The following is a 56,227-nucleotide window of genomic DNA, read 5'->3' as shown; positions in this document are numbered from 1 at the left end:
CCGCGGGGCTGCCCCCGCTGGGGCGCGGCGGGGCGAGCTCGGCAGCGCTGCCCTGCCCGGGCACCGCCGGGGCCTGGGCCCGCCTCTGCCGGCGCTGGGGCGGCGTGCGCGGCTCGGCTGGGCTCGGTCCCTGGGCCGGGGTCCGGTCCCTGCGCGCTGCGGGTCGGCTCCTCTCCCGCCCCTGCCCCCGGCACCGGTGCCCGTCGCGCAGGAGCTGCCGCCGAGAGCCGAGTGATGCCCGCGGGAGCCCGAGAGCCCGGGCCAGGCTGTGCTGGGAAAACCGCCCCTCCAGCCTGTTGCTGCCCCGCGGGCAGCGCCAAGGACCTCGGCTTGAATGCTTGAATGCCTTTTTTTTGTTGTCGTTGCTGTTTCTCCCCCTCGCCCCCCCTTCGGGTTTTTAATGTGGGTTTAAGGGGATTAAATCTGATGCAATCGGTTGGCTAAGAATAGCCTGGTCCGCGATCCTTCCCATGTGCAAAGTGCTCGGGTCCCTGCGTGCTCGCACACGGGAGGTGCGGAGGTGCCGCTTCCAGCGGTGTTCCCCGGTGTTCTGGGATGCGGGCAGGCTCGGTTTTCCGGGAGCCCCTCCGTCTGGCTGGGCAGCCGGAGCTCGGGTTTAAATTAGTATGCGGTGTCCTAACTGGGAGGAATTGCCCTTCTTTATTTGCGGGGAAGTAGGAACCTGAGTAATTTGCAAGTGTGGCAGGCAGCAAGTCTGAGCTTATCCTTCATTAGCTGGCGAACTGCACGGGTTGTGTGTCTAGGATAAAGTACCTAGGGAATGTTGCATGTAAAATAAGGTGCTTCTTCACACAGACAAATAAAGCTATAACCATTTTGTAGTTTAATTTAAATTGTGTCAAAAATACTTCGTTTATTGCTGGATGCAGGGCTCCAATCTGACAATCCCTGTCTTCCAAATATGCCCTTTTTCTTCCTAAATTTAAGCTTTTCTCTTTTAACTGCTACATCTGTTTGTTTTAAGAGTTAATTCATTCCCATGCTGTCATTGCTTTTCCCACAGTTTGAATGGTTTCCCATCTCTCACTCTCTTTTTGGATGGGAAGAGGTTTGTGATTATCAGCGTGGAAGGAGAACACCTTTCTGTTCTGTTAATAGATTTTTTTTTTGACAAAAATTTAGGCTTATTGCTTTAAATAATAACTAAATTAGATTTATTCCTAAGTGAATAGTCATCGAAAATGAAATTGGGACAAGTGATGCCCTTGTAAAAAGGGTTAATTTACATTAGAATTAGAAGTTAGTGGTTGAATATGAAAGGCCTGTGCAGTTTGCAACTGTTATTGGTCTCAGAAAATGAATATTTGGAGTGGAAGTGTAGCAAGCATCAGGCAGCGTCATTAATCTTTGCAGATGTAGTACCATTATTAGCATCCCTCTTACCTCTGGGGCACAGTTATCTTCAGTTTCCAGACACAAGTTTTATCTTCTATCAAATTCTGGCTCTGCAGCATAGCTGGTGAGCAGGGCTGTGCTGTTTATTAGGTGCCAGCCTGCCTTAAATCTCTGCTAAATGTGCGAGGGAGAGATACCTCCTGGCTCTGAGCAAGGAGTGAGAGTGAGCATCCTGTTACTTCAGATATTTTTTTTCCTTTGGTGGAACAGTTTTAAGGATTCAGGGAGGCAGGCAGTTTGCTGACTTTATGATGTGTGTGTTCCATTTGCCTAAGGAATCTTTATGCAGCTGTGGTGAAAATATTTTTGATGCTGTTGATGTTTTCTTCTGCTTTATTCTCTGCAATCCAGGCATCGTTAATCTGGGCTATGAATTTATAGCTGGATGAGAGCTTGAAGGCACACTAGTACATGGTTGTGGTCAGTTCTGTTGTCTTAGAGGCAGACTGAAAAGGGGGGAAAAGGGTTCTCTTGCTTCAGGAATCACCTTTTTTTTCTCTTTTTCTTTTGCATCAGGTCTTGAAGTGTAGGGTGAAGGTTTCTCTTCACGGTGCATGGACGGAAAGCCAATGCGTAGGTAAGATACAAAAAACAATTGTTCTTCTCTTTTCCAGATAGGATAAACGATTTGAGTTGGTTTTGTATGTGCTTAGACTGTAAAATGTTGTTTGGTTTTAGGTTTTGTTTTTTTTTTAAAAAGCTTGGCTAGGAGAACTAGAATATAAATCATTCCTCCTTAATCCTTACTTCAATGGATTTAGTTTTCAATATTTACAAGACCAGATGTCTTTAAGGAAGAGTATGGAACACAAGTTATAGTAATTCTCTACCCCCCCTTTACTTCCCCCATTTACTGTCATATTTAAAATTCAGTGTTTGACTACTTAGGTATTCAAATGGTATAAAATAATCTGCCTGGGAATAAATTTAAACTTGATTTCCAAGGGGCATTATTTTTCCCTTAACTGAGGGAGTTTGATGGGTGAGGTCTTGGGTGAAAAGGAGATTTCCTTTTCTAATTATGGATGCCAGCTGCCTCAGCTCTAATGAGCTGGAGATGCAGCTGAAGTTTAATTCAGGGGAGTTCTTGCTGTGGTTATGTCAGAAACATTATCTATCATATAGAGAAAAAGTTGTCACAGTAATTCAGCACGATGACAGGTTTGCAAACAGGGTTTCCTGCTAGTTCTAGTTGCTTTTCACTATTTGATGGCAATCCCACAACAGAACTTAACAGCAAATATATTTCTGTACCTGATACAGGCTGTGTGGAAGCTGAAGTTCTTCTCCTCTAAATGAACTCAACTTATGCATTTTGCTTAGTCTGTGCTCTTTGGGATGTCAAAAGAAGGAAAACTTTATAATGAGTAATTCTGTAAACAGTCGTGTAAGAGAGGGCAAGAATTTTAACCATAGATGAATATACAGAGCATTTTTAGCTGCAGAAACCATTAGCCTCCATTCTGTGTAAAGAGGAAATAAATAAATACTCATTTAAGCCCTTGAAGAATGGCATGGTGTTGTTTAATTAAATGAACTTCTCAAGCACAACAGAAAAGGACTGTGCTGCTGCTGCAGTTAAGCTAATGAGTAAACCCTGGGACATAATATGGGCATCGCTGGGGCTGTGTATTGTTCAATACTTTTGCCAAGATAAGAGATGTGGTTTGGGCAATGAGGAGCTGTATATGACTTTTACAGTGAATTCCTTTGTGTCCAGGATAGGTTAAATAGCAGATGAGTTCTCATCCCTCTTAGTCTTCTACAATGGAGATTGTTTAAATCTTAACCAACATAAACCCACAGCTTTTTGGGTTTTTATGTTGTGCTCCATTTATCAAAATGTTTTTGCAAAGTGACATGAAACTGGTGACTAGCTTAGCTTGTGTTCGTGTTTTCTTGTACTCTATTTTTCATGTTCCTTGTGGAGAAATTGTGGTTCTGGATTTATTTTCATGCTTGCTGTTTTCTGCGTGTCGCACTGAGGCAGAGATTTAAAGTGCTGAAGTTTGTGTATCTTTTTTTTGGGGTTGTGGTCTTGGACTTGCTGTAGTGGAAGTTCTCTTTGTCACTCAGACTGGGTAGTTTTAGTGGTGGACAACAGCACAGGGCTGAAGAAGTAGAGGGTTGGTTTTTTATTATTGCTGCAGTCTGACCTGACAGGCACGTCTATGTATCGTGCTCTATATTCATTTCTTGAATACGTTTGCATGTTTTAAAGGGCCTCTGTGTGGATTGTTAAAATTTCTGTTTGTTCTTTTGCTGCGTGTCTTAGCAGAAAATGATGAAAGGTTTCCAATTGGATTTTGGGCTCAGATCTTCCTAGGAAGACCAGCTAAACAGATGGCAGAGCTCTTCCTTTTATGCTTTTACTCCGGGCTCTGCAGCCATTTAACATGCCATGGGAGGGTCCTGGGAAGTACTGCAAAGAGAGGGGAGGGAGGCTTGGTCAGTACTGGGTTAGTAAACACAGTGAGATGGTATCAAATGCATTCAGAGGGTGGGAAGTACAGTTTGAACAGACAAGGAATTCCAGCTATTCCTGTCAAGATTATAGTAGAGAAAATGCTTTGATGCTCAAACAGGATGCGTCTTGCATGAGGAATGAAGGGAAAGTTGGGACAGGCTATTCTTGCTCACTGTCAGGGAAGCAGGAGAATGTGGTTTTGCTGAAGGTATAAACAAGGCAGTGGGGACCTCTCCAGTGAAGGGCATGGTCCTGCAGCACCGAAACAGGGGCAAAGCAGATCTGATGGTCAGGGTCAGCCGAGAGTCCCATACTCCTCAGGCAAGTCTGTAGGGATGAGGAAGGACGGAGATCAAGCCAGGAGGCCAGTTCAGCAGGTCATTATCAGTGGGGTGCACAGTCAGGTGCAGACATGTCTTTAACATAGGCATGAGGGCTTGAGGAGCCCCCAAGCAAAGTGGGGAGGCTCTCCCAGCTCTTTCTCACCGGCTTTTTCCCGGCAGCCTTTTCCCAGGTTTCAGCTGTGTTGTATCAGAGCTGGCTTGAGCACAGACAGCCAGACTCTGCTATAGGAAGGAGGCTTCTGGTCCTGATCTTGCACTTGGGGCTCTCGTGTGCACTCAGGAAGTTATCCACCTGCTTGGACATAGGTCTTGCTCAAAACAAAGTAGAAAAGGCTCAGGAAGGTTTTGGAAGACTCCAGCAGTGATCTCATCTTTCAGAGTATGGGCATCCTCATTAGTGGAACAGTTTTCTGGGCTTGCTCAGTGAATATCAAACTAAACAATGTAAATAGGAACAAGTACACCAGATGTTCTCCTTTTCTGTAAAATAAAATAATATTGCAGGCAGGTTTATCTGCTTGTTTGCTTAACTTTGTTGAGAAAGTATACTGAAATTTTGCTGGTTAGGCAAGAAAATGAATCATTGGTATTTTTACTAATAATCAAACTTTTAGCTAACTAATTCCTAGAGTGATGATTGCCACAATAAAGCATTTCCATTTACTTAGTTGGCGGTGTTGTGGTGATGACTTTTGTTGCCAAAGGCTGGGCCAAATCAAAGGACTTTGTTCTAGAAGTTCTGTAATGAGTATAGGAAATATTTCCTTTGTGTATGTGTTAACTTCAAAGCAAGGCACTGACAGAAATGGATACTGATCTGGTTTGTTATTTTTATTTGCTACTAAAATCTCTTGCTACTGAAACCCACTACAGCAATGTATGATTTTTGGATTTCAGTTGATGTTTTTAACCTGAGACTTGTTCTGTTTCATAGGCCCTTAAGTCACCCTGTTGTTTTCTGTTGAACTGTGTTAAAGCCAGCTCGTAGTCTCATGCTAAAACATACATTACCATAAGCAAAAAAAGCAGATTCGAAAGTGCTCTATGACAGTAGGTGTGTTATTAGGTATTTTTTTGAATTTTGGAAGAAGCTGCTGCAAGGATGGATGTCTCATAGACGCCTGTGCAAACAAATGAAGTTTTGAGAACTGGCATAGCGGAATAAAATGGAGGCAGAGCAGGCTGTTTATTTAGCTGACTTAGTGTTGCAGACTGCCTGTGCTCCCATTTGTACTTCTCAGCAGTGTGCTACAAAAACTGATCCTTTGTCAGCCCTTTCTTAATCCCATTGTATTTGCTGATTTCCCCGGCCCTGCATTTTGATGGAAGCTAATCCCAGAATATCTGCATAGCTGGGTGTGAATCTTTTATCCTTGCATACACATTTCCTCTCCAATCCTGATCCTCAGCCCTCCTTAATCACCTCGAGTATTCAGGAGCAGCTCTGAGCTCTGCGTGTGGGGGGAGGCAGCTCCCCTACCATGTGAGAATCAAGTGCTGCCTTCTGTCTTTCACACCTCTAAGCTACTGACTCATCATTTCATTCTCTATGCATATATATGCATAATGCACACATAATGCAGTGGAATTATTGTCCTCGTGGAGGCACATGCCATCAGACATTGTCCTTTCCATTCACACTTCTGTGGCTGTGTATAACAGCAACCCACCGTGCTTAACATCAAACATCTGGGTTGATCCAGCGTGGAAATTCCTAAGTCCATTGCTCACTAGCTTCTGCATTACCCAGAGATAAGTTATGGATGAATCAGGAGTTCTGATTTGATTATTACTCTCTTTTCTGTCCATTCAATTTTCTTTAGTCATTAACCAGCAGTTTCTCTCCTGGAGGAAGGAGGCTGGATACAGTGCAGGCTCTTAGATAAATGCTGATGGGAACAATGCAGGAATGGCTCCAGTTCTTATTAACCAGACTCCTTTTCAGTTACTTAGAGTGTTCAGCAGGGCCTCATTTAGGCAGAAAAATCCTGTTCTGTCCTGGCTAGGAAGGACTAGGACTAATTCCCAAATCTGGCCAAGTAATCATGTGGCATAACATGGTGCATCCCATCTCTCTGCAAGAAGTCTTGTGTGGTGGGATTGGCAGGCTTCTCTGTATTCCCTGTGGCAGCATAGCCTTAATCTCATCCTTCTCTACTTGGATCCTGTGCCAGTCTAAAAAGCTCTTTGAGATCTGTTTTGGGGCTCTTTTTGTCATTGAGGAAAACCTACAGGGTTTAGGTTAGGTGGCAGGAAAAGGTTTTTCACTCAGAGGGTGGTTGGGCACTGGAACAGGCTCTACAGGGAAGTGGTCACAGCCCCAGTGCTGCCGGAGCTCAAGAAGCATTTGGATAACGCTCTCGGGCACACAGTGGGATTGTTGTGGTGTCCTGTGCAGGGTCAGGAGTTGGACTTTGATGATCCTGATGGGTCCCTTCCAGCTTAGCATATTCTATGATTCTGTGAAAGAATGTCCTGCCCTGGATGTGTGCCATGTCCTGTGATCTGTAATTATGTGAAATGGGTTTTTATTTGAAGAATGCCTGTTCTGTGTTTAGATGCTTTGACTGACAGCCTGGTCAAGACAAACTGTCCAAAATTCTAGTAACATGTGTCTTAATAGAGCTCTTATTTTTTTCCTTTTTTTTCTCCTGGGGGTTGGTTTGACATAGTTTCAAACCCCTATTGCACAATGAAATCCACTTGGCTTTCTTAGCAAGAGCTAAACTCTACAGGGGAGTGATTGTCACCACCTTTCTCCCTTTCTTGGTTGAGGGATTAAATTATTTACCCTCTGGCCTTGGCTGCTGAGGACTATGAAATTAAGCCAATTAGGTAAATTAACGTTCAGCCAAGATTTTTGTAGAGGTACCATTAAATTTGGTTTGTGTGTGCTGCTGCTAAGGGGTCTTAGCTGCATTGTTTGTGAGGAACTTGGCAGAGCTTTGAAAAGGGTTGTCAAACCCCACAAGGTGAATTTAGGTTGTGAGGGACAAGAGTGGGTGGAGGAGAGCGAGAGCAGTATAACAGCAGAAGGATTTGTCAGAGGTGTCAGGAAAGGAGAACGGTGATGGATGTAAAAAGGATGGAGTAGGGATGAAAAAAACAAGGCATTTAAGGTGCAGAGGCTGAGCAGGAGCAAGCAGCAAAACCCAGAGGGGAGGCCCAGCTGGATCTGTGTAACTAAGATATGAGGGAGAGGTAATGGTCTGAAACATCTGAGTATGATGATCAAGGAGAGGGTGTGGAGGGAATGGGAAAACAGGCTAAGATTCAAGTGAATAATTTGGGCTGCTGCAAAGAGACTGGTTTCCCTGTGGTTAGAAAGTGCATTTGACATAATAATGAGAGGAAAAGATGCAAGTTTGGGTTTTTTTAATTCTTTCCTTCAAGCCTGCTGCAAAATACATTGAGCAATGGCAAAGCCAAGCTAGATTTCCTTTTAACTCTTAGTATGAACAAAGTGAGGCAGTGACAGCTCACATATACCACTGCACCAGACAAACTGGTAGTAGAGACAGCACGTATTGGGTCTTTCAGTAGATCTCCAACAGCCATAAACCATCAGTATTCTGATATATTGCTCAATATACTTTTATTGCTCTAAGTCATGGTTTTCCTTTGGCATGGGAAGAGGCAACGGTTTCCTGATTTTCTTTTATTTTCCTAGTAGCTGATATTTCACTGGTGCTGGCACATCTTTTTAAATGATTGTGTATGATATGTGGCAGAAATTCACACATGCTTGGGACATGCAAAACGGCATCTCAGTTATGTGAGTGCTGATCTGCTTATTTAGTCTGATTGCTAAACGTAAAGTTCAGTTTAATTCTTCTTGTTCAGCACAGTCATGACTTGACAGTGAAGCTCGGGGTGCAGGCAGATGTTTGTGCAAAGTGAGGTCAGAGATGTGCCGTCTTGGTTCACCCCTGCAGAACTGCAGAAGGGCTCCTGTTTTCTGGAGTGATGGCATACATGTTGTGAAGCATGATCTGTCAGCATTGTTGTGCTGCTGGGCAGGAGGATATTGCACTTAAGCTGTGGCAGAGCTGACATCTCTTCAGAGATGTGAGTGATAAAGGAAAGGTACCTAAACTGCCATAAAGAATGACATCAGTTATCTAGAATATTTTTCCTACTCTGTGCCAGTGACTTAGTGTATATATTCTTAAGTCATTCTTCATCTCTAAAGTTACCATCCTGACTTTATTATCTTCCTTTTTTGGTAGGCTGATAGTTGTGGACACTTGGATTGTTTCAACTATTTGGTCTGATAATCCCATTTTCCTTCTGTAGTCCTTACTCTGCCATTCTTGAGAAAGATTAACCTTCTTCTGAAACGTGTCAGGGAAGGTGGATTGAGGCAGGAGCCTCCATAATTCAAAAATAACTGAAAAGGTGATGATTAAATGGGTATTCTGTGAACCCGAAAGATACTCATGGTAGGCTGCAGACCATCTTAAGTTACTGAAGTCTGTGAGGCAGTTTAGTGTGTTCAGATATTACAGTGATGAGCGGCCCTATTAAAAACGTAGGTAGAAGAACAGAGAAATTTGGTTAAATCATGGAGCTGGAATTCTTTGCAGTGGAAATCCATCTCCAGCTCTGTCAGAGAAAACTCAAGTGATGGCGGGCAAGTCAGCTGATCTCTGCTTTGAGTCACTCTCTGAAATGGGGATAATGCCTCTCCACCACACAAGGCTGCAGCAAGGTTCAGTTCATAAATATGTGAGTGTAGCTGGATATTACAGCGGTGTGTCATAGAAAGCGTATAAAAATAGCTATAAACAGAAGCCTGCTGCAAGTTGGCATTTGTTTACTTCCAAGCAAGCTTGGGTTTGAGTCGGATTCCTCTTTCATGTGATCACGTGCCTGTTTTCCAGCATGGACTCACGGGCACTGCTGGTTTCTGTGCTCGTAACCGGTGCGAGCTGCAGGGCTTTGGTGCTCGGTCGGCAGTGGGCTTGCTGACGATGGTGCTGTATTATTATTTCCTGCGCTGCAGGTGTACCAGTACTCGGCCAGGAGAGACCGGAATGGACGTGACCAGCCGCTGCACACTCGGAGATCCCAACAAGCTGCCCGAGGGGGTGCCGCAGCCCGCTCGCATGCCCTACATCTCCGACAAGCACCCCCGGCAGACGTTGGAAGTCATCAACCTCCTCCGGAAGCACCGGGAGCTGTGCGATGTGGTGCTGGTAGTGGGCGCCAAGAAGATCTACGCCCACAGGGTGATCCTGTCAGCCTGCAGCCCCTACTTCCGAGCCATGTTCACCGGGGAGCTGGCAGAGTCCCGGCAGACGGAGGTCGTGATCAGGGACATCGACGAGAGGGCCATGGAACTGCTGATCGACTTTGCCTACACCTCTCAGATCACTGTAGAAGAGGGGAATGTCCAGACCTTGTTGCCTGCTGCTTGCCTTCTCCAGCTGGCCGAGATCCAGGAGGCCTGCTGCGAGTTCCTTAAGAGACAGTTGGACCCTTCCAATTGCCTGGGCATCCGAGCTTTTGCTGACACTCACTCGTGCCGTGAACTGCTGAGGATTGCTGACAAGTTCACACAGCACAACTTCCAGGAGGTAAGAAACTGGTGTGCTGGAGTCATGGGGTAAAATGTCTCAGTGTGTCCTGTGAGAGCTTTGAGCAACTCATTTTGTTCTTCTTTCCAAATCCTACCTTTACATCTATTCTGTGCCCTAACAGTGATGGGTGCCAGATGTTAGGTGGGGAAGAAAGAGGGTAGGACTGTGTTGTACTTATGGTTTGTATATGATCCACAGCATTTCTTCTCTGAGAATTGTGTGGTGAGTGCTACGTGAGAGACAGGGTCATGGGTGCAATTGGATTTGGCATTGGATCTGACATGGCAGCACAGCGGTATGACATTCCATTCCTCTTTCAGAGGTGTTCTGCATTCTATGTGATTGGAGGGCAGACAGGTGTTAAAGTAAGGACAACACATCAGTAGAACCAAAAAAATTGATGTTGAGCTCTGGGATTGGAAAAGTGGGTGTATAGGGGAGCATACAGCTGCCTCAGTGGAGACCTCGACTCCCTTGCTGGAGCAGAACTAGGGTTTGGCATCTATTATTCAGCAGAAGTTGTGTGAAAGTAATTCAGATGTGTAATATTGTAGCTGACCTTTATATACTCAAATCTCATCCTTTGTTAATTCTGCTTAGATGATATTTTGGGGAAAAAAAGATACCAGCAGCTGGTTCAGGGAAGGATCAGCATAACAATTAGGATTCTGTGAGCAATAGTCAAGAGATGGATCTTTACTGAACTGTTACACCCAAATACATAAAGGAGCCTAACCCTTAAGTAGTGTCTTTCCTGAGCCCTGGTAGGAAGGGCAGGAATTTGTGTATGTTTTGGAAGCAGCTACTCTGTAGGAGTGTGCTCAGCATGAAGATTGGGTCCTCTGCTAGAGAGATTCATCTCTTGCCTCTTGCAGAAACTGCCCTTTGCTATCCCTTGGAACAGGTAGCCTGATGTGGAGAAATCTCTTCCCACCAGCTTTGCAGGTAGATCCTTTCCAAAGGGAGTAACTCCAGTGCTGACTCCTGATGCTGATTTAGTTTCCCTAGAGAAGCAGCAGTGTGTAAGTGCTGTGAGTGATTGCAGCTTGCTGTCTTTTTTTCCTTAAACATGCAGGAAGCCAATTGGCACTGTATTAATTTCAGTCAAGTTGAACTTAAGAAAAATCCGAGCAGAATCAAACACAAAACGTGACTGTTGGACACAGTGAACACAATACTTGTTATTTAATTGCGGACACAACATCAGTTTACTGTATAAGTTGCAATTAAATGCATCTTTTCTAACCAAATAGTTTGAGATGAGTTCATTTTTGATGATTTCACTAAACCCTACATTTTAGATGGCCATTTCCTGTGCTCTGTGCTTGCTCTGCAGTTCTATTCTTCTGCATTTTTTTGGGGAACAAGATGGTAACCAGATGGTTGTTTATTTTCAGTGCTTGGTCATTTTAATGGTTAGAATTTGTTATTACATGAGTAGGGCATACTTACAAGCCTCTAAATAACTTTTTAACAGCTTAACAATTTTGTTTTAAAATGTTTTAGCATTAATACACACAGCTGGCTTTTAAGAGCTGCTTGCTATGAGCTTCTTTTCTTTTGCAGTCACTTGAAGACAACTTACTGTCTTCCTTATCCCTTCTAAAGCACACAAAGACAAAAGTTTTGGATTGAAGAAAACACTTTTCCTCATAGATAATGCAAATTATAATTGGCTTAACTGAATCACAGCCTCTGGAAAACAATGGCTTGGAATCGAGCACTGTTTCTTTGGCCTGGGCAGGTTTTGGTGTCCCCTTCAGTGCTTCAGGAGTTTTGCAGCTCTTCATCCCTAATGACCACTTCTGCTTCCACTGTTTCTCTGCAGAAAATGTTAGTGGTGCTGCTTGTTGGGATTGTATTCCTTCTACCTGTGCTTTCCATCGGAACGGTGGATTGGTAATCCTTGATGGAAGCCAAGGATTTGGCTACTTAACCATCCTCCACTGTGGAGGCTGAGAACTGACAAAAAATGTGCCTTCTTCTGCAGAGGCTGTATGGTCCTGGTTCCTCCAAGCTGGCAAATAGAAACAAGAGATGGGAAATTCCTGGATGGCGATGTGAAATACTAAGCACTAGGCATCAGGCCAACCCATGCAGTTACTTTGAATGCAGTTTGAATTGCTTCATGTCCTCTGCTGTGCTAACCTCTGGTTCTATTAATTTTTATGTGTATTGCTGCATTACATCATTAACTTCTGGGTAAAATGTTTTTCCAATTTTTTCCATTCCCCCCAATTTAATTTCTTGCCTAAAACCCCTAGTGAATCTTGTGCATGTAATGTGAAATGGTTCTATTAGCAACTCCTCTGTACAAAAACAGCCTTTGTGGTTTTCTTTTTTTCTTGCTTGGTCTCTTGACATCTGTGTGAAGGAAAGAAATACGCTTAAGGATGAACAACTTGTGCTTTTATCAAGAGACAAAAATTGCACTCCATATTGTATAGTCTGACATTTATTCTATCTGTAAAAACAGTGATGCACATGAATATTGCAGAGGAAATGAAACACATCCAATTCTTGTTCAGTAAGCAAGTCAGTCAAATAGATCATTAATATTAGTCAGGTAATTATGAGTGTCCTTATAATTAAGCCAAAATAAGCCTTAGCATTTAAAATAATGATTTGTTTTACTATGTAAACTAACGAGTTGCATGGTAGTAATAACTTGGTTTAAAGTGCTTCCAGTGCTTTGAGTTTTGTGAGGCCATTGATGCAGCTGGGTTTTGTGAGGGTGGAAGAGCCTGGATGACCATCCTTAGCTCATAAACTTCCAGAGCTGCTGTTTTCAGAGTCTGAGGCTGCATTACAGGCTGTCAGAGTGAAGTTTACCGTAAACTTGTCTTTGTAGAAGGGAAGAAGACTGGAAAAATGCTGATAAAGATCTTTAATGACCAACCCAGTTCTTAGTCTAAGGCCTGAGCAGTGTGTGGGCCAGCCTTGTTGTGGCCCTTACTGCCCCTGGAAGCCTGTGGGACCCAAGAACCAAGTCTGGACCTCGTTGTCTGCTGTGTTCTTTTTTAACAGTATTTTCTGTTGTCAGTTTTTTGGCAATTCCTGCATGTTTGTTCAGTGCCCTTAAATAACTTCTTTAGGTAATTAAAAGGACTGCACAGCTGACTGCTGTTGAGATGATCGTGTCAAAGAATGTTTTTCTTTAATTTATGCAACAAATCATGAAATAAGTCAGAGAATTCTAATGTGGTAGCAAACGATAAGGACAAGCCACTGAACCTCTCAGAGATTACATGCTACAGGCTGGAGATGCTTGTAGGGAAGCCAAACTGGTGGTTATCAGTCAAGCAGTTTTTATTTTGATCCTTGCATCTTTCTCATCTACCTGGTGTCTGTGCAGGAGCTGTGGTTGTGTGCGAGCTCTCAAGGCAGTGTTTGTGACTCACGTGTGCTCTGTGCTGTGCTGTGTGAGCAGTCCTCCAGCAGCAGCCAAAGCCTCCTGAGAAACTTGGTTGCTATCTTGGATGCTGAAGGAATTAATGTGTTTGCAGATTGTCAGTGGCTTGAATTTCACAAGAGATCAGTCCTTAGGGGCTCAGGAGGCTCTGATTCCCTCTTTAGTGCATCTCGACTTGTGCATACTCCATGTATATATTTAGACCAAATCAAAGAGGCAGGATCAAATGAGTTCCTCTCCTGAAGTATTTTCTGGTCTGCCACAAATCAGCATTCAGGCTTTCCATGTTCTCTGCAGTGCCTCTGGTAACTTATTTGAGACTCTTATTTTTGTGTGCTGTTTTGGTTTTCTTGTGAATCAGTACAGCTTTTGAGTCACGTATTTATCACAGTATTATTCTGCCTTATATATTAGACACTGCAGACAAGGAGACTGATTTTAAAGAAGGGCTTTGTTTTTCCTAAATTTTGAAACCTGATCAGTGTGTTTTGTGGTTTAACCCTTTAGGAGAATCCTATAAAAAAAACTTAGTGTAAAATTCCCTGTCACTTGCATCCCCATCTAAAAAGTGCCCTTGTTGTGTTGGTGGGGACTGGCTGCAGTCTGCTCTGTGCAGCAAACCCTTCATATGTTGGTATTGAAACTCATGGGTATTTGACATATTACTGGGTTAGTCTGTGAAGTGCTGGGGTGGTGGCTCTGGTGCTTTGGCCTCTGTCCTTACTTTCTTACTTCTTTTGCTTTCCCAGGTAATGGAGAGTGAGGAGTTCATGCTGCTTCCTGCCAATCAGCTCATAGACATTATATCCAGCGACGAGTTAAATGTGCGCAGCGAAGAGCAAGTGTTCAATGCCGTGATGGCCTGGGTGAAGTACAGCATTCAGGAAAGAAGACCCCAGCTGCCACAGGTAATCCTGAGCACGGTAACATTCCCGGCTGCTTTATCCAGGAGGAGACTGAGGAGGGGTCATAGGGTGGTGCCACAGCAGTTCTGAATGCACACAGAGCCACTGAACTTCTCCCTGCCTCCCACCCGTGTTAGGTGGCTTGCACTTCATCTAGGCTGGAAGCTGCACTGGCTAGAACCTTAAATAGGGAATTTGGCAGATTGTTTCCAGGTAGGACTTGCCAAACTAGCTGACTCCAGCAGTCTGTCCAGACAAACCTGCCTGCACTGCTTTGAGTGTTGTATCAAAAACACAGTTGAGAAGAAAAAGCTTGTCTCGGTTTGCGATGCATCTTTAAGCTCTGCTGCTTGATTTGTGCCTCAGCCCTCATGGAGCTTGTCAGAATGGTTTTGTTGGAATGCAGTACTTCATCTAAGCCAAGGCATTTCAGGGAGCAGAACCCATTCTGACAAAGCTGTCAGCCCAAAGCCTCTGAAGTCTCGGGCTGGCTGATCAAAAGAGGTGAGCGTCTGCCTGCCTCAGTGTTTCTGCTTTGGAAGTAGACATTAAATGCAACTTTATTTACTGGAAAGCTTTTGAAAATGGCTTTAAATAAACAAACCAAACTGGAAAAACCTGCTGTTCTCAAGGCAGGTCTTCATGCTTTTATAACTGTCTATACCTGCTTACACCTTTGAATTCTAAACCATTGTGAAAGGAGTGTTATTACTTATTGTTCATTTACTCTGCAATGCCACTCAGGTTTGAGAGAGCTAAACTACTAACTAAATTAGTGTTCAGGCAGATGTATTGACATTGTGTCATTTTTTTTAAAGATTTCCAACTGTGACCTTGTTTTCAGCTGTTAATAGATCCAGTGGATTGTCCCCTTTCAAAGACTGATTTTCTTCTGGGTATCTAAATTGGTATATTAAAAAGGCAAAGGTGCTGTAAGATGAGCTGTATTTAACTGAAGTGCCAGGTTTTGGGTAAGGTAAATGCCCATGCATGTGTGCCACAGGAATTATTAACTGTCTGTCAAAATTTGTTAGCCACTGTGGAGCAAGTCCAGAGGAGGACACCAAGATGATTAGAAAGATAGTGCACCTCTCCTATGAGGAAAGGTTGAGAGAATTCGAATTGTTCAGCCTGGAAAAGAGAAGACTTTGGGGTGACCTAATTGTGGCCCTCCAGTACCTGAAGTGATCCTACAAGCTGATGGGGCCAGGAGAGACAGGGCAAGGAGGAATGGCTTCAAACTGACAGAGGGCAGGGTTAGATTGGATAGTTGGAAGAAATTCTTACCTGTGAGCATGGTGAGGCACTGGAAGAGGTTGCCCAGAGAAGCTGTGGCTGCCCCATCCCTGGAAGTGTTCAAAGCTGGGCTGGATAAAGCTCTGAGCAACCTGGTCTGGTGGAAGGAGTCCCTGCCCGTGGCAGGGGAATTGGAACCAGATGACGTTTGGGTTGGGAGGGATTTAAAGCATTCTATGATTGTACTGTTTTCTGTTTCGCTTCTTGCATCTCTGTGGGTATATGTGGTTCACCACTGACGTTCTGTTTTGTGTTTCAGGTCCTGCAGCATGTCCGCCTGCCGCTGCTGAGTCCCAAGTTCCTTGTGGGTACAGTGGGTTCTGATCCGCTAATTAAGAGTGATGAGGAATGCCGGTAAATCTCCTCAGTGATTCACAGAACTGGATTGTGTTGTTCTCTGAAATTGTGCTGATTTGTCAGTGCTAAGTGGGTGATGCCTCACAATTTCATCTTTTCAACTGGAAGGAGAAGAGAAGCAAGAAAAAGTGTTTTCTATTTCCATAATAGTCAGTGTGTGCCCTAGAAGTGTTTTGATTCTTTCTGGTTTTCAGTGAAATAGCAAACTTTGAGTGTGCAGTTTGGCTGTTGGTTTGACCTTTCCATGTATTGATTTTCATTTTGCCTTTTTTTCCCCGCTCTAGTCATGGCCTTTTATTACAGCTTAGCTTTTACATGGCTTTCATGATGATCTCAGTAAGAGTTCAAGTATCTTTTCTATGTAAAATGTCTGCACTTTGATAATTGAATTGAACTCTGGGATTAGAGTCTGCTCTTTCCCACAGTGCTAATGCAGGGAAGTTGTCATTTCCCCCTCTTATGGTACGAGTCTCACCTTTCTGGCTCTGCAGAGTTCTGTGTCATCCATAAAGCCCACGATTTTTCTTGTGCTTGTTGTAAAAATGTTCAGGGGATAGGCTGAACTCTTCTCTTCCTGAATAAGCATTCATACTGGGGGAGTTCCACCTTTGTAGGGGGAAGGAGGACTTTTTTGTTCTTTTTTTGTTTTATTCAAGGGTTTGGAATATTAGGATTAGTCCAGGTGGCAAGTCATGAATGGATGGACAGTGTGAGCTGGCCAGAGCTGATGGAGAAAATAATTATCAAAGGGTACTATCTCCATCTAATGGTTGTGTGTGTATTATGTATTTGTGTGCTTTCCAACTCCTGTTCTGTTCTGAGGCAAAACAACTGATTGTTAAGTTTTAGCTTGAGGCAGACTGGGTTTTTGTTTTTTGGGCAGCAAGCCTGACAAATATCTTATCATAGTTTTTTATCAGTCTTTTTATAGCAAGTGGTATCTGTTATTAACTCTGGCCAAATATTAGTGCTGGTTTACTGCTGTCACTGGGGTTAATGGCTTGTAAGCAACTGTATTTAGGTGACAGTGTGAGTTTTAACTAGAGCTGTTTATGCACTTGTGTGATCTGTGAATACCTGAAGAGCATGACTAGTGCTGGCTGCTCTTGCCATCAGTTCTGATTCATACCTTCTCCTGAGACTGCGGGTGAGCTTTAGGTATTAATATTTTCCTGTCTGGCACAGGGATCTCGTGGATGAAGCTAAAAATTATCTGCTGTTGCCCCAAGAGCGGCCGCTGATGCAGGGACCAAGAACTAGGCCACGCAAACCCATCCGCTGTGGAGAGGTGCTCTTTGCAGGTGTGTATCTTTGCAGGTGTGTGTGTAGTGCCCAAAGGAGAGCTACAAATATGGTGAAGGGTCCAGAGGGGCCATACAGGAGCGGCTGAGGTCACTGTGTTTGTTCAGTGTGGAAAGGAGAATGAGGACAGACCTCATCGCATCCTGCAGCTTCGTCTCAGGGGGAATCAGAGGGGCAGGCTATGATCTCTGCTCTCTGGTGACCAGCGATAGAACATGAGGGAGTGGCATGAAGCTGTGTCAGAGGAGGTCTAGGTTAGGTTTTAGGAAAAGGTTTTTCACCCAGAGCATGGTCTGGCACTGGAACAGTGGGAAGTGGTCACAGCCCCAGGCCTGACAGAGCTCAAGGAGCACTTGAACAACACTCTCAGGCACGTGGTGTGATCTTTGGGGCTGTCCTGTGCAAGGCCAGGAGTTGGACTTTGTTCCTAGTGGGTCCCTTCCAGCTCAGACTGTCCTATGATTCTGTGTATCATCCCTGCTGGCTTAGGCCAGGAGACTCCAGGCAGGATTTTCTGGTGGTGGTGTTCCTATAATGCCAGTCTTCACAACATATTTCTGAAATGACCTGTGCATTAATATTTGGAGGTTTGACTTTCCTTACACTTTCTTACTTGTGTGATTTCTTTGGTGCTGTGAATGCCACAGTATTTCTGAACTTAAGTAAAGTTCTTTACTTAAGCATTAAAAAATGCTCCTGAAAACCATATTCTGCTTTCTAATTATAAACCTCAGAATGACTCAGAGATGGGGCTACTGGCACACGGCTGGCAGAGTCTAAAGGGGTTATTTGTGCCAGGAGCACGTGCAGTGGGTGAGCTCAGGGTGTTTGAATGGCACTGTCTCCTGTGTTTGGTTGCAGTGGGGGGCTGGTGTAGCGGGGACGCGATTTCCAGCGTGGAGCGCTACGACCCTCAGACCAACGAGTGGAGGATGGTGGCTTCCATGAGCAAAAGGCGCTGTGGCGTTGGAGTCAGTGTTCTGGATGATCTCCTCTATGCTGTGGGAGGCCACGACGGTTCCTCCTATCTTAACAGCGTAGAAAGGTAGGTCTCCACAAGGCCACTGTGCAGAATGTTAACTCAGAATGTTTAAACCTGGGTGCAGCCTCTTGGAAGTGAGTTCGTTTTGCCAAGTGTGTTCTTGTTCTGCTGAAAACCTGAAATTTATGTTACACATGATCTATATTTCCTCCCCCCTTGCACACTCCTTCAATATTGTGTTGCTTTGCTGCCGAAGTAGGACTTTGTGCGTAGCAGCTTGTGTCATGTTATCCCCAGCTTAATGAGACAAGCCATAGCCTTTGGAATAGGGCAGGAATCTCTAAGAGATGGGTCTGGGTATAATTGTTGGGAGGAGTGATGGTCTTGGTTAACCTCCTTTGCAATTGCTGGTTTGTTTTTAGCTTTGTTGAGGAAGGTGAGGTTACAGTAAGCACTTCTTAGTTGTTGAGGGAAAGATCCTGAAATTTTATTGTGGAGTGGCAACTAGAGAATTAAGGAACCTTGGCACTTAGACAGAAGAAGGAAAATAGGTCAGTTTTAGACCTATGAAAGACTTAAGTCAAACAAGTTTTACCAAGCTTCCTGTTTCTGGGAGCTGCATGTGGCAATTCCCATGCCTAAAAGCCACGACTCAAATCTTGTACTCAAATCATGACTCAAATCTTCTAGTATTCTAAATCTTGGCTGTGTAACAAATCCAATGAGCTATGCAAATATCTCCTCCCTCCTCGGGCCTCCCCATCTTCCCACCTATCTCTTGGATATTCCCAGATTCCCAAGTCATGACTCTAGCCTTACATCTCCCACGTCCTGCACTTTCTTGCTATGCACCATGTCTCCTTGTCTCTGGATTCCCAAGTCCATCTGGTTCCTTCATCTTTTATCTGGAAGCGCAGGTCCCAGTGCTGGCTGAGTTCTCATGTGAACTACAGAGAACACAGAGCAGAGTAACTCTGGCTGCTGCTCTTTGCATAGCTGCAAGTTACCACATGCCAGCCAGTCCCTGCTAACCTGCTGTCTCAGGAACCTGAACCTTTGATCCTCAGCTTGAATCATCTCAAGCTGCAGTTTGAACATCCCCAGAATAACATGTACTTGGATGCATTATATCACTTCAGGGGTTTTATCCAACTTACAAAGAGCTGTGTTGCAGTTTAAGCTCAAGATAGGCAGGTTTCACAGCCTCAGTAGCTCCTGAGCATGGGAGAGTCTAAAGCAGACCTAGACAGGTAATTTGTGCTGTTTTTTCCAGGTATGATCCCAAGACCAATCAGTGGAGCAGTGATGTGGCCCCCACCAGCACCTGCAGGACCAGTGTTGGAGTAGCAGTTCTGGGGGGCTACCTCTATGCTGTGGGTGGCCAGGATGGTGTCTCTTGTCTCAACATTGTGGAAAGGTACTTTTTTTATTACAAATATAAAAGGAGGAAGATGTGGGGTACACGGAGAAAGAGGGTCTGTTGAAAGGCACAGTTGATGTAAGACAAGCTGGAGAGGAGGTAGAAAATATACAGGTGTTATAGTGATTTTTGTTTGGAGAGAATCACAGAATCACAGAACATTCTGAGTTGGAAGGGACCCACAGGGATCATCAAGTCCAGGCCAGCGTTGCTGCCCCTTTGTGGAGGTGTCAACACTTCACTAAGCTCCGGTGTTTATTCTTTTGCCAGGTATGATCCCAAAGAAAACAAATGGACCCGAGTGGCTTCCATGAGCACCAGGCGCCTGGGAGTTGCAGTGGCTGTGCTAGGAGGCTTCCTCTATGCTGTGGGAGGCTCTGATGGAACATCTCCTCTCAATACTGGTATGCCTTTTACCGTCCCTTAGTTCCAGTCAGCACTTCTCAAGGTCCTGTTTGTCCTTAATGTCCCCAGATGGCTGTTGAATATTTTAATGATCAGTTTGAGGTGCTTTTTCTTTATTAAATAGCATTTTGCCGTACAGTAATTCACTCTCCAGGCTTGTGAGCCCCTATTACCTGGTTGTGTATGTCATATTTTTCTTTCTCAGTGCTGCATTTGGCAGTGTGTCCTGAATGCAATGCTTCGATTATTTGCATAGCAGTTGCAAGCACATCTTTTTTCCTGCAGTGGCCTTTTTCTGCTGCAGGAAGGAAGGTGCCGAAGGTAAAACTGTTGCAAGATGGTAATGCAGGTCAGTTTGTAGCATTGCCAGCTCCCTCTTGAGTGAAGGTCTGAGTGCCATCGAGGCAGGAGAGAAAATAACAAGTGTTCTGTGGAGGAAAAGAGAGAACACACTGGTTCATCATACCTTTATTGTGTGGAAACTGTAGTGTCTTTACAGTGAGACTTTGGATGAGGGTTCAAAAGTGCAGATCCCTACTGCCTGCCAGCCTTGTTGTCCAAAGACGTGTCGTTTCCTCCGCAGTGGAACGCTACAACCCCCAGGAGAACCGCTGGCACACCATCGCACCCATGGGGACGAGGAGGAAACACCTGGGCTGTGCAGTGTACCAGGACATGATCTATGCTGTGGGAGGCAGGGATGATACAACAGAGCTCAGCAGTGCTGAGAGATACAACCCTCGGACCAACCAGTGGTCTCCTGTTGTGGCCATGACGTCCCGCCGGAGCGGAGTGAGTTTGGCTTGGTTTGCTTGTCCATACCTCACACAGTCATGTGGTGAGAGCACAGGGTAGAGTGTCAGCTCGTGGGTTTTTTTCCCTCTGATTTCTCAGTGAGGGCAAAGGTTTGCAAAAAGCTCTCTAGCAAGACTAGAGGATGAAGTGGTAGCCGTGTCTTGCCCTAGACAGATGTTTAAACTGCCTGAGGATGGGAAAATGGAGTAATTTGAGGGTCTTTTTAAGTATCTTTGGTCCCTGGTACGGAGTCAACTACTTAGGCTTGAAGCAGAGGAGTTTTTAGGTTTTTACTTGGTGACATAGCTGCATTTGGTATGAGGTACTATTAAAGAACACTATCAAAATTAGTACCCGAGTCTCTCTGGATGAATTAGGAGGCGAAAATACTCACTTTCCCAGGAAAAAGCTGGGGAATTGGGTAAGCATGTATTTAGATACAAATTTACCAGCCTTCCAAGTTTTTTCATTGCCATGAGGTGTGTGTGGGAACAGGGTTTCCGGGCTTTCACTTACTTTGTTGCCTCTCTTCACTGAATCCTATGAGTATGGAGAGTGACAGCATGTTCTCATCAACTGCTAATCTTGGTGCTTTCTGTAGACTTGTGAAAGAAAGATTACCACAGTGTTTTAAGTAGTCATGGTGTTTGGGCTCATGCAAATGTTATGAATATTTATCACTGGATATTGGATTATATAGTAAAGAATGGATTAGTTCTATCTGTATGTTAGTATTTCAGTGCCTGGTGAGGCAAGTATGAAATAATTTGAGGAACTTCTGGTTTTGGAGGCAGAGAACACGTTTTTATTTGTCGTCAAAGCACATGGTACACTGTCCAACACTGTTCATTTTAGTTACTGATTAGACACTGACTTTTTATCAGCTGCTTCTATATTTGCTTTCTGTAGAAACTGCTTAACAGAGGCATCTGTATCTGCAGCCCTCCTGAGTCTCCTGACTTCCTCAAAGCCAAAACGAGGACCATTTTACATTGTGTTCCTGCTCATTCTCTGTTATACTACATGTTTGCTGCTGGAAGTGATCATCTATTTGACATTTCAGTGATTTTGTGCTTCTGCAAAATGGCTAAGCAGAAAGGCTGGGGGCCAAGGTGATTTACAGGTGGTCCAACCCCCAGCCTGAGAGGTTTGGGACCAGGGGCTTACCTGTGTTTCTTCTCCTTTAAGTAAGTGTTCCAGGCTGTGGGCTGGAAGTCGCAGCAAGTCACACTTGAGGAAGAATTTCAATCCAGAACATAAGTTTTGGATGAAAAAGGTTTAGATTCTCATGTATCTATTATCATTCACATGGTTCTACTTCTTGTAGCTGTCAATAGGGGGAACCTTCTGCTTTAAGAGATTGTCTAGTTTGAGATATATATTTAACTTTCCATGTCTCATTTTTTAGGTTATTTTATTTCTGCCACACCCTAAAGAAAAATACCCCAACCCTCTCCTGCAGACTGCCTTTCACCAAACATGGTTATTAAATCCTTTTATTGATGTTTTCATTTTAGCCCTTCTTTTCAGGACATCCCAGCTAAGTAGCTGCTGTCTGTGATGGCTGTTTTGCAGGTTGGCCTGGCCGTGGTGAATGGGCAGCTGATGGCAGTGGGGGGGTTTGATGGCACGACGTACTTGAAGACCATCGAGGTGTTTGATCCAGATGCTAACACGTGGAGGTAACTGTTGGGTTTGGGAAACAAGCCAGTAGTGAAATCCAACTGGAGCTGCTGCCACCCAGCTGGAGCTGTCCCAGCCAAACTAGAAAGGTGATGCACACCACAGTGAAGAACTCAGGTGTGGTAGAGCCAGCACAACACTCACATTGTGGCTGTTGCCTTGCATGGAAGTGTAAGAAAGAATCACATTTTGAAAAGTATCCCGATATTCCCCTTGTCCTTGTTTTGGGCTGAGTCTCCTGCTTCCCAATAAAACCAAGCTTGCCCCTAGCAGAAGGAACTCACAGCTGTGATGTAGAATTTGGCCTACTAAGATTTTGCTTTCAAGCTGAGGCTGTGATTTCCAAATCCTTTTGGAGGAGCTCAAACAGAACATGGGAAGTTCTGATGTTTATCCCCTTAAGTCTGCAAGACAGCAATTGGAAGAATTTCATCTGGTGTATGAGCTGAGAGAAATAATATTAAATTGCTGATCCAAAATATGTACTGAGCAGAAAACAGGAAAAGCAGCCTTTGTAGTCATAACTATACTTGAAAGCAATTGATTGTGTATTTATTCCCAAGTCTAATTAGTTTCAAACTTATATGGGTGTTCTTGCTGCTGTAGTAATCTGGTAGGAGTGGGGAATAGAGAGAAATTAATGTTCTTATTCCTACTAGTAGTAGTAGTAGTAGTAGTCGTTTAACCCTTTCCTGCTGAGAAGGGCTGTTGCAAACAGCACTGGAGGAATGTCTCCTTGTTTGTTGAGCCATGGGAATATGCAGCTGAAGTGATTAGGATGCTGGAGTTTATAGGGATCAGATAGCCATAGGAAGTGCAGGAACCATTTCAATTAAAAGGTGGTGCTTGGGATGCACTACATCTTGGTTGAATCAGCTGAATTTAGGGTATTAGAATATAGAATTACTAAAATAATTAGAAATACAAGTAGTTGAATTGTGAGGAGCAAACCTACTCTTGCTCCTGTGTTACCCAAAACATAGCCCAAGATCAGCTACAGCCCACAAAGTTGTTTTCTTGTGTATTCAGACAGGGAGAAAGAAGTCATTACTTGAGTAACACAAATCTGGTGTCAAAAAAAGAGAAGCAGTTTCTGTTTTGAGAGAGAAAGGCCTGAGAAAATACAGCTGTTTACCTTAGTAATGTGTGAGATGTGCTACCCAACTTCTTCATGGTCTACTTTAAATTGGTGATGGTCTAAGTGTGCTCACCGGGGCTGGTTGGGTTTTTTTTCTGTGATAGCTCCAAACTGTGCTCCCAAGGGCTGGTCCATGGTGTCTCCATGAGGGATGTGAACCAGTGTGACCCCAAACCCTTGTCCTTGCAGGTTGTACGGCGGGATGAACTACCGGCGGCTGGGAGGAGGCGTAGGAGTTATCAAAATGACACACTGTGAATCCCATATATGGTAAGCATCCAGCGGGAGGGAGTCCCCTTGGTTCTCATTCCTAGAAAAACTGAAGAGACTTGTTGACACTGGACCTCTTTGCAGCTCTAGTATGCACGGTCTAGATCCAATGTAACTCTTTGAGCCGGTGACTCTTTCTATGGAATTACAAAAATGACTTCTGTGAGAATGTGCCCAACGGGAGACCACGTTGTCAGACTCCAGGGAACCACTGGACAAAAGTAGAAGTGTTGCTTATGTCCGTATTTTTTCTAAATAGTCTACATTTTTTGAATAAACCAAACTGTAACAGTTATTGTAGCGTAAACGATGCTGACGTAGAGACTACATGCTGTACTGGGAGTCTGGCAAGGAGGAGGGTTCCCTGCTTTCCCTCCTGCTGTGTGAGCAGTGGATGTGGCAGCTGCTTGGTGGGCGAAAGAGAAATGTGATACAGAAAACATTGCTTTTGCCTTATTTACAGAGAGCTTCAAAAAAAGTACTTGACCTGCAAGGTGCCACCTTTTGCACAGAAGCTTTTCTGTGCACAGAGTATATTTATTTTTTCATTTAATTTGTATCATGTATTTTCTTTGAGTCGCTCACAGCGATAGTTCCAGCTTTTTATATACATATATATGTGTGCATATATATATATATATGTATTTTATATATATATGTATATATGTGTGATTTGTGTTTCGACCAGCTGGTGGTTTGGGCAGGGCCAGGTCCTGCCAGCTGTTGTGGTTCCAGCCCTTGTGGTATGATTTAGGGTCTCATAGAGTACAGGAGAGCTGTGAGGATGGGTGCCCTGAGTATTTTTCAACTCTTGCTGGAGGCAAGAAGTAGAACTGGAACTCTCATCTATTGACTGAATCAGTGAAGTGCCCAAAAATGGGTGAGAGGGGAAAAGGATTTCAAATGATGCCTTTTTGCTGTACAGTGTATGGTACAAAAGTTCAGCTTTTGTCTCTCCACTCCCCTGTATGTGAACCTTGAAACATCTGCTCACTTACAAAAGCCTTTTTCCTCCTGTTGCCTGCTAGGTATCAGTTCTTGTCTGAAGCTGGGGTGCAGGTGTATCTTATGTTAATTCTGACATTCCCTTCTTGTGCTCTTCCTGGAAGGGCAGACCTGCAGCCAGCTCCTGCCTGCTGAAAAAGGCTTAGACCAGCACCACCTCAGCTGCCCTCTTGTCTGTGTCTTTACAATTCCAGACCACGATGAGATGGTGCCCTCCCTTTTAGTGATTTTTGTGCACTTTGCCTGTGTATAGTTAGAGCAGGGAAAGGTATGAGGCTCATTAGATTTTGGAGGGGAGGGACTGTTTGCTGGCACTGTGAGTAACTGGAGGCACCCAGGGGTGGGGGTAGAGGAAGGAGGAACTCTAGACTCAACAGTTCTGTTTGTACTGTAATTTCTATTGAGTATGAAAAGAATGACCTTTTGCACCTGATCTAACTGTGGACTTTACTAAATCTGGGTTTAAAAGAATAGGAGGACTGTAAATTCTTGAGATGGAAAAAGGCAGTGCTGACATTTTAAGTTCTTTAACTTCATAGTTTGATTCATGTAACTCAGACTTTAATGTGCTTGAATATAGTAAAAATTACACTACAGTCATAAATGGGTCATTAAACCTATTTTTAAAAGCCCCTTTCCCCCTAAAGGTCGGTATTCTTGTGTTTACATTGAAGATCATTTGCACCTTTACAAGGAAAACAAGTATTCTGTAAACAAATGTTTACATGTATCATTTATGCTTTTTTCTAGCATGAGTAACTTGTATAAATAGTGCTATCTTAATAAATTTCTTTTATGCTGTTCTTGGTTTGTTCCTTGGGGTGAAAGCAGTTTGGGGTATGGTTTATGTGGACACAGATGCTGGTGTCTTTTTTCCAAATACCAGTCCAAGTAGAATGGACTTAAACCTCTGCTGTTTAGTGTTACCCTTCAATTAGAAGCACATCACTCAGAACCAGCTTTTTTTCTGGAAGGAAGCATCTGTGCTAAATATCTGGCTAAATCTCTCTCTGCTCTTTGAACTGCAGTTATCAATGAGGACAAGACAAGGAAGAGGTTAAAAGAGGCTATAGACAATTTAGGTTTTTTAGAGCTTTTTTTATGCAAATTTGTTGGAAAGAGCTGAGCATTAGATTTAAAACTAAACCCTGGGTGTAACAGTTCCGTTTTCAAATCAGATACAGGTGCCAGTTATTGTGACACCTTGTACTCCTTTGTCCAGTGCTCTTCTGACTCCAGATAGCAAACTTTGTCTAAGATATTTCATAAGAATGAAACTAAAGCACCAGAAGTGATAGTTTAAGCAGCTGCTGAGCTGTCAAGATCTTCAGAAGATCATTTAGCTGCTTTGACCAGGGTAAGAGTTACCACAGGTTGCAGCCTTGACACGCAAAAATAATCCATCTTCCATTAGTAAAGAATCTAAAAACAAGTGCATGTTTCTTTGTCTAATTCTGGAAATAGGTTAGGAACTAGGCATGCAGTTATGTCATGTTAGGCAGTTTTACATTGGGAAAAGAAAGGAAACTTGCATCCCTGTTTAGGGAGAAGGTCACAGCACAAATCATCAGTGCCTAGAGATGCTGCACAAGTGTGAAGCAAGAAACTAGACTTGAAATTTTGCTGATCACAAAATTATTTAACAAGTGGTGGTTTAGTCAGGTAAGCTATAGTTGGAAATAAGCACCATGCAAGAATATATTTAATCAGGCATAGGTGGTCTTTCCTTAAGACCAGTCTATGTGCAAAAGATGGAAAATATCTTCTTTCTTTAGTACTGTATTACAAAAATCCTAAGATTTAGCAGGTACTGCTTCCTTTCTGCCCCTTTAATCTCTAGCTAGGCACTGTGCTCTAGTCCTGTGAGCTCATACCTGCTGTAGAAGAGAGAGATCCAATATAAAATTTTAGCACACAACTCTAACCCTGAGAGCTCTCTGGCCTACAGGATCACATCCAAGATAAAAACATCATGCAAAGCCTATCTACAGACCTCACTTTCCTATGTATTAATTCATCTGAGAGGACCAACAGGCTGGACACAAGGCAGCTGTCAGTCTTAGGACAACTGGAATGTATATGAATGCTATTACTATAGCCAAGTGGCCTACAAAGGGAGCTAGAAACCTGGATTTTTCTGCCCTGGATTGTAGAGCATTCACCCTTTTCCAGGTGTGCTGAACTTTGCATTTAGCCCAAGAGTAATCACAGTTTAGCTAAGGCTAAGGTCTGTGTAGCTTAGGCTGCCTAGGTAAGAGAAAACCAACTTGCCCTTTGAAACAACAGAAACACCTGTCAGTAAGTTGCATCAAGAATTTGCAGAGTTTGTCTCCTAAACATAAATGAACAGAGTGACTCTGATAAAACAAAGGTGCTCAGGAACTATCCCAAGTTTGTACTGCAGCCCTTCTTTAGGGCAAAACGTTTGCTTGTCTTCGCTGTGCATGGCGTGGAGTTACAGTTTGTCATGGAGCCAAGTGCAGGAGGTACAGTCCAGCTTTGGACAAGCAACATGAGGGGAAAGAAGATGCTGCAGGAGGGAGTTTCCTGTTGGTTTCCCAGCATACATCGTTCGACAGGAAGCCTTTGTAGCATGAAGGGTTGCTGAAATGGCTCTCACTGTATCTGAGAGATTGCGAGTTCTGTCAGTAGCATCAGCACTCCGGAGAGATATTGGCTGTGTAGCATCTGCAAGAAAAAAGCATGATAAAAAAAACTTGCCATTGCCAGATTTCCACACCCTCAAAGGCTTGGAAGCCAACTACCAAGTGCTCCCTGTGCTGAGTCAGCTGCTCTGTTGCTGTTTGCAAGGTATCCCAGGATCACCCTATTTTCCCTGAATATATATATATATATATGATGTGAACTCTATCCCCACTATGAAAAGCCACGACTGAATTTACACAACACCCATTCCACAAGAGCACCCTTCTACAGAAAGCCTGAGATATCTTGTGTTTACCTACCTGCAACATAAAAAGTTGTTTCAGCCACTGTTAAGCTACTACAGTTACAGGCAATGTAACACTAACATTCAGTGGTTTCCAGTTGCCCTACCAAAGTCCCACCATAGACAGGCTAAATTCGAGCAACTGCATTTACACAAACTGTTCTTTAACTCAGAAGAAATTATTGCCAAGGATTTATTCTCAATGGTTTGAAGGATATTATGTGGATATCTATAGGAAGACCAGCATCTTTATGAAAAGGGTTACATGTGAAGGAGTCTTCTGCCTGTGTCTTAATAACTAAAATATTAGAAAGCTAGTGAACTTTTTTTTTAAAGGTTTTGGATTAAATTTGGTATCTTTTTAAGTCCAAAAAAAGTTCTTTATAGCCAAAGAACCTTTCCTGTTCATACCACAGCTAACACAGCTATTTCTGGTCCAAGACTAGTAGCTTCTGCTGCAACACAGTAGTAAAATACTGTCCTGACAGCTGTCCCAACTTCAGAACTATGTATGACTAGTAAAAGCTTAAGAGCTTAACAGCTTCTTGTAGGAAACCATGCAAAAGAAACGTGAAGCCTTCAGGTACAGCTGTTTTATTTGGCCAGCATTAGGACAACCTGCTACTTAAAGCCTCACCTTAACAACCCCATCACAGTGTGCCGAGGCAATCGCTGTAGAAACCTTCACCAGTTTTGTGGCTGACAGGTGGATCTTAAAGTGCCTGTGGAAGTGGGAGTAAAGGCAGTCCATGAAGACATCCACTTCTTCCTGAGTGATCTCTCCTGGAGTTTTTTGGATGGTGTCCCACAGGGCTTTAGCATCCTCTGGGTGGATGGCATATGAAATATCCAGAGGCTGGGGCAGGCGGGGGACAGAGAAGACGAGTTCCACGGCAGAGGTAGCTTTGTCCACTTTGCACCCAGTCCACATGGCCACCATCCAGGTGAGGCTGAAGGGGCTGATGGCCAGACGGCGGAAGACGCAGTCAAAAGTCTTCTGGAACCAGTTTCCAACAAGAGACATGTAACTCTCCGCCCCGTTTGCCAGGAACAGAGGTAAACAAGTGAAGTCCTCTGGTATGTTCTCAGAAAGATCATCTCCATACACGCAGCAGAAACAGCCCGACCACAGGATCTTGTCTTCTGAGTTTTTGGGGGAAGCTTGTGACCTCGAGGAAAGCTGGGATGGGGAGAAGAAGCATTTCAATGCTACAGAGCAAGTATGACTTTTTTTTTTTAGCCAAAAACAGTTTTACAGTTTCAAGTGTTTGGTAGAAGTTTTTTTCTCAGGACCTCGCATGCAACACTGTTTTCTGTAAAACACATACAGTTATTCAGTCTGTCCATCACATCCCTGAAAGTTAAGTGCAGTTATGTTGAAAACAGTGGAAAAAGCACTTTTAACTTCCTTAGGAACAGTGCTGCGATCTGAGTTTATGATGCTTAATTCCAAAGAGGCAATCCATGGTGCATCCTACAACCACTGCCACAATGAACTTGACATTTCAGTAACACATTTGACTTGGGGCAAAGCATTTCAGAAATATTAATTAGACTCGAGCTGTGGCCAGGAGGGATTATATCAGCTTTATCCAGGAAACTAAATAACCCGAGTTCTGGCAGTAAATTGACTGCTGAACTAAAACATAAGACAAAGATTGCTCTGTATAGTCTTGCTCTGATCCTGTTGAGGAGTTGAACTTAAAGTTGCAATGAACTGTATGCATTGCTTAGGAGATCAAAGAACCACAGGATCAATTGGGCTGGAAAAGACCTCTGAGATCACTGAGTCCAACCTGTGTCTGAACACTACCTTGTCAACTAGACCATGTCCAGTCTCTCCTTAAACACCTCCAAGGACAGCAACTCCACCACTGTCCTGGGCAGCCCGTTCCAATGTCTAATCCCCCTTTATGTGAAGAAATTCCTCCTAGTGTCCAACCCTGGTTGGACTGTGATGCTCTGTTCCATTTAAAAAATAGACGGGACTCAGTTTCATTCAGTCTCAGTGGATGCTACAGTAGTTACTCCATACACCTAGGAGTTAAGTTTTCCGGTGGTTTCGTGTTTTTTTTTTTAGAGGGCGTTTCACGACGGTAAAAACAACTCGTGACACGAAAACCTCCATCACCAAAGCCGCCGGGCGGGCTCCTTACCTGCACGAGGACGGCAGGCTGGTCCTGCTCGCTGCCCTGGAGCTCGGGAAGGTTGGACAGAGCCACTTTGATGTCCAGCTCGACGCCCACCTCCACCGCCAGCCCCTTCTGCCTCTCGGCGGCGATGAAGGCGCCGAGCAGCCGCGCGTAGTCCCTGAGGCGGCCGCGGCAGAAGCGGTACAGGGGGGTCACGCTGTACAGCGTCCAGGCTTTGCGCAGGAGGAGCGCTGTTCTCTGCGGATCCCCGCTTTCCTAGGGCAGGAGAAAAAAGGGAATACCGTTAAAATGTGTTTCGCGAGCGGGGCAGCGCGGCTGAGGGCACAAGGGAGGGGAAGCGGGGGAGACGGGGAGGTGCCGCCGCCGCCGCTTCTCCCGCCTGGCGGCCCGGCCGTACCTGTGAGAGCGGCGCCGGCAGGATGAGGCGGCCGCTGGGGCTGTTGCCGAGGCGGCCGTAGGCCCGTCCGAAGGGCAGGCCCCGGGAGAGGTGCCCGAGGCTGGGCAGGGTCCGTGCCGCCCCGTCCTCCGCAGACTCCGCCGCCATGGCCGCCGCCGCCGTTCGAACCCGCCTCCCGTCAGCCCCCGCGCGCGCGGGGCGCGCCCCCGCCGCCATCTTTGGGACGGGCAGGAGGGAGGGAAGGAGGAGGAGGCGGGGGCTCTGGGGTGGTTTCCGCTCCCGTGTCCTTATTTTAAACTTCCCGCAGGCCTGTGGTGGTGTTCCCGTGTTTGTGGCTCAGGTACAGCCGCGGGATGGCCCTTCCCCGGCTGCTGGCGCGGGCGCTGCACCGGGCGGCCGCTGTCTCTGCCCCCGCGGCACCAGGTGAGGAAGGAGCGCTTGTCTCATCCCGGAGGTTTGGGGTGTCCTTTTCTCCCCTCGGGGAGTTTGAGTGTGCTTTTTCTCCCCGGAACACAGGTCAGGGTAGTCCACGCACTCCTTTAATATCACACTTGCGATAAGTTACTTTGCCTGTATCGCTTTAGTAAGTGTCTTCTCTAAATCGTGTTTCTGTTTGAGTTTTGGCGTCGCAACGTGAATCGCGATTCCAAGTACATCAAGACCAATTAAGTCTAGGTTTTTTTCTGAGCTTTTACTTTGGTTTTTGACCCCCTATCCTCTGCAGCACACAGTTTGTAAACAGCGGGGGTGGCCGAATGCCTGAGGTAATAGCTGCAAAACAAACCCTCCTTTACTTTTAATTGTAAAGGCTGTGATGAAGGCAGCGAGGTTGGCTCATGTAATTATTTATATATGTCTAGGTAATGGCATCCTTCGACTTCTTGCAAGCAGGAACTCTTGTGCATTCTGTAAACAGTGTGCTTGGTTTTATGCCTTAAGCCGTGATTACAGGCACACTGGGGGCTGTGCAAGGCCTTCTGTAATCCTGCTTCAGGGCTCTTCCCAATAATTGCAGGCAGGAAACTTCAATTTACACGGGCACGGTGGGTGTCTGGTTCATGCATGTTTCAGTCTTGGCTTGTCAATCCCCCTTGGTGCTGTGTGCCTTCTCTTCATCAGGAGCTGCAGTGGCAGCACAAGGGGCAGTGGCTTTGAACTCAAGGAGGGCAGGTTTAGATTAGGTAGTAGGAAAAAATTCCTCCCTGTGAGGGTGGGGAGGCCCTGGCACAGGTTGCCCAGAGAAGCTGTGGCTGCCCCAGCCCTGGAAGTGTTCAAGGTCAGGTTGGATGGGGCTTGGAGCAACCTGGGCCTAGTGGAAGGTGTCCCACTAGACAGGGGATTGGAATTAAATGATCTTTAACATTAACCCAGACTGTTCTATTATTCTAGATTTGAATGTGGAATTGGCAGCATCCCTCAGGACTGATCTGTCTGTGGCTTTTCCTTCTCTTGTGCCTGAACTTTACAGGGCAACAGTTTGAGCAAGGCTGTGTTCAGATTTCTGTGTGAAAGTTTGACTGAGAAACAGAAATAATCCCATTTAAGATATGTTTGGACTAGCCTCACTTAATATTTATGTCATGGTATCTTATTGCAGATATATATGAAGTAATTTCTCTGTATATGTCTGAATTGTTTTGGGAGGAGAAGCTGTCTAACTATATTCTGTCTCACTGGTCTGCAAAAGCCATGAGAGGTTTTATTATTTTTATTCAAGACTTCAACAGTTTTGTCGTTCGGACCAACACGTGTGGAGAGCTGCGTTCAGCTCACGTGGGACAGAAGGTGACCCTGTATGGATGGATTCAGTATCAAAGGTAAATGCAAACCACAGTGAAAATGGAGATGATTATTTGTCCAGCATATGCTCTAGGGCTGGATTCACACCCTGCTTTTTATGCTTCAAGTTATCTTTTCATGTCCTGCAGTGCTCCCTTTTGAAGTGATTAAGCCAGTTGAGAAAAAAGTCAGATCAGTATTTCAGTTTTCAGAGTTAGATACAAATATTAATTTATCCTCACTGCAACATTGTAAAGCAGTAAAGAATTATTGTTGTTGTATAGGAGAGAAATGAAGAAATAGCTTATTTATAGTAATTCTTACAGCAGTGAGCAAATAACTTCCCTGTGAGGGTGGTGAGGCCCTGGCACAGGTTGCCCAGAGAAGCTGTGGCTGCCCCTGGATCCCTGGAAGTGTGCAAGGCCAGGTTGGATGGGGCTCTGAGCAACCTGGGACAGTGGGAGGTGTCCCTGCCCATGGCAGGAGGTTGGAATGAGATGGTCTTTAAGGTCCTTTCCAACCCAAACCATTCCATGATTCTACAACTTCTTTTATATAGATTCCTTAAATTTCAAGCAAATGATGATGTTTGTCTTTTCAATCCCAGCATCTAATGAAGCATATTTAAAGAATGCAAGATTTTCTTAAAAAGTATTAAGAAAAGGTAGTAAACAGAGGATGGAATGTGAATTCCAATGGTTTGCTGTATGTGGTGTGATATAATCTCTCCTAATGGAGTTGAACATTTCATAAATGTCAGGTGAAAAATGTGGACAGTGCCCCAAAATGTCCTGTTCGTGGCTGTGTGCTTGTGCCATGGAGATAGATCCTGTGGCTTGGATGAAGTTAATTTGTCAGAAGTTGCCTTTTTGCATTTCACAGCCCAGAAGGGTTGGTTTTTATCCAGCATTGTCCTCCAGTGATGGTCTGCATGGATTTTTTTTTTTTATTTTATTTTAGGAGGTCCTGAGCATCTCATCTTTGAACAATTGTAGATGGGGATCCAGGAAACAGAATTAGGATTATTGCAATGTGATTGTTGTGATCTTGTTTTTAAGGACAGCCAGAGCATTTTCCATTTGACAGTTTTTTTGTAAAGTACAATGGCAGCTATCTCTGCTGCAGCTTAAGAGATCAAGATTTATGATTCTGGGTTTAGCAGTGTGGAACTTTTTATGGGACCTTCTTGCCTTATGATTGGATTTTTTTTTTTTTTAAATCCATGTGACCTTTAGCTTTATTGCTCATTTAATTGTGTTTAGCTGAATGATGTTTCCCAGCAGGAAAATGCACGTGTCCGGAATCCCTGCTCAATGTGGATTAACATTCAAGTTAAAATCCTACCTCTCCTGGTTATTTGCACGTTGTTTGTGGCCAGTCACAATCTGAAACAATTTGTTCAAGTTGGGTTCAGGTGTGAGAAAAGTGTCTGTACATTCAGTAGCTGGAAGTGCTTTGAGATGAGTCACAAGGTTCAGAAAGCAGACCATTACCATGTGCTTTAAAAAGTAGAAACTACTAAATTTGTGAAAAAACTGTTTTTCCTTTTGTGTTTTTCATGGATCAGACAAGGCCTATTTCTGGTTTTGAGGGATTTCCAGGGACTGACCCAGATCATCATTCCACAGGATGAGGTAAGTGCTACCACAGTGTGAGTCTGTGTTTTTGTTTTCCCTTTGATGGCTTGGCTCCAGCAGACACAGAGAGCAGAACCAAGTGCTTGGTCAGACCCAGGCTCACAAGGAGGTTTAAGTGCAACACAAACATTTAGTGCTGTTTCTCCTGGCTTGAGAGTGATTTTTAGATTCAAATGGGCTGTCAAGAAATGAGGTGCATTTACCCTGTCCTTTGAATTTCTGTGAGACTTTGACATCTCCTTGCAGGCACATTCCCACGTGAAGAAGCTCCTGTCTAATGCCCCAGTGGAGTCTGTGGTGAGAGTGACTGGAATCGTGTCCCCTCGGCCCCCAGGGCAGGAGAATCCGGTGAGGATGGTGGGGTCTCTCAGAGGTTTTATTCCTTGTGGAAAAGAACACTGGATGTGTTCTTTTATGGTTGTGTTTGTGTCATAGCATTGCTGTGGGTTCTGGGTGTGTGACAGCCTATCCTCAGATAATGTGAGGTGAAATAACTGCTCTGACATGTAACTCAGGAGAACCTCAAAGCACATTGCAGGCACCCACAAATTAAACTGCATCCCAGCTCTTTGCAGGGATAATGGCTGGCTTTTCTAGGCTTTCAAAGTGTGAGTGAGAACTTTCTTAAAAATAAATACTATCATTGCAAGTTCCACAGTGTGTGATGACTTGTTTCTTACTCAGAATAGATTTTGCTGTTCTCATTCAACCTCAACAGAGGCTGATTAATTTTTTAATGTTCTGTATTCCTCAACTCTCATTGTAATCAGCTGTTGGTTAATCTGTCAGGATTGTACATATCACCATGGTCTAAAAAGAGAATCTAGATTTATGATCATAAAACTTTTTGCTCTGACCACTTGTAGATGTCCATGAAGCATCCAGGCTTCAAGCAATGCCTTTATTTCTTTTATTCATGTATCATTTTGTTGGAAGGTCGTATGTACTTTCTCCTGGTAAATAGCAAGAGTTCTGCAGGATCAAATGAACTTTGCTGTGCCTCAGTGCTACGTGAGGGAAGCTGCCTGCTCTCCCTTGGGATCAAAGAAAGAGAAGACTAGTTCTGAGAACTGGTGTTCAGAACTGGAAGTTCTGAGAAGTTCCTCACAATTTGCCTTTTTTGACTTGTATTAAGGGCTGCTGCTAATGTACACTGAACCACACATTGTGGGGTTCTTCTGAGGTTAATGGTACTGATTGGTTGTGTTTTGTTCAAATGTGTGTGCCCTAGAAAGGGCTGAGCCTGACTTCCCTCTGCTCAGCATGTCCTTTGAGGAGAAGGCACAGGAAAAGTAATTGTGTTTCTTGGAGAGACCAGTATGCTCCTGGGAAAGAACCTGCCATCTTTGGTGAAGTGACTTGTGTTTTTCTGAACAGAAGGGAAACCTAGGAGAAATCTGTCCTTGAGAGAAGCTCTCTGAGTTATATACTGTGTTAGAAGGCAGGGAAGATAATGACATGGTTTCTTTTTTCCCTTTGACCATCTGTGAAATACCTTTGTGCAATTGTTTTGAGGTTTAATTTTTTTTCCTGCCTTTTTGCTCCAGAAAATGCCAACGGGGGATATTGAAGTGAAAGCGGAGACTGCAGAGATCCTGAACTTCTGCAAGAAGCTGCCTTTTGAAATCAAGGATTTTATCAAGGTGTCTGTTCTTTTTTCTTTTTTTTTTTTTTTTCCCCAAAGTGGTGGCTTTTCAATAAATTGGGAATTTGCCTGTGTTGATGGCAAAACATCTGAGAGCTCAGTCTGGTTCTTCCAGCTTCACTTTGGGGAAATGATGATATTTAAAATAGAGATGCTCCTTTTTTCCTATGAGGATGTATTTCTAAAAGCAAAGCAGAAAACAAGGCTTGAATGATTCCAAATTTCAAAATGTCAGTGTAAGAACTGATACTAAAGGGAAGAGTGAAAGAATGGGGCTATGCTGGCTTTTTCTTTGAGTTTGAAACAAAAGAGGCAGCTCTTATCATGGCAAATGTCTGGGGTTTTTTTGAATTATGGAATCAAAAAATGGTTTGGGTTGGAAGGGACCTTAAAGATCATCTCATTAAAGATCATCACCTGCCATGGGCAGGGACACCTACCACTAGTCCAGGATGCTCAGAGCCCCATCCAGCCTGGCCTTGAACAATTCCAGGGATGGGGCAGCCACAGCTTCTCTGGGCAGTTTGTTTTCTTTTTTTTACAGTGATTGTCGTGCACGAAAACACTCCGTGGTGGATGCTTGTGTAGGTTGCGGGTAGCGGTTGCTTCGTGGCAATTGAGCAGCATTCCTTTTTAGCTTCTCCCTTTTTTCCTGTGTCTTTAGGAGCAGCTGCATGGGACATGCAGTTTGAGTCTTGTCTCTGAATCCCAATTCTCTCTCCTCCCCAGAAGTCGGAGGCCTTACGGATGCAGTATCGCTACCTGGACTTGCGCAGCCTCCAGCTGCAGCACAACCTGCGGCTGAGGTCACGGCTGGTGATGAGGATGAGGGAGTATCTGTGCAACCTCCACGGTGAGACGTGTACTTGAACAACAGTGTGCAGCAAAGAACATTTTTAACTCTCCTTTCTGCCGTTTCCTGTTGCTGGGAGAAATCCCAGCCAGCTATTCCAAACTGGTCCCACTTAGTAAGGACATGTCTGCTTGTGCTGGGGTCTTTAGAGGGTTGTTGCCAGGCCTGAAGAACAATGTTGAAGTCTCTTGGTTGTTTCAAATTAGCTGATGCCAGTGAGAAATGGTCCTTTGCAAGTAGTTTCCCTCTTTTGGTCACTTGGTTGAAGCATGTCAGAGGGATGGATCTGTTTTAGGGCTTTTGCTTATTTTAAACACAGACACCTTTTTGGAAAAGCAATGCCTATTTCAGAATGGATAGAGAATGAACAATTTTTCAGCCTGTTTGGAGTCCTCTGTCATCAACAGTTCTGGCAGGACATCAGGGTAGCTCAGAGCCTTTAAATCTGTCATTACAGGAATTATTCTTAGAAGCAGCAGCCTGTAGATTTTGGAGAGGCTCCATGGTGTGCTAGATGACCTATTTGGCTGACTGACCCTACTCTAGCTTACTCTGTCATATTAGTTCTTCCTGCTCTCAGTATATTCCATGTCTGAAGCATGTGTTTGTTCCCCAGGGTTCGTGGATGTAGAAACTCCAACGCTCTTTAAAAGAACCCCAGGGGTATGTATGTGATGCTTTTTGGCCTCCTGCAGCTGCACAGGCAGTTCATGGTGGAATTGTTGTCAGTTGCCACTCAGCCTTCATTGCTGTTCCCTCACTAAATAACAGCTCTTTTAACTTCTGATATGATCCGTGGATCCTTTTAAAAGTAAAGGGATAGAAAGGGGAGAGGTGAAAACTTGTGTCTTAGTTTTGAACCTTCAGATGAGTAAAGCTTCTGTCTTGTAGAGCGTGTGTTGGATGCAAGTCTGTCCTGGGATTATAAAACCAAAAAACTTCCTTAAAGCACTGTCTTCCCAGCAATCTCTTAACCAGTAGGATACTGCAGTTGTCGTACTCAAGTAAATTTAATTTCTGAATTTATGTTCCTTTCTTTCACTTCAAAAATAGTCACAGAGAAGAGAGCTGTAGCTGAGGAATTGTTGATGCAGTGAATGTGGAGTTCTTGCATTTAAACCCCTATCTTGGATGGGGTATTACCCGTGTATTATGCATTAGTCTCTAAGACCAGGAGGTGGAGAATTCTCCTTTGGGATACTTTGGACCAAGTTGGTTAACAGATTTTAAGTGTAATGTACAAACATCCATTTCCCCTTGCATTTCCAGCCTGTGCTCTGTCAAGAATTGGGACCACTTACTTGTTGAACTCTGTCAATTTTCTTTCTGATGCTTAGGGAGCCAAAGAATTCCTTGTGCCCTCAAGGGAACCAGGCAAGTTCTACTCCCTGCCACAGAGTCCTCAGCAGTTCAAGCAGCTCCTCATGGTTGGAGGCCTGGACAGGTGAGAGTTTCTTGGAGTCCTGTTCTGTGCATGTCCTGTCCAGGGTTGGCTTGCTTTGATCTGTGAAGTTTTAGGTACTTCCCCCAAAAAACTTACTGCCAAGGGTTTTGTGTTTTGAAGAGGAGTCCTTAAGTACTTGACACTTTCCAGCTAGGCCAGGCTTTTTGCCCTTCCAGTCAGAGGAAATGTATCCTGTTGGAAGGCTGAAATCTTCATTGCTGCTTTAATAGCAAACCTGGTCTGAAGCACAGCCTGCCTCAAGGGTGGAAAATGCAGTGTGTGAAAAAAGCCTCTCCAAGAGTAACCTACAGAACTAATTGAGACAAGACTGGACTGCTGAGCATAACTGAAACAGGGAAAGCGTGTTCTCAGGGTGCTCAAGTACCAAGTTTTTAACTGGGCTTGCTTCTCCAAATAAAATTGAAGGAGAGCAAGACAGTTCTTCACACAGTGAACTGCGGGCCAGGTCTTGTCTGTGAATTTTGCATGGCTGTTAGTAGAGAGGGAGGTGAAAAAGAGATGAGTATAGTGCTGTTGGGGACCAGCTTGCCTGGCAGCCTCCACATGCCTCTGGAAGATACGGCTGGAGATGGATACAGCTGCTGATGCAGTTGCTTCCACTCAAAATGTCATGCTTTTCAAGGGATGAGAACAAAGATCGTCTGCTGCAAAGGGAACAGAGCACTCTCTCTGTTCTTTTTTTTTTTTTCCCATTCTCTTTTTTATGATCAATTCTATAGCCACAGTATTGATTGTGGCTGTAATTTGGGGTACTTTAAATTGTTATCTAAGTAACAGTGCTGTTGCAGGTACTTCCAGGTTGCTCGCTGCTACCGAGATGAGGGTTCACGGCCTGACAGGCAGCCTGAATTCACACAGGTAACCAGCTTGTGCTGCTGCCTCAACCCAAATGGCTTTTTTAGCTGTTTTGCCTTCTGAAAGCTTGGTTTGTGCTAGTCTGGTGCTGCTTGGGGGGGTACAGAGTTGTTCGGTGCGTGTTTCACAGACACAGCCCTTTGTGCTTGATGATGCAATCTCCTTCTGTCCTGCTGGGTCAGGCATCCCATTCCTCAGCCTTGAGATCCCAGGCAGAGTTAGCCTGGTTCATTCAAGGCTGCTTCTTATGTCTTTTTTGTCATTACCTCATTGGGCTCTCTGAGGGGGTGGTTTCCTGAGTCATCAGGCTGTAGGGAGATCATAATCACATCCCCAGCCTAATGCAATTGTGCTGTGATGTCATGTCATGTATTGCTTCTTGTTTTGCTGCCTTTGTGCTCAGGAGCTTCTACAAGTTGCAGTGTGAAAGCAAAACCTATAGTTAATGTTGAATTCCCCCTCTTGTTTCCTGTTTTAAGATAGATATAGAGATGTCATTTGTAGATCAAGCTGGGATCCAGAGACTGATAGAGGGCCTCCTGCAATATTCCTGGCCTGAGGAAAGAGGCTCCATTACAACTCCTTTCCCTTCCATGACATACGAGGAGGCACTGGCTGAGTATGGGACTGATAAACCAGACACTCGCTTTGGTATGAAGGTGAGGGTTTGCCCACTGGAAACTTGCAGCTTTTCCTTTTTGTTAGCATTTTAATAACCTTTAGATCATATATACATGATTGGCTGGAGTTCTGAGTGGTGTAATTTACCCATCAGACCCTTTTGTACAGGTAATCATCTCTTGGAGAAGAGTGACTTTGATTAGTTGGCTGTAGAAAACATATGTTCGAATAAAATTTTATTTTAAAGATAATGTGTTGTCAGGAAGCAAAAGCTCCTAAAAGGGAATAGTGTGGAAGGTGTTAAGACACAGGTACAGGACTTTTGCTTCATGTTCCTACTACTGAGGCTTTTTCCCATCTGTCCTTTCTCAGATAGTGGATATCAGTGATGTTTTACGACTATCAGACATTCAGTTTGTGCAGAATGCACTCAGTTCCCCACGTGGCACCATCAGAGCCATTTGTATCCCTCAGGGAGTGGTAAGTGATACTTTGACATTCCTGCTTGTGGTTTATGTGAAATAAATAGAATGCCAATCTGAATTTCTTTGTTAGTATGGAAATGTTCCTTGCTGTTTCTGGTGTCCTTCAGGGAACTTGGGATTGGTTGTAATCAATGTCAGGTTGCACTGAGTGGTGTTAGAATGGAGATGATCAGGTGATGGGAAGACTGTATTATCCTTAGGAAGGGGAAGAAGAGAATGGAGCTGCAAGATCCTTTGAGGATAGGGAATCCTCTTGGGGTTTCACCTTGCTTTTTGTCAGCCTTTTGATGTGCATCTCAGTAATATCTTGTGCCTTGTGGCAAGAGATTGAAACAGGGCTGGGTATGGTACAGCTCTGGGCTAGGCAGAGAAAGGTCAGGGGGTTAGAAGTCCTTTTCATGTTTCCTTTAGCTGCATTTGTGGGCACAATTCATGTCTTATTTTGAGGATGTCACGGACCAAATCCAAGGCTGACAATAGATGTGGAAGATTGTTTGACACAGCCAGATATTTTGGCAGGGAAGCAGATTTAATTCTGGCTGTGGGCATCTTTGTAGCTTGAACAGTATGGAAAAAATAAATCCACTAAATAATGAGTTTTATTTTGGGAATAGGACTTCCTGGTTTCTCTTGGGACTCCCTTCATTTTAACACAAAGTGCAAGTTAGTGGCTTCCCACCAGAGGGCACTGAGGTGTGTGTTTGAGCAACCCAAAAGTGGAATCTTGAGCCTTTCTGAATACTAGAGTAGATGAAAAAAATTAAGATCTGGATTCAGGTCCTCATTTCTGTGTTTTGTTGCATGTGAGAGTCAGCCCAGTTGGTTTCTCTCTGTTCCTCCAAACTGAGCTCTGCCTTCCCCATCAGCAGTGTGGTGGTGTAACCTGCTTTCTGCAGGCGGGAGGCAGTTAGTTGGTGTGATCTGACCCTGCTGACCAGGTACATTTCTCTGCACACCTAGAGGGATCTCTTGCTGAAAGGAGCCCTTGGAGAAGATGCCCAGCTACAACCCAGTGCTGTGGGCCCTGTCCTGTTCCACAGCCCTCATAAGAACTTGTACTAGAAGCAAAAGAATTTGAGAAGTTTGGAAACTTAGTAATTTCAATCGTAGTCAAGCTTTCCATGGATTTTGCTGATCTTTACTGTCCTCTCTTGTTCTTTCCCCAGAGGTATCTTAAAAATAAAGACTTGGAGTCATTAAAGGAGTCTGCAAAATCCCAGTTTAACCAGGTGAGACAGAAATGCTGCCGAGTTATTGTAATGGGTGAATGACAAAGGGTGTTTAAGGGCAGAGGAAGGTAGAAAAGCAGTTTTTAATAGCTGAGAGTCAGTGCCTGACCATGTGATGCTTCAAGGCAAGAGAGGGCAGCACTGCACTGAACATAACTCTTATCGTTCTTCAGGAAATCATGGAAATTATCCGCAGGCCTGATGGAAGCTTGAAGTCCCTGCTTACCAAGTTTCTTGGTGAGAAGCAGCAGCTGGAGCTTATCCAAGCACTGAACATGCAGGTGGATGATGTGGTGCTGCTGGCAGCTGGTGAACACAAGCAAGTGGTAGGAGGCATTTCTTGGCTGGCTGTGTGAGTTGAGTGTTGCTGATGGTGATGTTATCTGACCTTAGTCTGATTCTTCTTATTATTTAAATAGGTCATCGTCTAATTTTCTGTTTCTCTGGAGCAGAAGCTATAGCAACAGCAAATAAAGCATGAAATGTACCTATTATTTTTATTGCCCCCAGTCAGATTCTGGGAGGGCATTGTAACTGAAATGAAGGCTGAAACAGAAAAAAACCCCCACTCTGCAACAAATCAGTGCCTCCTTTTCCTTCACCTTAACTTAATTTTTAAAGCATCAAGCAGATTGGAAAACAAGGTCAGCTAGGTAATTTTGTCTCCCATAAGTGAATGACTTATTAGCAGCACTAGTGGGAGATTCTGTCCCTACCCTTCTCCATATTCTTGCCAGCAGATTTTGCCTTCCAGACATTGGTTTATTACAAGGTATTGTGCTCTGCTTGATAGCCAGAATTTTGTTGTACACTCTGTCTCTGTGCCTTCATTTCTCTCTCTGCAACGTGTAGAACTTAATGTGCTCCTCCAGTTCCATGTGTGGAACTTGAGGTTAGTCTAAAAAAGTTCTGTGAAGAGGGAAGAGTTGGAAGAAAATGGATTTTCGGGCTCCTCACTTGTTTCTTGTCAAACCCTGGAGCTGCTGCCGCCTCGGCAGGAAGGGGATATATTTCAGGATACAAGGCAGAAGTGTTTAAGGCAGCAATGCATTACAGTTGATGCTGCCTTTATGAAACATTCTCTTTGCCTGGTCAGTGCTTGAGTGACTTCCCTGATGGTAAAGCTGCCCTGTCTCATGCTCTGCCTTCTCTGTTGCAGTGCTCTGCGTTAGGAAGCCTGCGGTTGTTGAGTGCCAGCCTCCTCGAGGCAGCTGGGCTGGCACTCCGTGATCCTACGGCTTTTCACTTTCTGTGGGTGGTGGATTTCCCCCTTTTCCTCCCAAAGGCTGAGAATCCCACTGAACTGGAATCTGCTCATCACCCCTTCACTGCCCCACATCCTTCAGATGCCAGCCTCCTCCATTCTGATCCCACAAAGGTAACTCACTTCATGCCTGCCGTGCTGGCTCTTTTACAGCAACTCGTGGCAAGTGGCAGCTGGTTTTAGTATAAAAAAGAGATGTTGTTTCGTGGAATTGACTGCACAAGGAAGACATAGATCTGTTGGACTGAGTCCAGAGGAGGCCACTTGGATGATCAAAGGGTTGGAGCACCTCTGCTATGAGAACAGGTTGAAGGAGCTGGGGTTGTTCTGCATGGAGAAGAGAAAGCTCCAGGGAGACATTAAAGCCCCTTCCAGTGCCTAAATGAGCTACAAGAGAGCTGGAGATGGATGTTTTGTAAGGGCAAGCAGTGATAGGACAAGGGGAAATGGCTTTAAGCTGAAAGAGGGTAGATTTAAATTGGATATTAGGAAGAAATTCTTCCCTGTGAGGGTGGGGAGGCCCTGGCACAGGTTGTCCAAAGCAGCTGTGACTGCCCCATCCCTGGAAGTGTTCAAGGCCAGGTTGGATGGGGCTTGGAGCAACCTGGTCTGGTGGAATGTATCCTCTGCCTGTGGCAGGGGGTTGGAACAAGATCATCATTAAATCCTTTCCAACCCAAGTCATTCTGTGATCTTGTACGTGTCTGTTTGGAAGAGGTGGCTTTCCCATTGCTCTGAGTGACAGTATCCATGTGTGCCCCTGACAAAAGGAGCTTATAGGAAGCAGTTGTCTAAGGTGAGAAGTCTTTATATTCTGACCCATCGAGTTTGCTTCAGGTTTTGATCAATCCCTACAAAAGGATTTGGGCTGTTTCCACGTCTGTCAGAGGCAATCCACGCCTCCAGCAGGACTGGTACCTGAACTGCAGCATACCCCCGAGAGACCAGTGTTGTAGTGTTTCATGGCTTCATTCCCAGAGTGTTTGCCATTGTTGTGCAGGTTGTTGTTGGATGCAGCTGTGCCCCAGCCTCGCTGAGGTGCCTGTTCATTCCTCTCTGCAGGTCCGTAGCCAGCACTACGACCTCGTGCTGAATGGCAATGAGGTTGGAGGTGGCTCCATCAGAATTCACAGTGCAGAACAACAGCGTTTTGTGCTGGAGAAAGTGCTGAAGGTAACACCTACAGATGTCTCTAATGTTCTCTTGGAGATTTAAAGGACTAATTAGTTTAAATGTTAATTTAGTATTCTGAAAGCAACACTCATGTGCTTCTCAGATAAAGAAACATAACTCCCAGCCCTGAGCAATGGATGACTTAATTATATCTCTTCATCTTGTGTTGCTAATAGGAAGAGCATTGCTTGTCCAGTGACACTTGGGTAATTTTGCAGGAGGATTCCGAGGTGCTTTCCCATCTGCTTGAGGCTTTGGAATCAGGGGCTCCCCCTCATGGAGGAATTGCTTTGGGTAAGTAGCTCTCCAGATGTAGGTGTGTTGTGCCCTTTTTTTAGCATACTAGATCCCAGGAACAAGCTTGTTAGGAAAAGCCTTTTCTCCTCCTGATGGAGGTGGCTGTTCAGGTGTTGATTTTGGCACATCTGCCTGGTAACACTGGGCTTACACAGTGCTTCCATCTCTGCAGCAGCTTTGGGGAAGGAAACAGAGGTTTAGTCACCAAGATTAGGTCATCTTTGTTCTTATTCCTGTGCAAGCAGAGCGGGATCCCTGTACTTCATGCCTGGAGGCCTGGGACAGCAGGGTACTTTGTGTTTCACACCCTTGCCCTCTGCTTTAGTCTCACTTCCCTTCTCCTTTACCTGTTTTGCTCACTAATTCAGATAATGTCAGGATCTTTTTTTCCTAGAACACTGCAAGTTTGAGGTTTAATAAAAGAGGGGAAAAAACCCCAAGCAACCAACAACACCCTCCCCACACATGCCAAAACAAACAAAAATGCCTACAAAAAACAAAGGTGGCATTTTAACCTGTGGTCCCTCAATGTGACTTCCCTCCATCCGGGCACCCAGAGGTTCTTGTTCTTTTTGAATTCCTCCCGCTTGCTGTAATCCTTCCGAACTGGTTGACCAAGAGCTCTGAGCGGTCAGGCAGAGCCCTGACAGTGTCCTGCCGCTTAGCTGCCCCAATTTTGTTATGCTGTGTTTGCAAAGACAGTGTCTCTGTCGTTGCAGAACTTTGTGTAATATTGAAAGGCTTTATTTTGGTCGGCATTTCTGCTCTCGAGGCAAGTCTGTTTCTCTGCTACCGGTTGAGAGTAATTTTTTTTCCCCTTATTTGCTTCACTCTTTTTCTTCAAGCTCAGTAATATTACCTACTCAATCTTTCTGATTTTTCTGACTCAGAGGAAGTAATATAGAGCCATAACTCAAGTGGTTCACTAATTTGTCATCTTCTTCTAGGACTTGACAGGCTGATCTCTCTCATCGTTGATGCTCCAAGTATCCGAGATGTCATTGCATTTCCAAAATCCTTCAGGGGACGAGACCTGATGGCCAATGCTCCAGACTATGTCACTCCAGAAGAACTAGAGCCATATCACATCCAGGTTTCCTGGCCTCTTGAAGAAAAAGAGGCAAAGAAAAACTAACTTAAAGCCAGTGATGTAAGCTGCTCTGTGTAACCAGAGGTGGTTACAGCCTCTAAATGGATTCAGTTCAGAAAATGTCACCCTACTGTTGTGTCAGAGTGGGGGACAGTCCAACCCCACTTACTGTGGCAGTTTCAGGATTGAATGGGGAGTAGATATGAGGACTCCCTGATAGGAATTCAGCTTTGGGTGGTAATTGGAAGGAGAAGTAGAAAAGCAAAAGAAAAGAATATAATTTTAGAATAGGACATTGAGACTGTTTGGTTTAGGGTGTCATTAGAGGGAAGATGGAATCTGATTTTTTTCCAATCCCCACTTTTAACATGTCCCTTGTCAAGTGTTTCTCCTCCCATCTGGAGGAGATAGCTTCCCTGGCAGGACAGTTTGTGTTCCTGATAATCATTAAATCATGTCAGCTGAGGACTGTGACAATAAAGCTGTGCTGGGCCAAGAGCTCTGGACACTGCACAGCAAAACTTCAGTGCAATCAGCAACTTGTCTCATATTGGAGGGTACAAGATCATGCAGAACTTTGCCATGGGGAGTTGATGTTCAGCTGTGTTCTCCCTTCAAAGGAGAGGGAGAGAAGCATCAATAATGTTTGAAACAGTTGTCCTCGTAATACTTGTCAAAGAGGTGATGGTCTGTCTTTGGGGCCTGTGGTCCCTGTGCTTTTCAGCACAGTAATTCAGGAGTTTGTATGTTTATAAATAAAGTTTACCTGGCAATGTGGTTCTGGCTGAGCATACCTTTGGGCTTTCTGTACAAGAGCAAGCTGTTACTTTTTCCTGGGGACCTCTGATCCCTCCAGGAGATGACAAGAAATCTGTGGCAGCACAGCAGGGTTGCCAGTCTTCTGTGAGTTCTGCCTGGTGCTGCAAACCCCCTGCTACAGTGGTGAGTGATGCAGCAGCACATTCCTCCCAAGTAGCTGTTCATCTCTGTCCCACACCAGAGCATCCACAGTGCAGGAGTGAACAGCATCCTACCTGGCCAGGCCACTCAGCTCTGCAGCGTGTGTACAGCAAGCAGAGGCACTCCAGTGGGTGTTCTCCACTCCGTGTTTAGACTGGAGAAAGCAGAAAACTGGCAGGAGGAAAGGAGGGAGGTGAGGAAGCTGAGGAAAAGAGAAGGAAGAGATCACTTGATTAAGATCAGAAGATCTCGCAAAGGAAGAAAAGCAAAAGCTACTGTGTCCCAGCTGGGAAGGACAGCGGGAGACACAGACCAGAGGAAGTGCATGAGGAGACAGAAGGAAGACTGCAATTCTTGGCTGAGCTGATACAGAGCTCCAGCCTTCTGCTGGAGAGCCTGTCCTGTAGATTCTATCAACTCCTGGTCTGCTCTGAGGGTTACCTGCTAATTGTGGGATAACATGGCATGGTGATGCATATTGTTTTTTAAATACTGGACTGTCCTGTTGATGAGAATCAATAAGGGAGGTGGCTCTTCTTAAGATTGGGGGTTTTTTTGAGTGTCATTCATAGAGAAGTGACAGTAGAGCTGACTTGCTGCTGCTTTCCAGGCTATAAAATTATGGAGTTATGCGTGTAAAAGAGAACTTAAATCCTCTCTTATCTCATGGTATGATTGTTATTTTCAGTCTCAAAGAATGGTTAAATGTTATTTAAAAAAATCCTGGATTTGTGTTCACATTCTTTCTAGCCAAATGCTGAATTCCTTCATTTTTGCCTTGTATCAGGTATTCATTCTTATCTTGAAGTTAACTCACCTCTAGTTTACCTCTTTTTTTTTTTTTTCCTTTCCCTGAGGAGAAGCTGTCAGTAATGGAGTGAGGATCAGTTTTCAGAGAGAAACGGATTTCTGAGCAGATCCATGTTAAGCTGTGATCCTTGTGGGTCCCTTCCAACTCAGAACATTCTATAATTCTAAAAACAATTTATTTTTTGTTATTGCTTTTGCGAAGAGGAGAGTCACCCTGTGACAGTTACACCAGACATTTTCATTCCCTTGTTAGTGGTGATATGGAATAAAGCCACTACAGGCTCTGTGTTATATTCAGACTGCTGGTTTGGAAGATGCTGAATTTTGTTATTTAGTTTCTTTACTGGTAGTGTGATTAAGATTTGCATGGAATTTGCATGAGGATCATCTGTGTTGCCAAAGCAGGGATATCAGAAGCTTGTTTGAGGTCATAGAATATAGGAGATAAGTTACTCTGAAAAGTTCTTCGCTCCCCCCGACTATTATTTATAGTAACTGTGAACATAATGTGCTGACATTTGCTTTTTAATTGTGAAATGAGGGGTACTGTGTCACTTGGTTAGTACCTGTTTGCAAAGGCAAATGCTGTTTACCTCTGATGAGTCCCAAATTAGGATTATCAAGCGTTCGAAGGGAAAGTGATGCTCTAAGAGGCTTAGGCAGAAATGTAACACTGCCTGGAACATTCTTTTTGAGAGCACTCGTTAAAACATGTGAGGGAGCTGTCTCCAAGCCCTCCACGTCCCTCTTGTGCAAGCTGCTTTGTGTGGTGTTTGTTTACCCCCTGCTATATTAAGGACTCACTGCAGTTATAAGTGTGTGACACAGCTACAGGGGGGAAAAAAAAATCCAACAAAACACGTTGCTGGAGCTGCTGCTGTCCTGCCACAATTAGGTCAGTGGAAAAGATGCATCCCAAATCCGTGCAAGCCACTTGTGCTTGGACTTGTGAATGAAGGTGGCTTACAAGAAAGGTGTGTGAGTTTGCCAGTGTTGTGTGAATGTTGCCACGAAGAGGATATTAATTTTTTTTGTTGTTGTTTTATAGGGCATTGTGAAAGGTTTTACTTGGGCTTGTGGCAGCCTGATTTACAGAAAATCACTGAAACCACAATCTGGTTGGCACACTTGGCTGCATATCTTGGTAGAAGCAAGAGTAGACAGGCATTACAAAGAAATCCATGGAATTCAGGGGTGGTCATATTGCAGTATGTTTGTGCCTGCTGGAGAAAAGCTGCTGGCCTGTGATCCTGAAAATAGATGTTAAAACCAGCACAGTGTTATCAGAAACACCTTTTAAAAATAATCCACAAGCTGCAAGATTTCACAGGCCCTTTGTTGCTTCTACTCATTATTTTTCCTGTGTCAGACAGACCTGTGAAGAAATGCTGCTACGTCAGCTGTGATAGAAGATGCCAAGTTCTGGACTCCTATTAAGAGTTAATCTTTTCATTAGAGGTGTGGTGTGTAAGAAGAAGCTGGTGGATCTGTATTGCTGTGTGGTTTGACATGATTGGGTATTGGTGGCTTTGTTGGGGATGGAATCATCAGGGTGCTCCCTGAGGATTTATGTTGGATCTTTGCTAAAACAGATCAGGTTCTGCTTTTTGAATATTCCCTGGCATGGTCTTCTCCACTCCAGAGAACTTCATGACTGCATGGATGGGATATGAACATCAGAGTGGGTGATAGGATTGTACAAAGAATGCACTTGCAGGAGCCAGGGTTGGATATAAGGCCTCTGTACTCCTTTGATCCCACCTGCTTGCTGACTTTCTTCTGCTGGATCTGAACAAAACACTGATAAAATGGAGACAGTTTATTCCCCACCTGTAGAAGAACAGACTGGTTATGTTTCAATAGATTTGACTGAGCAACTTGACCTACCCTTTATTTATGCTACCCTTCTGTAACAGCAGAGATAAGTTTCTGGAGTGTTTCAGTGTATTTTTCCCCCTCCAGAACAGGAATGTAACAGCAGCCAAAGTGTTAGTTGTTTTATTTTATTTTTCTTGAAAGTTTCCAAGCCTATCCAGAATATTCCAGGTTAGACCAAGCTGGGGAGAGATTGCAGCCTTTGATTTCAGCCATCCTGGGTGGTTTGGGTGAATTTGGCTGCAAGAGTTTTGTACAGACTGCTTGAAAGACAGGAAGTGTTTTCAGAACTCAAACTGAAGTTTAATCCTGTATTATGCTGGTATCTCTCTGTAGAGTTAGCTAAATTACAATATAACTTACTAAATTACAATATAACACAGCAGCTTTGTGTAATCCCGGGCTGCAGATACACAGAGGTTCAGGGTGCTCATTAATTCCTACTTCTGCTGAAAACACACCACTGCTATATGAAAATATTATCATTTGTATTAAGTCAGCTCGAAATAGTCAAAGAATGGTTTCAGCTGTTTGCAGCTGGATTTTATACCCACCATTTTATCCCATGGGGAAAAGGTGAGAACTGCTCTGTGCTGTTACTCCCCTGTAGTTTGATTCTGACAGAAGGACAGTGGTGTATATTGTTCTTCTCTCCTGGAGAGCACAGTGACCTTACTTCAGACCTGATGTAAAGGACACAGCGTGATGGAAACCAGAGGACATTACTTGGGGGTACAAAGCTATTCCTGGACCCAGTGCTTCTGGGTGTGAGCAGGAGGTGGTGCCTTGCACATTCCCAACCCCAGGAAAGTCATGACTGCTGCTCTGGATTTCACCAGCATCTCTCCCAGTGGGAGGTATGGAGCAGGTACAGTGTTGGGTGGTGCTGCACCGATGCCCAGCGTCTGATGAATGAAGGCAGCCCCAGAAAATGAGTCTCTAGCGGGAAGAGCAGAAGGATAAAGAGAACTTATGCTCTCAAATGTGAGGATTTCTATTTTTTCCCCTCGTTAATTTTTACCTCTAGTTGCTTGCATGGTGATTTGTTTGGTTGCTGTTGTAACCAGTGGTCTGGTGAGGGTGATTCCTGCCCTCTTTAGCCCGTGTAACAGCAGCAGGAAAGGCACAGGCACCACCAGCCCCCTAAACGGTACCAGATGGCAATCCCCCATGTCAGCTTCACATGACTTCACCTCTAAACGTTTGGGCTCTGATTTTAGGCTTGTGTTCTAATTTGTTGTGGGTTTTTTTCCAAAGCATTGTTTTATGTAATTAAAAAATGATGATTACATGCAGTCACCAGCTGTGCCAGCCACAATTTACAGCAAGCAGAGCTCTGTGACAGATACATTCAAATGGATTGGTCACATTTGCCTCCAGTAACCCATCAGGTGCCAGCTTGCTTGTTGTGTTTTGATAGTCTTTGTGTTAACTGTAGAGCAGAAGAGTGTTGTGGATGGTTCTCCCATTATTTTGGTCATATTTTAGATATATTTGTATTTCATAGAATCCTAAAATGGTTTGGATTGGGAGGGACCTTAAAAATCATCTAGTTCCAACCCCCTGCCATGGGCAGGGACACCTCCCACTAGACCAGGTTGCTCAGAGCCCCATCCAGCCTGGCCTTGGACACTTCCAGGGATGGGACAGCCACAGCTTCTCTGGGCAACCTGTGCCAGGGCCTCACCACCCTCACAGGGAAGATTTTCTTCCTAATATCTAATCTAAACTTACTTTCTTTCAATTTAAACCCATCCCTCGTTGTCTTGTCACTACATGCCCTTGTGAAAAACCATGTTGCCATCTTTCTTGTAGGCTCCCTTTTACATTTTTATAGCCATGACTTCTGTTAAATTATTTGTTATTCTAAAAACTAGTTCCTCTCGCTTAATTTAAAACCTCTCATCTGATCATTCCACAAGGCACCTTCCTATGTAGCTTATAGAAGGAATGGTATTCAAATTGCTTCTGAGTTTTCTATTCTGCTTATCACTTCATGCATTAATATCCTCTGTTTCTAAGTCTCCTCTGTTTTAGGCAGCACAGTTTTAGCTGGTTTCACCTGCCTTTCTGGGGAAATCCCTTCATACCTCCTGTGCTACTGGCATGACTTTCCATGCACCCATTGACAGCTGGATGGCCAAAGGTGGATGCTGTTCTTGGCTGTTTTGTCCTTCTTTTTAGCCCAATGCGTGTTGCTATTTCTGTTTATCAACCTTCAGTTTCAGTGACTAGGTATTTTTTTAGTGCAAAAACTACTATTAACCACATACTTATATATATATTTATATTTATATATATATATTTATATTTATATTTTTATATATATATATTTAGTATTAACAGCTCAGAAAGATCACGAAGTCCCTGAAAAAGCAAGCAGCAAGCTTTGGCAACACTTTCTACTTGCCCAAGGAGCAGGTGGTATATCAAAGTGAACGATATAAAAACATTTCTGAGAACAGTTGGTACAAGTGATATGTTTGGTGGCAGTTTCCTCTGGAACAACAATCACGGTGTACTATTGGATTTTTTTTATATTATCCTCTATTTGGAGAGGGATAGATTTAAAACACTCTCAGTCCTGAGAATTTGACTTGTTTACTGAGCAATCTGAAGAGAATTGCAGTTGAAGGCTTCAGCTCTTTGATTGTGTCCTTTGAAATGCAGGCTCCTTGTTTGTCATCTATTCAATTTTTCTTGTCATTAGATTTTTATTTGTATATAAAGGAAAAAGATGTCCAGTACGGTTCTGTAAAAGAAAAGCCTTAAGTATATTTTTCTTGCTGCATGAACAGAACTAATTTGACAGCAATTACAGGGCCAGGGCTTTGAGGAGAAGGACTGGGCAACTCCCGTCCTTTCACACAGCATCACTTCGCTTGAAGTGGCAAAACAACAATGTTCAGAGAAAAGAGCTGCGAGATTTCTCTGGGGTGATACAGCCCCCAGTAACTGTAGAATTGCTGCTTTTTTGCAGCTCTGTACAAACCCACCAGAGAACCGTGAGGAGATGAGGGTGGATGACAGGCTGAGTAGCTCAAGGTCACACAGGGTACTGAGGGAGCATCCCAGGAATAGCCTGGAGAAGAGACCTAATTCCGGCCTCCCAGTACCTGAAGGGAGTCTACAAGGAAGATGGAGAGAGACTATTTAAAGGGCCTGCAGGGGACAAGGGGGAAGGGCTTCAAACTGGCAGAGTAGGCTTAGATTAGATATTAGGAAGAAATTCTTGCCCGTGAAGGTGGTGAGGCCCTGGCACAGGTTGCCCAGAGAAGCTGTGGCTGCCCCATCCCTGGAAGTGTCCAAGGCCAGGTTGGACAGGGGCTTGGAGCAACCTGGTCTCATGGGAAGTGTCCGTGCCCATGGCAGGAGGTTGGAATGAGATGATTTTTAAGGTCCCTTCCAATCCAAACTGTTTTGTGATTCTGTGGTTACAGCTCACATAGGAAGCTCACTCATCTCTAACCTCCCATGCTTCTATGCAAGGAAAAAATACTGGTATTTAAATAAAAAGTACCATGCTGTACTCATAGTAAAAGATTAAAAAAGCAATTATGGAAGGCAAGAGCTTGATTTGGTTGTTTAAGATGTCTTGTAAAAATCCTAAGAATGCTTTAAATAGAATTTAAACTGAAAGCATATGAAGCCATGAATTCTCATTTCCTATTTTCACTGTTAATATTGTATAACTAAAGCCAGATCTGGCAAAAAAGGATTCTTTTAATGGGAGGAGCATAATTTTAGCACAGCTGCCACAGAAGCACACAGGGCCATGCTCTGCCCACAGTTGCCTCTGGAGATGGCTTGCTGTGTTTAATGCATTCGCAGGAGCCATGCGAAGAAAATATCTGGCATGCTGTTACTAATTTCATTTGTGGAAGATGAGATAAATATTAATGAATATAAACACATATTAAATGTAGACTCACCAGCTAAGTATCTCTGCTGGCTGAATTAATACACAGAGAAGTACTTTGTAGTCAGGATGATGTTCAGCTGGAATGATGCTTTCTGAAGGGCAATTTCTGTGAGTTTATCATTTTATTAATGCTACCTGAAAAACCTTCTGTTAAGGCTGGGAGCCTGCAGACCTTTTTCTTCACATCAAGGTCATTTCCATCCCTTTTTTCTGCTCCTCACTGCTTCGTTGGCAGCATTGATCAAAGCATTTGGGGGATGGCTGGTGAGGGGCCCTTCATTATTTCAGCTAGGACCAGACTTTTGGATCCAGCACACTGCACGACCTCCTAAACAGCTGCTGCAGCTCCAGTGGGGAATAGGAGTAAGTGATGGAGGTTTGGAGGATATAGGAATTAGCTGACAGAAATAAAATAAGGTGCAGTTAATTCATGCTGCCTCCCCATGGCTCCTGCTTAAAAAGGTTTAAAAATACTGGGAAGTGTCAAAATAATCAGAATCTATTATGCAACAGTACGAAATACTGAAGCTGTTCTTTAAATATCGAGTGACACAGACAGAAGATTTTTGTGTGTTTTCCTAGGGGTTAATGTTCCCTTTGAAATCATAAAGTAGGTTGCTGCTTTGTTCCTTAGCCTTTCACAGTAGTGGGAACTAAAAGCTGGAGGTGCACATTGTGTGTTGATATATAAATTCTGTGATACTATGCATCTTATTATGGAGAACAGACATCATATACTTATAGAAAATTGTAGGCATTTCAACAAATTCATAAGCAGAAAATGTCATTTAACGTGGAAGTTGATTTACAGTTTATTAAGTATACCTGGAAGATAAGGAAAATTGAAGATGAAAAGTCTCACCAAAGTCTGCTGAAGGCTGTGTCCATCATGAAAGCAGATTAACTCTGAGGGTGCCCAGGAGGGTGAGTTGCTTAATTCACCTTGCTCTCAGCAGTCAGGACTTGAACATGATGCTGAGAACAGTGGGATGTTTCTAATTGAGCTGAGTACCTCTGTGACCTCTTTGGCAGCCCTTGCATTTCTCTTGACTTTGCTTTTGAACTGCTGTAGGTTTGTTTTGGGGTTTTTTCTCCTTCCCTGGAGCTAGGATTGCTCATGCTGATCTCTGTGACTGTGGATGACTCCAATTCCCTTAGTCCCTGTGGTCCCTTGTTGCAGGGGCTTCTGGAGGCGATGCCTCCCAGCACCACCTGTGCTTATCCACATCTTTTTTCAGGGCACTCTGAGACTACACAAATGGTTACCACTTACCAGTTGCCATTTGCCATTTGTAACATTTCATGCACTGTTTGATAGATGGAATGTTGGACTGTTGGGAATAAGTTTTTGGTGGTAGCGACCTGAAGTGCCACTACTAAATGAATAACAACACTTTTCCCGTTGTAACCGTGGGCTCAGTTTATTCTCTAAACCTGCAGGAAAAATGCATTTTGCTTCATCATAATCCCTTAAGGTAAGGAACACTTGTTCTGGCTGTGACAACCCTTCATTTCAGTAGTCCTGGTAGCACAACAAATGAGGTCAGCACTTTCCTTGGTCCTCCTCACGTAGTTAATGCACGCGTGGGATAATCGTGGGAACAGAAAGACCTATCAAAAAAATGTCAAGAAGGCCAAAATGTTTATTTTTCATAGTTGTCACTGTTAGGAAGTTCAAGAGAAAGAAGTGCTGACTAGCACTGCTGGTGATAATGACAAATAGTGAGGTCTCTGCTTAGAATAGAGGGAAAAAATTACATTCAAGAGGGCTCTTGGGAAATCAGGCATTCTCAAGTTGCCTGGGTGTCAGGAATTTTAATAGAGTTAGCTGTGAAGTGATTTCAGAATAATTAGTGGCGATTTTTGACAAATTTGGGTGGATAGGTGGGGAACCAGACTGCTGTAAAAGTCATTCAGTACTTGTCTCTAGAAGGAAGAAAGAGGACCTGGGTGATTACGAATCAGTTTAATTTTCATTTGCAGGAGGAAAAAAATCTGAAACAAAAGCACAGGTTTGGAAGATGTTGGACAGGTAAACCATGTGGTTGTTTGGAGGAGAGTAATCTCAAGCCAAAATAATATCATCCTATGACAAGATTAAAAGGTCTTATTGCTAGAGGAGAGGCAGTACATGACAAATGCCAAGTCTTTTTGGCATAGTCATGCTATGTCAGACTCGAGATGAAGCTGGGTCCAGAATGGTTGGATGATCATAGAACCATGGAATGGTTTGGATTGGAAGGGACCTTAAAAATCATCTCATTCCAACCTCCTGCCATGGGCACGGACACTTCCCATGAGACCAGGTTGCTCCAAGCCCCTGTCCAACCTGGCCTTGGACACTTCCAGGGATGGGGCAGCCACAGCTTCTCTGGGCAACCTGTGCCAGGGCCTCACCACCCTCACAGGGAAGAATTTCTTAATAATATCTAATCTAAATCTACCCTCCTTCAGCTCAAGGCCTTTCTCCCTTGTCCTGTCACTACATGCCCTTGTGAAAAGTCCCACTCTGGCCTTTTGTAAACCCCCTTTAGGTACTGGAAAGCTGCTACAAGTTAAATTAAGTGTGTATTTTTAGATGCTTTTCCCAGGAACATTCAATCTGGGATGGTGACTAGAAAATGTAATTCCCTGTATTTATTATCAAACTAGTACAGGTTTGGAGAATCTGTAGGCTAGTGGGAGAAGGATATGCCTGGGTTTCAAGCCTTGATAAACTTAGAAATGGTCACAGAAAACCCAGGAATTTACCATGCCATCAGATTAGTGCGAGGTGCTGTATTTAGGAGAAGCCAGCTCTGTAGTCAGCAGCAGACACCGGCTGTTCTGTCAGCAGAAGCTGCTGTTGTTTATACTGGGTCACACACTAAACATGAGTCAACAAACTTGTCCTGTTGTGCAAAGGCAAATACCATGCCGGGGTGTAAACTGTCATGCAGACAGCGAAACACACATTGCTGTCTCTTCCTCCTGCTCAGTGTGGTGTGCTCTCACCCAGAATACCAAATTTTGGGGTTTGCAGCTGTGCTCCTGAGGAGACCCTGTGTGCTGCCACAACCCCCAGTCCGTGCTCCTGGTCCGGCCAAGAGCAGCATTGTTTGCTTGGTGCTTCGTGACTTGGGTGTTGAATGATCCCATTTGATGCAGAAAAGCTGCTTCCTCCCGTCTGTGAGCAGGGAAGGCAGAGACTGATGTGAGAGAGCTGATGGGGTGAATAAATCGGGTTCTCTTCTTTCTGCCCTAAAGCTCAATTCCTGGCCCATGCTGAGCTGACCTGTTGTGCCTGTGTGTTGTGACTGTTTTAAATGTGACCACTCCATCTTCTTTAGCAGGTGTCAGTGTTTTCCAAGAGGGAGAGATACTGATATTCAGGTAGTTGTGAAAGTCCGTCTTTTTTTCCCCTCAATCTCATTGTATATTTCTCTCAGTTTTAACCTCACAGTCCCAGAGGATGATCATGTTCCCAATACGAGATTTTTTAAGAGCAGAGAGGCTCTTTACATTAGTACCTTTGCATATTGTGGGTATTGCCTGAAGTCCACAGGACTCCTAGGACTTGCATCCACACTGCCTTTGTAGTCAGTCTGAGCTCAGAATCATCTGGGTCTGGAGCAGCTTCACTTGTCCCTGCAGCTGTGGGGACTCAGGAACATCTCGTCTGCCTACTGTCAGGAAAACAGTGTCTATGCAAAGGCAGGTGATGGAAAATCCTGAAATATAACCCTCTCTCCGTATGTCACCTTGTTTGGACATCTTGAGTCATGCATAAGGAGTCCTTATGTAAGCAGGATATGCACAATTTGGCTAATAAATACAGTTTTATGGCATTAACACACAGTACAAGCTGCATGGCCTGGCATTAGAATGCTTCTGCCTTCCTTTCCCTAAGGCTTCCAGAGTCTTTGCTGGCCTTGTAGGCATTGCCAGGAGCAGAAGGGTTGGTCTCTGACGCTCCCTGCAGCGGATTCTTAATGGTGCTCAGTTGCTG

At 44.2% G+C, this 56,227-nt stretch overlaps 3 protein-coding genes across 6 annotated transcripts; 2 read left to right on the top strand and 1 right to left on the bottom strand.

Moving 5' to 3' along the window:
• The first annotated feature begins 1,720 nt into the window (after nucleotides 1–1,720).
• KLHL20 (kelch like family member 20) lies at nucleotides 1,721–25,582 on the top strand. 3 transcript variants are annotated; one of them, XM_027658529.1, is made up of 13 exons: nucleotides 1,722–1,823; nucleotides 1,933–1,993; nucleotides 9,233–9,806; nucleotides 13,971–14,129; nucleotides 15,682–15,776; nucleotides 16,965–17,080; nucleotides 17,943–18,126; nucleotides 19,337–19,480; nucleotides 19,754–19,887; nucleotides 20,472–20,680; nucleotides 22,259–22,365; nucleotides 23,694–23,774; nucleotides 23,859–25,582. In XM_027658529.1, exons 2-13 carry the CDS (start codon nucleotides 1,971–1,973, stop codon nucleotides 23,887–23,889), a joined length of 1,857 nt encoding a protein of 618 aa, XP_027514330.1. In that variant the 5' UTR covers nucleotides 1,722–1,823; nucleotides 1,933–1,970; the 3' UTR covers nucleotides 23,890–25,582. The 3 variants fall into 3 exon arrangements, with proteins under 3 accessions (XP_027514331.1, XP_027514330.1, XP_027514329.1); XM_027658530.1 differs by having other exon boundaries at nucleotides 1,721–1,823; nucleotides 23,694–25,582; XM_027658528.1 differs by lacking the exons at nucleotides 1,722–1,823; nucleotides 1,933–1,993 and having other exon boundaries at nucleotides 9,201–9,806.
• Nucleotides 25,583–26,397: 815 nt separating this feature from the next.
• CENPL (centromere protein L) lies at nucleotides 26,398–30,495 on the bottom strand. Its single transcript, XM_027658354.1, has 4 exons — nucleotides 30,280–30,495; nucleotides 29,886–30,137; nucleotides 28,367–28,909; nucleotides 26,398–27,467 (listed from the first exon to the last, which is right to left on the bottom strand). Exons 1-4 carry the CDS (start codon nucleotides 30,493–30,495, stop codon nucleotides 27,396–27,398), a joined length of 1,083 nt encoding a protein of 360 aa, XP_027514155.1. The 3' UTR covers nucleotides 26,398–27,395.
• An 18-nt stretch (nucleotides 30,496–30,513) lies between these two features.
• Nucleotides 30,514–45,449, top strand: DARS2 (aspartyl-tRNA synthetase 2, mitochondrial). Of its 2 annotated transcripts, XM_027658526.1 has the most exons (17): nucleotides 30,516–30,702; nucleotides 31,997–32,096; nucleotides 33,626–33,692; nucleotides 33,942–34,043; nucleotides 35,243–35,338; nucleotides 36,070–36,193; nucleotides 36,810–36,856; nucleotides 37,531–37,637; nucleotides 38,447–38,516; nucleotides 38,993–39,172; nucleotides 39,507–39,614; nucleotides 40,786–40,848; nucleotides 41,022–41,174; nucleotides 42,008–42,226; nucleotides 43,175–43,285; nucleotides 43,504–43,579; nucleotides 44,530–45,449. In XM_027658526.1, the coding sequence occupies exons 1-17, from the start codon at nucleotides 30,633–30,635 to the stop codon at nucleotides 44,715–44,717; spliced, it is 1,881 nt and encodes a 626-aa protein (XP_027514327.1). In that variant the 5' UTR covers nucleotides 30,516–30,632; the 3' UTR covers nucleotides 44,718–45,449. The 2 variants fall into 2 exon arrangements, with proteins under 2 accessions (XP_027514328.1, XP_027514327.1); XM_027658527.1 differs by lacking the exons at nucleotides 43,175–43,285; nucleotides 43,504–43,579; nucleotides 44,530–45,449 and having other exon boundaries at nucleotides 30,514–30,702; nucleotides 41,022–41,200; nucleotides 42,008–42,142.
• The last annotated feature ends 10,778 nt before the right edge of the window (nucleotides 45,450–56,227 follow it).

This window comes from Corapipo altera, unplaced genomic scaffold (genome assembly GCF_003945725.1).
Source record: "Corapipo altera isolate COAL_440 unplaced genomic scaffold, ASM394572v1 79, whole genome shotgun sequence".
In the NCBI taxonomy this organism is placed as follows: Eukaryota; Metazoa; Chordata; class Aves; order Passeriformes; family Pipridae; genus Corapipo; species Corapipo altera.
This window is presented reverse-complemented; position numbering and strand designations above follow the sequence as displayed.

Bases quoted from the DNA above. Each gene is read 5' to 3' on its own strand.
- KLHL20 (XM_027658528.1), top strand. From the start codon at position 9,201: ATGGTGCTGTATTATTATTTCCTGCGCTGCAGGTGTACCAGTACTCGG. The intron at 9,807-13,970 runs GTAAGAAACTGG...TTGCTTTCCCAG, and splicing joins CACAGCACAACTTCCAGGAG to GTAATGGAGAGTGAGGAGTT. The intron at 15,777-16,964 runs GTAAATCTCCTC...TGTCTGGCACAG, and splicing joins AAGAGTGATGAGGAATGCCG to GGATCTCGTGGATGAAGCTA.
- CENPL (XM_027658354.1), bottom strand. From the start codon at position 30,495: ATGGCGGCGGGGGCGCGCCCCGCGCGCGCGGGGGCTGACGGGAGGCGG. The intron at 30,138-30,279 runs GTACGGCCGGGC...CTCCTGCCCTAG, and splicing joins TGCCGGCGCCGCTCTCACAG to GAAAGCGGGGATCCGCAGAG. The intron at 27,468-28,366 runs GTGAGGCTTTAA...TTTTTCTTGCAG, and splicing joins ACTGTGATGGGGTTGTTAAG to ATGCTACACAGCCAATATCT.
- DARS2 (XM_027658526.1), top strand. From the start codon at position 30,633: ATGGCCCTTCCCCGGCTGCTGGCGCGGGCGCTGCACCGGGCGGCCGCT. The intron at 36,194-36,809 runs GTGAGACGTGTA...TTTGTTCCCCAG, and splicing joins GTATCTGTGCAACCTCCACG to GGTTCGTGGATGTAGAAACT. The intron at 43,286-43,503 runs GTAACACCTACA...GTAATTTTGCAG, and splicing joins TGCTGGAGAAAGTGCTGAAG to GAGGATTCCGAGGTGCTTTC.